This window comes from Arachis hypogaea, chromosome 7, assembly GCF_003086295.3.
Source record: "Arachis hypogaea cultivar Tifrunner chromosome 7, arahy.Tifrunner.gnm2.J5K5, whole genome shotgun sequence".
In the NCBI taxonomy this organism is placed as follows: domain Eukaryota; kingdom Viridiplantae; phylum Streptophyta; class Magnoliopsida; order Fabales; family Fabaceae; genus Arachis; species Arachis hypogaea.
Genome location: NC_092042.1, coordinates 68426061 through 68496807, shown reverse-complemented (window position 1 = coordinate 68496807; position 70747 = coordinate 68426061). Strand labels below are relative to the sequence as shown.

The 70747-nt window shown below is 35.3% G+C and overlaps 3 protein-coding genes and 2 non-coding genes across 7 annotated transcripts; 2 read left to right on the top strand and 3 right to left on the bottom strand.

Moving 5' to 3' along the window:
- Nucleotides 1-16731: 16731 nt before the first annotated feature.
- On the bottom strand, nucleotides 16732-16835 carry LOC112704281 (small nucleolar RNA R71). The gene has a single exon (XR_003154915.1). It is a non-coding gene; the product is annotated as a small nucleolar RNA R71 (small nucleolar RNA).
- A 7682-nt stretch (nucleotides 16836-24517) lies between these two features.
- On the bottom strand, nucleotides 24518-24621 carry LOC112704280 (small nucleolar RNA R71). Its single transcript, XR_003154914.1, has one exon. It is a non-coding gene; the product is annotated as a small nucleolar RNA R71 (small nucleolar RNA).
- A 9585-nt stretch (nucleotides 24622-34206) lies between these two features.
- LOC112703346 (uncharacterized) lies at nucleotides 34207-38001 on the top strand. Its single transcript, XM_025754764.3, has 8 exons — nucleotides 34207-34759; nucleotides 35200-35347; nucleotides 35467-35617; nucleotides 35815-35940; nucleotides 36059-36139; nucleotides 36230-36422; nucleotides 36503-36773; nucleotides 37415-38001. The coding sequence occupies exons 1-8, from the start codon at nucleotides 34529-34531 to the stop codon at nucleotides 37681-37683; spliced, it is 1470 nt and encodes a 489-aa protein (XP_025610549.1). The 5' UTR covers nucleotides 34207-34528; the 3' UTR covers nucleotides 37684-38001.
- Nucleotides 38002-41704: 3703 nt separating this feature from the next.
- Nucleotides 41705-46259, bottom strand: LOC140174507 (uncharacterized). The gene is made up of 2 exons (XM_072199593.1): nucleotides 44475-46259; nucleotides 41705-44177 (listed from the first exon to the last, which is right to left on the bottom strand). Exons 1-2 carry the CDS (start codon nucleotides 44757-44759, stop codon nucleotides 43419-43421), a joined length of 1044 nt encoding a protein of 347 aa, XP_072055694.1. The 5' UTR covers nucleotides 44760-46259; the 3' UTR covers nucleotides 41705-43418.
- A 13698-nt stretch (nucleotides 46260-59957) lies between these two features.
- LOC112703345 (elongator complex protein 4) lies at nucleotides 59958-65344 on the top strand. Of its 3 annotated transcripts, none has more exons than XM_025754759.3 (10): nucleotides 59958-60457; nucleotides 60846-60977; nucleotides 61408-61609; nucleotides 61735-61955; nucleotides 62042-62117; nucleotides 62977-63133; nucleotides 63417-63495; nucleotides 64239-64398; nucleotides 64480-64571; nucleotides 65023-65344. In XM_025754759.3, exons 3-10 carry the CDS (start codon nucleotides 61477-61479, stop codon nucleotides 65188-65190), a joined length of 1086 nt encoding a protein of 361 aa, XP_025610544.1. In that variant the 5' UTR covers nucleotides 59958-60457; nucleotides 60846-60977; nucleotides 61408-61476; the 3' UTR covers nucleotides 65191-65344. The 3 variants fall into 3 exon arrangements, with proteins under 3 accessions (XP_025610544.1, XP_025610545.1, XP_025610547.1); XM_025754760.3 differs by having other exon boundaries at nucleotides 60025-60453; XM_025754762.2 differs by lacking the exon at nucleotides 60846-60977 and having other exon boundaries at nucleotides 60071-60457.
- Nucleotides 65345-70747: the final 5403 nt, after the last annotated feature.

The following is a 70747-nucleotide window of genomic DNA, read 5'->3' as shown; positions in this document are numbered from 1 at the left end:
ATCGATGTGATGTTGTTGCATATTTATTGTTGCCACTGATATGATTTAAAAAAGTTTTTGTTATTTAAATCAAATTATTGGCTTGAGCATGATTATCGGATGTCTACATAAACTAATATGAATTTGATAGTTTAATTATTGTTTACAATGATGATGATGTTGTTGTTGTTACTGTGAATTTGAAGAAGAAGAACGAGAACAGGGTGAAGAAGAGAATTGGTGAAGGTAATTAGAGATTATGTTTTTTTTAATAAATACAAAACATCGTTGTGTTGGAGATTAGGATTTTTTTTGGTATAAACACAAAACCACGTCGTTTTAGTCCTTCCGATGGTAAGGATGGACGGAAATTATTTTAGGGACTACTATGAGTCCCGGAGTATAAATTTGGGGACAAATTTGAGTAATTATTAACTTTAGGGATCACTTTGAGGCTCGAGTGCAAGTTCAGGGACCAATTTGAGACTTAACTCGTTTATTTGTCGTTAGCATCTTTTAGGGTTCGTTTTGTCAGTGATACGAACTTTCTGATACTATTTTAGTAGTTTACTCATTTCTTTCTTCAATCGAGTTCTTAATAAAAAAAATTACAATTAATTATATGTGGTGGCAATACTTTTTGTCTTCTAAATGAATGCTTGAACAGTCCATATTTTTTATCTTGAATTTCATGAATGTTAAAATTGTTGGCTCCTGAAAGAATGAGGAACACGAAAAATATTATTGATGATCTGAAAAATCATGAATTTGATTCTTGAAGCAAGAAAAAGCAGTAAAAAAAATTACAAGGAATCATTGGATCAAGAAAAAGAAAAAAAAAGCCAATATTCCTTAAAACCAAAAGGCAATGGTGAAAAGGATCCAAGGCTTTGAGCATCAGTGGATAGGAGGGCCCAAGGAAGTAATTCCAGGCCTAAGCGGCTAAATCAAGCTGTCCCTAACCATGTGCTTGTGGCATGCAGGTCCAAGTGAAAAGCTTGAGACTGAGTGGTTAAAGTCGTGATCCAAGGCAAAAGAGTGTGCTTAAGAACTCTGGACATCTCTAATTGGGGACTTTAGCAAAGCTAAGTCACAATCTGAAAAGGTTCACCCAATTATGTGTCTGTGGCATTTATGTATCCGGTGGTAATACTGGAAAACAAAATGCTTAGGGTCACGGCCAAGACTCATAAAGTAACTGTATTCAAGAATCAACATACTACACTAGGAGAATCAATAATACTATCTGAATTCTGAGTTCCTATAGATGCCAATCATTCTGAATTTCAAAGGATAAAGTGAGATGCCAAAACTGTTCAGAAGCAAAAAGCTACCAGCCCTGCTCATCTAACTAAAATCTGAGCTTCACTTGAAACTCTGAGATATTATTGCTTCTTAATTTCTTTTCATCCTGTTTTATTTATCTAGTTGCTTGAGGACAAGCAACAGTTTAAGTTTGGTGTTGTGATGAGCGGATATTTTATACGCTTTTTGGGGGTATTTTCATGTAGATTTTAGCATGTTTTAATTAGTTTTTAGGCAAAAATCATATTTCTAGACTTTACTATGAGCTTGTGTATTTTTCTGTGATTTCAGGTATTTTTTGGCTGAAATTGAGGGAGCTGAGCAAAAATCTGAGTTAGGCTGAAAAAGGACTGCTGATGCTGTTGGATCCTGACCTCCCTGCACTCGGAATGGATTTTTTGGAGCTACAAGAGTCCAATTGACGCGCTCTCAATTGGGTTGGAAAGTAGACATCTAGGGCTTTCCAGCAATATATAATAGTCCATACTTTGCGCGAAAATAGATGATGTAAACTAGCGTTCAACGCCAGTTCCATGTTGCAGTCTGGCGTCCAGCGCCAGAAACAGGTTACAAGTTGGAGTTCAACGCCCAAAACACGTTACAACCTGGTGTTCAACTCCAGAAACAGCCCAAGTACGTGAGAGGCTTAAGTCTCAGCCCCACAACACACCAAGTGGGCCCCAGAAGTGGATCTCTGCACCAATTATCTTAGTTTACTCATTCTCTGTAAACCTAGGTTACTAGTTTAGTATTTAAACAACTTTTAGAGACTTATTTTGTACCTCATGACATTTTTAGATCTGAATTTTATACTCTTTGACGGCATGAGTCTCTAAACTCCATTGTTGGGGGTGAGGAGCTCTGCAACGTCTCGATGAATTAATGCAATTACTTCTGTTTTCCATTCAAACATGCTTGTTCTTATCTAAGATGTTCATTTGCGCTTAACTATGAAGAAGGTGATGATCTGTGACACTCATCACCTTCCTCAATCCATGAACATGTGCCTGACAACCACCTCCGTTCTACATCAGATTGAATGAGTATCTCTTATATTCCTTAATCAGAATCTTCGTGGTATAAGCCGGGTTGATGGCGGCATTCATGAGAATCCAGAAAGTCTAAACCTTGTCTGTGGTATTCCGAGTAGGATTCTGGGATTGGATGACTGTGACGAGCTTCAAACTCCTGAAGGCTGGGCGTTAGTGACAGACGCAAAAGAATCATTGGATTCTATTCCAACCTGATTGAGAACCGACAGATGATTAGCCGTGCTGTGACAGAGCATTTGGACCGTTTTCACTAAGAGGATGGGAAGTAGCCATTGACAACGGTGACACCCTACATAGAGCTTGCCATGGAAGGAACCTTGCGTGTGGGAAGAGGATTACAAGAGAAAAGCTGAAATAAAGCAGAAGAAGCATCTCCAAAACTCCAACATATTCTCCATTATTAAAGTAACAATTATTTATTTCACGCTCTTTTATTTTTCTAATAATTCAAACTGATAATTTTAATTGATATCCTAACTAAGAATAATAAAATAAACATAGCTTGCTTCAAACCAATAATCTCCGTGGGATCGACCCTTACTCACGTAAGGTATTACTTGGACGACACAATGCACTTGCTGGTTAGTGGTACGAGATCATAAGAAATCTTGATTTTGATATTGAGATTCAAATTTCGTGCACCAAGCACCATCACCAAGTCCATCAAGTCGGACACAATAGCTCCGACTAGTACAGAAGATCTCGTCCGAGATCGACCCACAGTTTCAGGTAACCCTCGAAACAGTATTCAAGTTGTGTAGAATGATACAATATAAAAGGGATTTATAATCATTAAGATAATCGAAATAATAAAGACGTAATATCTTATAATAAATATTGAGATATGTTAAATCATGCTAATTGATCTAATTGATCCTAATTATACTCTAACATTGACTATGTAACGATAACAAAATTTGGAAGTATTTTATTGACAACAAAATAATTTGTGTATTTTTTGTGATTTATCCAAAATTTAAAAATTAAAACTCCAAATTTTGTATATATATATATATATATATATATATATATATATATATATATATATATATATATATATATATGACTCAATCGAATTCAGATCTTTTAAAATGAAAAAGTTGATAAAGTAGTAAAGTGAAAAATTAATCACCGTTAATTTTGTAACTTTTACAAAATTTGTGCATCACTATTTTAATTTAAGAATGATTAACTTTTTACTTTACTACTTTATCAATTTTTTTACCTTAAAAGATTTTGATCCAACCAAATCTAGTTACATTGAATCCAAAATTTTAAAATATGAATTAGAAATTTGGTTGTTTTAATTCAAATGTATATAAATAATTATAGTTGTTAATGTAATCTATGATGTTGTTGGAATAATTTTTTTTCTGTTGTATAACGATGAGAACTAACCTGTAAATCTATAAAACTTAGGCGATGGACGGTTTTAATTTTAACGAAAAATTTTTGGGACCAAAACTATACTTAACTTTTATAATTATTTACTGATTTGCTTATAAAGTACTAGTAAATTGGTCCATTACGGGGGTAATTAAAGGACTAGGTATTCCAAATTTTGGCCTAATAATAATAAAGGTTGTAATAGAGACTCCAGAGCAATGAATATTTTAAAGCTATATTTTGTTGGAAAATAAAATTATAGAGTTCGAATAAACTTTTATTTTATTTAAAAATTATATTTATCTTAATTTTAATTTAACTTGCTTATGTATGTTATCTTAATATTTTTTTTCAAGTCTGAAATTTCAAGATATATATAACTTAGATTTAATTTTTCTTTTATCTAAATTCAGTATAATTATAACCTAAAAATAATAAAATTTTATCGGCTCTAGAATTAGTTAGAATCATAAAAATAAACTCAATAAATATTTAAAATTATATTCTAGCCAGAACAAACATGATGTCACTTGAACCATAAACAATCCTATTTGATTTTGCCCAACCCCGTAAAAAAATATATGTTGGTAAACAATGTTGCATTAATTTATTTAGAAATTAATTATACCAACAGAATAATTAAAGTCTTAGATTTAATTATTTTATTGATTTTTATAATTTTATTAAATTTGTAATTAAATTTTTAGATCTTTTTAATTAGATTCTTATATTACTTTAAATTTTGTAATTGGGTCATCGCTAATATAAAAAATATTAGAATTAATTTAATATTTTTCTACTAATTAAATGTACTACAATTAAGAACCTAATTAGATCTTTGATGAATTGATCACATATTTTTTAAGAGAAATATTTTATTAATTTTAATATTTTTTATATAAAAAAGTCTTAATTATAAAATTAAAAATAATATAGAGACCAAATAAAAGGAAATAAAGTATAAGAATTTAATTATAAATTTAATAAAACAATGGACTAATAGAGTAATTAAATAATTATTTAATTATTTAAAAAATGTTCCAAGAAAAAGAAAAGTTGTTTACTGTTGCCACTAGAGGTGAAAAATGGATCGAGTGAAGCTTAACTTTGAGTTAGACAAGTTTGATGTGTATTGTAAATATATGATCTAAATCTAAACATATTATCTTTCATAGTTTTTTTTTTCATTAGATTTGAACTAATCTTTGTGAAATCCTAACAAGTCTATAAGCCTATTTAAAAAGCATGTTTCATAATTATAACTCAAAATAATATACTTAAAAAAATCTAAATAAATATTTATTAGATACATTCTTGAATTTATAATTCATAACTCATAATTCATTTATATATCTGCAATATTGTGATTAGTTGGCTTGACGAGTTTTATAATTTTTTTAAAGTCTATAATTTAATCTTTTTAACTAATAGGTTTTACAAAAAATTTAAAAAGAGTCGAACTATGAACTTCTATTAGATAGTCTAACCTACTTTTACCCCTAGTTGCCACCATTAGAAGATAGAACAAGCAGCCACGACATCTAAGTTATTGATCGAAGACATACTTTTGTTAAATCAACCTTATTTGTTTTTTTTTTTTTTCACAGTATCTCCTAACCTAGTAAGTTAAGGACTAATCCGTTGTAAATTGGAATTTCATTTAAGGGTTTGTGACTAACTAATAAATTGCTGCCGGTACAAGAATTAGTTGCTTTTTTTTCTTGGTGTAAAACCCTATTGATTTACCGATTGTTCTTTTTTTTGTTATGCTTGATTTACCAATTACTAGTACATGATCTGTGTGTTGTACAAAGGAATGCTAAATCAAATTACCTGTATGAATTATTTTAGAAGATTAGAAACTTAAACTATAACTACACGTAAATTATTCCCCTTTCATCTTTACATAAAGCATGTTTCACATGAACTAACACACTTAACATCTTACACCAAATTACTAACATCAAAACTTTTAATTATAATTGTGGCCACAATTTATTAATCAATGAAATCGAATCATATAAATAGAGAAATTTTTAAACATAAAAAATCTTACAATTTTGTCTCACAAATTATGAAAAATCTCTTTATACACAACATTCAAAGTACAACCATCATTAAGTGAATCATTGTTCTTTATTAGAATGCTCAAATCACTTTTAGACTTCATCCTAGACAAAGCAACATATAATTGACTATGAGTAAAAACAGGTTTTGGTAAGTATAGACCAACTGTGCTCAAAATTTGATCTTGTGATTTATTAATTGTCATCATAAAAGAGACTATCAATAAAAATTATCTGCGTTGGAACCTAAATGGTAGAGTTTCATTGTTAGGCATCATATTCATGCATGAAATTAGAACTACTTCGCCAGACTTATCACCTCTCAAGATATTGCATTCAATGACATAATTTCCTAATCTTCTAACTTGTAATTGAGTACCATTGCAAAGTTCATTGCTTGGATCTATATTCCTCAAAAGCATAACATGTACACAAACTTTGAGCCTTAGTTGGTGGTTAGGTAAGCCTGAACAATTTATTGAATTCAAAACATCAATTTTGATAATATCCAACTCATATTCCACGTTGCCCTCTTCAGCACATAATCAATCTAAACTAAGATACTCTTTTTCATCAATGTCAAAGTATTTCATAATTGTATTGTTCACCTCATGCACAACTTTAAGTGTGGGTGCTAGAATTGTGCGCTCTTTGAAGTAGTCAATGTTATTCAAGTTCGGCAATAATTTTGCATAGACAAATGAAACCAATTTTTTAAATCCATCATCAGTATCATTAATTAGAATGTCTTCAGGTATGACTACCTTAGACTCACCATCAGTTGAATCACCAGCCAAAACACCACCAATCTTAATTAACCATTCCGCAAAATAATTGACATCATCATCAACACCAATAATACCTCCAGCAGTAAGTCTCGTATACATTGAAAGCTTTAATACTCTGCAGAATTGCCATAGATACGAAAAACTAATGGATGCTTGCATTATATCTTGATGCGAGCCCATAGGTATTATTAGAAGAATCTACCTGAAGTCTCTGCTAAGTACAACAACTTTGCCTCCAAAGGGAGGTCTGCATTAAATGATGGTTCAAATCTAAGGATATATTTTAGAGACTTGTCGAGAGCTTCATAATAATACTTGCTTAATATTGGAGCCTCATTCCATATAATGAGTTTTTCTTTACAAATCAGTTTAGAAAGAGGTGTTCCTTGCTTTATGTTGCAAACAGAATCCTCATTTATACCTAATGATATCTTGAACCTTTTATCACCAACAACCAATGTTGTAACTTCTGATGCAGTCGGCAAGTTGTATCGTCAACCATCTTTTTTCGTGCATCTAATCAATTTTGGCTTCATATTAATAAAATGTGAATCATTGAATCTATCGCTAGCAAAATGATACGTGAGCATCATTCATGACTTTTCTATATGATTTAGATGGTGATTTGTTAATTTGTTAGAAGAATTTGGTGAATTATATCATAGTACATGCTCCTTTGAGTTGTGTTGCATTTTTGTTAATTTCAGGTAGGATTTGACAAAGAAGTGGCAAGAATGAAGAAGGAAGAAAGCAGAAAAATTCACATCTAATAAAAATGCTTCAAATTCCCTTCTGTCACCTCGGCGCTAAATGCCACATCACTGACGTTTAGCGCCGACACCTTAAAATTCACCATTCCATTTGGCCAAGGTAGAGTTAAACACTACAACCCAACGTTTAGCGCCAGAAGCATGGATTCGCATGCAAGCCTCTCGGGATGGGTGGCACTAAATGCCACATCACCGGCATTTAGTGCCAGCAGCGGATTTAGTTATGGTCTTCACATCCTCATGTAATCAACACGGAAGGCAGTGGATTTGATTCTCCAATCAAATTAGCAAATAAAAAAGATATTATTATGGCTAATTAGTTTATTTTTGAATCAATTAGGATTTGATATAAATAGAGAAATGATTTGCCCTGCAAGCTCTTCTCTCTTCCACTTCTGCACTTCCAGTTTTACACGCTTTTACACTTTAAGATTTTCTCTGCACCATGAGCCACTAAACCTCTAGTGTTAAGGTTAGGAGCTCTGTTTTACTTTAATAGATTAATATTATTTGTTCTTTTACTCTTTGATTAATGCATTGATTTTTATTCAAGAATTGGTTTCGTTCTTCATTCTAAGGATTAGAGTATATTGGAAAATAACCCTAATCTAAATTGAATTCCTTTGAATTTTGAAAAAGTTACATCATTGGAATTTAAGCTTGAAACCCTTTTCTCATAATTCTTTAATTATCTGGATTTATGTGATGTGTGACATATAATTGGATTATTTCTAGGTTCTTAAGAATTGTGTGGCTTATAAATCAGAATTTGAACTTAATCTTTTAACACAATTGATTGGTCAAGGAATTGACAGTTGATTGGGTTAGAAGAGATTGAATTGCTAAGAAATTAGAATTCAGTCATCTAGGGTTTGCCATGAACTAAATCTTTGCATGATTAAGGTAGTTGACCATGATTGTTAATCTGAAAATTTAAACATCTCCAAAACCTTAACTCTCTTCTCATATTATTTTCTCACACGTTTATAGTTGAAATTCTTCAATTCACTATCTTTTATGCTATTTGATATTCAAAACTCTTAAATTCACTTGTTTAACTAGAATAATTAGTCAACCATTTTTTTTCTTAGTCTATTATTCCTCGTGGGATCGATACTCACTCACCGTAAGTTTATTACTTGATACGACCTAGTGTACTTGTTGATAGTTTGTGGTGTAAAACCCGCATCAAGTTTTTGGCACCGTTGCCAGGGATTAACTGTGATTAACAACTACCAGTTGATTGATTACCTAGATTATACTTTTTTTCTTATTTTTAATTTCACTTTTATTTTAGTTTTCTTTTAATTTTTTCTATTCTATTTTCTTAGTAATTTTTCTTTTATTTTTGTGTGCTTATTGGGGTTCTCTTTACTGTGACGTTGAGGATCCCAATTTTCTCTATTTTCTGATTGTTTATGCAAGAAAATAGGGATCAAGAACCTCTTTTATACGATTCTAAAATTAAAAGGACTTGTAGGAGAAACAGAGCATAAGTCAGAGCTTAGAGAGCTACAAGAAATCTCAGGGACGAATCAAAAGAGGAAATTGAAGTCAGTATGGCAGCCAACAATGAGCATACTAATGTCAACAACCCTAATAATGTCTCGTCTGTTAGGAGAACTCTGGGGTCATATACTAACCCCAACCCTGGGAATTATGTGGGAAGCATTGTGCCACCGGTTGTGCATGCCAACAACTTCGAGTTAAAGCCTCAACTCATCACTTTGATCCAACAGAATTGTCAGTTTAATGGAAGCCCTCAAGAGGACCCCAACTTATTCATCTCTAATTTTCTGAGGATTTGTGATAAAGTCAAGACCAATAGGGTTTCTGCTGATTTTTATCGGTTGTTGTTATTCCCTTTTGCTGTGAGGGACCGAGCTAGTCAGTGACTTGAGACACAACCTAAGGAAACTATAGCAACCTGGGCAAATTTGGTTAGTAAGTTCTTAACCAAATTCTTCCCGCCTTAGAGATTGACTAAGCTGAGAACAAATATTCAAATGTTCAAACAACTTGAGGGAAAGTCTCTCTATGAAGATTGGGAGAGGTACAAGACTATGGTGAGAAAGTGTCCTCTAGATATGTTCGCAGATTGGGTACAACTGCAGTTTTTTTATGATAGAATCACTCCGGCTTTGAGACTTTCACTGGATAATTCTGCAAGAGGTTCTTTGCATATGAAGACCACTGATAAGGCCTTGGATTTGATAGAGATGGTGGCCAGTAATCAGTACTTGTACTCTTTAGAAAGAACCATGAGGAAGGGTGTTATGGAATTGGATGCTTTAGATGCTATTCTTGCTCAAAACAAAGCCATGTCTCAACAGATTAATGCCATTACTCAACACTTGGGAGGCATGCAAATTTTAGCTGTAAATACCCAAGACACATCATATGACATAGGTGGTGGAATGCCTCAATTTGGAAGCTATAACTATGAGCAACCCTCCTTTGAACATGTCCATTATATGGGTAATTATTCAATACCACCCAACAATGATCCATTTTTCAAGACATACAATCCAGAATGGAGAAATTACCCAAATTTTGGCTAAAAAAATTAAAATCAAAGGCAATCCAATTTTAATAACAACAACGCCTACCAGAATAGGGATGGCAACGGGTCTCCATAGGGGCAGGGACATGCCCCCCGCCCCTGCCCCCAATATCTGTCCCCGTTCCTGCCCTGTCCCCACGACGGGTAACAGGGACCCTGTATCTACCGGGGACCTGGGTCTCCGCGGATATCCGCAGATTTTTGTAAAAACTAATAAAAATTAAAAAAATTAAAAAAATAGAAAAAATTAAAGATAATCCTCAATTGTCATTACAAACATAATATCCATAGTCTTTAAAGACTTAAATAGCAATAACAACAAACATAAACATCCAAACATATCCATAAACAACCAACCATATCCATAAACAACCAAACAAAGTTCATCACATCGTAAAAACATAATTCCACCATCTCAATCTTCCTTTCATCCCATAATGGTAGTGATGGTAGATTCCGACTTACTTGAATCCTACATCGACAAGAAAATAATTTAAAGTTAAAATCATATAATAACTCAATAAGTCAATAATATAAAAACATAGTGTGTTATACCCTAATTTAGAAATTCAGAAATCAAAACCTAATTACCCTAATTCAGAAATTTAGAATCTAATTATCCTAATTAGAAATCAGAATCACAAATTCAGAAATTCAAAAATCAGAACCTAATTACCCTAATTTAGAAATTTAGAATCTAATTACCCTAATTAGAAATCAGAATCAGAAATTCAGAAATTAGAACCTAATTACCTTAATTCAGAAATTCAGAATCTAATTACCCTAATTAGAAATTAGAATCAGAAATTTAGAAATTCAAAAATCAGAATCTAATTTTCCTAAATCAGAATCAAAATTTTAAAAATTCTTGAACCAGATCAACCTAATTCAGAAACATAAATTCAGAAACCACAGAACTGTCTTACCTGACAGAGAAAAGGGGCAGACCAGCGAACGGCGAAAAGGAAAAGATGACGATCGGCGACGAGTCTGCCGCGACGGGGAGAAGACGACGATCGGTGACGACGCAGTGAGGAGAAAAAGACGACGTGGCTGCGACAGTGAGCTTGAGACCTGCAGTGAGCGACCGAGCCACTCAAGGGGTGGAAGGTGGCGCTGAGGGACCCAGAGGGTAGGAGGTGGTGGTCGCCGGTGTTCCGGAAGGAGACAGAAGGGGCGAGCCACTGAGGGTTTGAACTTTGAGGAGGAGTGGAGAGGAGAGGAGACGAAATTGCGGCGCTGAGGGACCCAGAGGGTGGGAGGCGGCGGTCGGCGGTGTTCGAGAAGGAGACAGGAGGTGCTGATGGTTTCAACTTTGAGGAGGAGTGGAGAGGAGAGGAGACGAGGCTCTCACTCTTTGTCTCTGACGTAGTGAAGCATATGTGAGTATGTGACGGCTAGGGTTTCTCCAATGGCTCACATATTATATATATATATATATATATATATATATATATATATATATATATATATATATATATATATATATATATATATATATATATATATATATATATATATATATATATATATATATATATATATCAGGAGTATTTTTGTCTTTTCACATAAACAGAAATTTAATGGGTCTCCACAGGGCGGGGACCTTTACCCCCGCCCTGCCCTGTTTATTATACGAGGCCCCGTCCCCATCCCTACGGGTAGAAAGTACCCCCATACCTGTCCCCCGGCAGGTAAATCCCCCCGGGTACCCACCCCGTCGGGGATTTTTGGCATGCCTATACCAAAATAACTTCAACCAACAATATCAACCACCTCAATCACACAACCATCCCCGGAAGCCACACCTATAGAGAAACACACCTCCTAGCTCCTCTTTTATCCCAGTTCAAGTTGAGACAAAGCAACCTAAGGTGAGGACCCCAGTGCTTGAGTATAAGCCTAGAATTTCATATCCTCAGTGGATTCAAAAGGAGACTAAGGACAAATAGTTTTCAAAGTTCTTGGAAGTTTTTAGGAAATTGCAAATCAAATTCCTTTTGCTGACGCTCTAGAACAAATATCTCTGTATGCTAAATTCATGAAGGAGCTTTTATCAAATATGCGGAATTGGAAGGAGAGAGAGACGGTAGTGCTTACCAAGGAATGCAGTGCAATCATCCAACAAAACCTCCCAGAAAAAATGAAGGATCCAGGAAGCTTCTTGATTCCTTGCACTATTGGTGATGTTACCATTCAGAGGGTATTATGTGATTTTGAAGCAAGTATCAACCTCGTGTCACTTTCTTTGATGAGATAGCTCCATATTGATAAAGTAAAACCGACTAGAATTTCTCTTCAACTTGCTAATCCTTCTATTAAATTTTCACTTGGAGTCAGGGGCAGAGCTAGATGAAATATTAGAGGGGGGCTAAAAATATTTACACAATAAAATAAGACTAAAATAAAATTTTAAGAAGGGCTAAACTAAAATTTACATATAATTTACATGTAAAAATTAAAATTAGGGAGGCCGTTGCCCCCTTTCCTACTACATAGCTCCGCCCCTGCTTGGAGTTGTTGAGAATTTGCTAGTGAAGGTGAGAGCATTTATATTTCCCTTTGATTTTTGTGATCTTGGCCATGGAGGAAGATGTAAATGCCTCTATTATTCTGGAACGACCATTTCTAACAACTGGGAGAGCTCTCATTGATGTGCAAAAAGGAGAGCTCACTTTGAGAGTTAATGATGAGCAAATAGTTCTTAATGTGTTTGAGGCCTTGTAGTATCCCAGTGATTCTGAGGGATGCATGAAGATTGATTTGATTGAGCCATTGATTCAAGTGGTTTTAGAAACAGAAGAACTTGATAGTTTCTTAAAGCCTCCCGGGGAGGAAGTTTCAGCTAAGATTGATGTTTCTCCACCCTCCAGGGAGGAGCCACATGTGCTTAATGAGGAAAAAGGGGCACCAAAACTTGAATTGAATCCCTTACTTCCTTCTCTCAAGTATGCTTTTCTGGGAGAGAAGGATTCATATCTGGTGATTATAAGCTCTTATCTGAGTAGTGGTGAAGAGTAGGGGTGGCAAAGCGCGCCGGCCCGCCCTGCCCCGCCTAGGCCTGTTGATGAGCGGATAATTTATACGCTTTTTGGCATTGTTTTTATATAGTTTTTAGTAAGTTCAAGCTACTTTTAGGGATGTTTTCATTATTTTTTATGTTAAATTCACATTTCTGGACTTTACTATGAGTTTGTGTGTTTTTCTGTGATTTCAGGTAAATTCTGGCTGAAATTGAGGGATTTGAGCAAAACTCTGAAGAAGGCTGACAAAAGGACTGCTGATGCTGTTGGAATCTGACCTCCCTGCACTAGAAATGGATTTTTTGGAGCTACAGAACTCCAGTTGGAGCGCTCTCAACGGCGTTGGAAAGTAGACATCCAGGGCTTTCCAGCAATATATAATAGTCCATACTTTATTCGGAGATTGACGATGTAACTTGGCGTTGAACGCCAAGTACATGCTGCTGTCTGGAGTTAAACGCCAGAAAAACGTCATGATCCGGAGTTGAACGCCCAAAACACGTCATAACTCGAAGTTCAACTCCAAGAGAAGCCTCAGCTCGTGGATTGATCAAGCTCAGCCCAAGCATACACCAAGTGGGCCCCGGAAGTGGATTTATGCATCAATTACTTACTCATGTAAACCCTAGTAGCTAGTCTAGTATAAATAGGATAAGTTACTATTGTATTAGACATCTTTTGACAGTTTAATCTCTTGACTATTCGGTCACTTGATCATGGAGAGGGCTGGCCATTCGGCCATGCCTGAACCTCTTTCACTTATGTATCTTCAACGGTGGAGTTTCTGCACACCATAGATTAAGGGTGTGGAGCTCTGCTGTACCTCAAGTATTAATGCAATTCTATTGTCTTTTATTCAATTCTCTCTTATTCTTATTCCAAGATATTCATTCGTACCCAAGAACATGATGAATGTGATGATAAGTAACCCTCATTATCATTCTCACTTATGAACGCACGTGATTGACAACCACTTCCGTTCTACATGCAACAAGAGCTTGAATGTGTATCTCTTAGATTCCCCAACAGAATCTTCGTGGTATAAGTTAGATAGATGGCGGCATTCATGAGGGTCCGGAAAGTCTAAACCTTGTCTATGGTATTCCGAGTAGGATTCTGTGATTGAATGACTGTGACGAGCTTCAAACTCCTGAAGGCTGGGCGTGATGACAAGCGCAAAAGAATCAAGGGATTCTATTCCAACCTGATTGAGAACCGACAGATGATTAGCCGTGCTGTGACAGAGCATAGGAACGTTTTCACTGAGAGGATGGGATGTAGCCATTGACAACAGTGATGCCCTACATACAGCTTGCCATGGAAAGGAGTAAGAAGGATTGAGTTGAAGCAGTGGGAGAGTAGGCGTCCTTGAACCATACAGTATCTTCATTCGCTTATCTGAAATTCCCACCAATGAGGCTGCATGAGTACTCTATCCTTTTATTATTTATTTTCTTATTTCTATTTTCGAAAACCCATAAACCAATTTAATCTGCCTAACTGAGATTTACAAGGTGACCATAGCTTGCTTCATACCAACAATCTCTGTGGGATCGATCCTTACTCACGTAAGGTATTACTTGGATGACCCAGTACACTTGCTGGTTAAGTTGAACGGAGTTATGATCACACCAGGGATTATTAAGATCCCAATTTATCACACGATGATCTCTTTGGGGTATTTTTGATTTCATACAAATACAAAGAGACCAACTTTGAGGATCACAATTTCGTCCACCAAGTTTTTGGCGCCGTTGCCGGGGATTGTTCGAGTATGGACAACTGACGGTTCATCTTGTTGCTCAGATTAGGTAATTTTCTTTTCAAAAATCTTTTTCAAAAATTTTTTCTTTTATTTTTCGTTTTTCCAAAAATATTTTCGAAAAAAAAAATAATAAAAATACAAAACAATTAGAAAATCATAAAAATAAAAAATATTTTGTGTTTCTTGTTTGAGTCTTGAGTCAATTTTTAAGTTTGGTGTCAATTGCATGCTTTTAAAAATTTTTCTTGCAATTTTCGAAAATCTCATGCATTCATAGTGTTCCTCATGATCTTCAAGTTGTTCTTGACAAGTCTTCTTGTTTGATCTTGATGATTTCTTGTTTTGTGTCTTTTGTTGTTTTTCATGTGCATCTGTGCATTCATATTTTTCATGCATTAAAGATTTCTAAGTTTGGTGTCCTGCATGTTTTCTTTGCATCAAAAATTTTTCAGAAATATGTTCTTGATGTTCATCATGATCTTCAAAGTGTTCTTGGTGTTCATCTTGACATTCATAGCATTCTTGCATGCATTCATTGTTTTGATCTAAAAATTTCATGCATTGATTATTTTTGTTGTTTTTCTCTTTCATAATTAAAAATTCAAAAATCAAAAAAATTATCTTTTCCTTATTTCCCTCCAAATTTTCGAAATTTTGGGTTGACTTGGTCAAAAATTTTTAAAATTAGTTGTTTCTTACAAGTCAAGTCAAAATTTCAATTTTAAAAATCTTATCTTTTCAAAATCTTTTTCAAAAATCATATCTTTTTCATTTTTTTTTCGAAAATTTCAAAAATCTTTTTCAAAATTTTTTTCAAAATCTTTTTCTTATCTTTATATCAAATTTTCGAAAATTAGCTAACAATTAATGTGATTGGTTCAAAAATTTGAAGTTTGTTACTTTCTTGTTAAAGAAAGGGTCAATCTTTAAGTTCTAGAATCTTATCTTGTAGTTTCTTGTTAGTTAAGTCAAATTTTAAAATTAAATCTTTTTATCTTTTATCTTATCTTTTTCAAAGTTTTATCTTTTTCAAATTTGATTTCAAAATATCTTATCTAACTTCTTATCTTCTTATCTTTTTCAAATTTGATTTCAAATCTTTTTCAATCAACTAACTAACTTTTTGTTTGTTTCTTATCTTTTTCAAAACCACCTAACTACTTTTCCCTCTCTAATTTTCGAAAATTCTCCCTCTCTTTTTCAAAAATTCTTTTTGTTTTAAATTTTTAATTTTAATTATATTTCATCTTTAATTTTCGAAAATACTAACCCCTTTTTCAAAATTTATTTTCGAAATTTCTCTTCTCTTCTCTTATTCTATTTAATTAATTAATTACTAACACTTCTCTTCACCTCTCTTCATCTAAGAATCCAAACTTCTTATATCCCTTGTATTTGGATTCTTCACCCCTTTCTTCTTCTACTAACATAAAGGAATCTCTATACTGTGACATAGAGGATTCCTCTTTCCTTTCTTGTTTTCTTCTCTTTCATATGAGCAGGAACAGGGAAAAAGGCACTCTTGTTGAAATTGATCCAGAACCTGAAAGGACTCTGAAGAGAAAATTAAGAGAAGCTAAATTACAACAATCCAGAAATAACCTTTCAGAAATTTTCGAACAGGAGAAGGAGATGGCAGCCGAAAATAATAATAATAATAATGCAAGGAGAATGCTTGGTGACTTCACAAAGCCAACGTCCAAGTTTGATGGAAGAAGCATCTCCATTCCTGCCATTGGAGCCAATAACTTTGAGCTGAAACCTCAGCTAGTTGCTTTAATGCAACAAAACTGCAAGTTTTATGGACTTCCATCTGAAGATCCTTATCAGTTTTTAACTGAGTTCTTGCAGATCTGTGAGACTGTAAAGACAAATGGAGTTGATCCTGAAGTCTACAGACTCATGCTTTTCCCTTTTGCTATAAGAGACAGAGCTAGAATATGGTTGGATTCACAACCTAAGGATAGCCTGGACTCCTGGGATAAGCTGGTCACTGCCTTCTTGGATAAATTCTTTCCTCCTCAAAAGCTGAGCAAGCTGAGAGTGGATGTTCAAACCTTCAAGCAAAAAGATGGTGAATCCCTCTATGAAGCTTGGGAAAGATACAAGCAGTTGACCAAAAGATGTCCATCTGACATGTTTTCAGAATGGACCCTATTAGATATATTCTATTATGGTCCCTCTGAATTTTCGAAAATGTCACTGGACCATTCTGCAGGTGGATCTATTCACCTAAAGAAAACGCCTGAAGAGGCTCAAGAACTCATTGACATGGTTGCAAACAACCAATTCATGTACACCTCTGAGAGGAATTCCGTGAATAATGGGATACCTCAGAAGAAAGGAGTTCTTGAAATTGATGCTCTGAATGCCATACTAGCTCAGAACAAAATGTTGACTCAACAGGTCAACATAATCTCTCAAAATCTGAATGGATTGCAACATGCACCCAACAGTACTATAGAGGCAGCTTCTGAAGAAGCTTATGATCCTGAAAACCCTGCCATGGCAGAGGTTAATTACATGGGTGAACCATATGGAAACACCTATAACCCATCATGGAGAAATCATCCAAATTTCTCCTGGAAGGATCAACAAAAGCCTCAACAAGGCTTTAACAATGGTGGACGCAATAGGCTGAGCAATAGCAAGCCATATCCATCATCTTCTCAGCAACAGACAGAGAATTCTGAACAAAACACTTCTAATCTAGCCAATATAGTCTCTGATCTGTCGAAGGCCACTTTCAGTTTCATGAATGAAACAAGATCCTCCATAAGAAATTTGGAGGCACAAGTAGGCCAGCTGAGTAAGAAAGTTATTGAAACTCCTCCCAGTATTCTCCCAAGCAATACAGAAGAGAATCCAAAAGGAGAGTGCAAGGCCATTGATGTGATAAAAATGGCCGAATGCACAAGGGAGGAGGAGGACAAAAATCCTAGTGAGGAAGACCTCCTGGGACGTCCCTCAAGCAAAAAGGAGTTTCCTATTAAGGATCAAAAGGAATCTGAGGCCCATACAGAGACCATAGAGATTCCATTAAATCTCCTTCTGCCATTCATGAGCTCTGAAGACTATTCTTCCTCTGAAGAGGATGAAGATGTGACTGGAGAGCAAGTTGCTCAATATTTAGGAGCTATCATGAAGCTGAATGCCAAGTTGTTTGGTAATGAGACTTGGGAAAGTGAACCTCCCTTGCTCATTAGTGAACTAGATACTTGGATTCAGAAAACTCTACCTCAAAAGAAACAAGATCCTGGAAAGTTCTTAATACCTTGTACCATTGGCACCATGAGCTTTGAAAAAGCTCTATGTGATCTGGGGTCAGGGATAAATCTTATGCCACTCTCTGTAATAGAGAAGCTGGGGATCATTGAGGTACAACCTGTCTTGTTCTCATTGCAATTGGCAGATAAGTCATTGAGACAAGCTTATGGAATAGTAGAGGACGTGCTAGTAAAGGTTGAAGGCCTTTACATCCCTGCTGATTTCATAATCCTAGACACTAGGAAGGAAGATGATGAATGCATCATCCTAGGAAGACATTTCCTAGCCACAGCAGGAGCTGTGATAGATGTCAACAGAGGAGAATTAGTCCTTCAATTGAATGGGGACTACCTTGTGTTTAAGGCACATGGCCATCCCTCTGTGACAAAAGAGAGTAAGCATGAAGAGCTACTCTCAGTTCAGAGTCAAGAAGAGCCCACACAGTCAAACTCTAAGTTTGGTGTTGTGAGGCCACAACCAAACTCTAAGTTTGGTGTTCAGACCCCATATCCAAACTCTAAGTTTGGTGTTGGGACTACACTAACATTGACCTGATCATCTTGTGGCTCCATGAGAGACATTGTCAAGCTATTGACATTAAAGAAGCGCTTGTTGGGAGGCAACCCAATTTTAATTATCTAATTTTTATTTTATTGTTATTTTGTGTTTTATTAGGTACATGATCATGAGGAGTCACGAAAAAAATCAAAAAAATTAAAAACAGAGTCAAAAAACAGAAGAAAAAATTTCTCACCCTGGAGGTAGCACAGACTGGCGTTCAACGCCAGTAAGATGCATCTGGCTGGCGTTCCACGCCAGAACAGAGCACCATTCTGGCGCTGAACGCCAGAAACAAGCAACATCCTGGCGCTGAACGCCAGGAATGTGCCTGGAGGAGACAAGCTGGCGTTAAACGCCAGCAACAAGCATGAAACTGGCGTTCAATGCCAGAAACATGCTTTACATGGGCGTTGAACGCCCAGAACGTGCACCAATGGGCGTTTAAACGCCAGAATGGTGTGCCAAGGCAATTTACATGCCTATTTGGTGCAGGGATGGAATTCCTTGACACCTCAGGACCTATGGACCCCACAGAATCATCTCAGGATCTGTGGACCTCACATGATCCCCACCTACCTCGCCCTCTCTCTTTCCATTCATGGTCATTCCTTCTATTTTTCATTCACCACCTACATCTATCCACTCTTCCCCATACACCCCACCTACCTTTACAATTCAACTTCTCTTTCCCACCCAATCCCACCCATATAGCCGAATCCATCTCCCCTCACTAACCTCCATTTTCTTCTTCTTCTTCTTCATCTCTTCTTTCTTCTCTTGCTCGAGGGCGAGCAATATTTTAAGTTTGGTGTGGTAAAAGCATAGCTTTTTTGCTTTTTCGTTACCATTAATGGCACCTAAGGCCAGAGAAACCTCAAAGGGAAGACAAAAGCTTCCACCTCTGAGTCTTGGGAGATGGAAAGACTATAAGCCGTCATAGCTCAGTGGTAGAACATGTGGCTACAAATCAAGAGATCCCTGAGATACCTCAGGGAATAAGTTATCCTCCACACAAATATTGGAAGCAACTAAGGGTAGAAACACCGAAATTACTAGGAATCATTCAACAGAAGCAAGGAAGAGACATAGAGGAGCTCAAAAAGCACCATTGGACCTTCAAGAAGGCGCCACCCTCACTCAGGTGGATTCATTCCTTGTTCTTTATTTCTTTCTGTTTTCGGTTTTTAATATTGTGTTTATCTATGTTTTGTGTCTCTACTTCATGATCATTAGTATGTAACCATGCCTTAAAGCTATGAATAAAATCCATTAATCCTTCACCTCTCTTAAATGAAAAATGTTTTAATTCAAAAGAACAAGAAGTACATGAATTTCGAATTTATCCTTGAATTTAATTTAATTATATTGATGTGGTGGCAATACTTTTTGTTTTCTGAATGAATGCTTGAACAGTGCATATTTTTGATCTTGTTGTTTATGAGTGTTAAAATTGTTGGCTCTTGAAAGAATGATGAACAAAGAGAAATGTTATTGATGATCTGAAAAATCATGAAATTGATTCTTGAAGCAAGAAAAAGTAGTGAAAAAGGAAGCTTGCGAAAAAAAAATGGCGAAAAAAAAATTAGCAAAGAAAAAGAAAAAGCAAGCAGAAAAAGCCAATAGCCCTTAAAACCAAAAGGCAAGGGTAAAAAGGATCCAAGGCTTTGAGCATCAATGGATAGGAGGGCCCAAGGAAATCAAATCCAGGCCTAAGCGGCTAAATCAAGCTGTCCCTAACCATGTGCTTGTGTCATGAAGGTCCAAGTGAAAAGCTTGAGACTAAATGGTTAAAGTCGTGATCCAAAGCAAAAGAGTGTGCTTAAGAGCTCTGGACACCACTAACTGGGGACTCTAGCAAAGCTAAGTCATAATCTGAAAAGGTTCACCCAGTTATGTGTCTGTGGCATTTATGTATCCGGTGGTAATACTGGAAAACAAAGTGCTTAGGGCCACGGCCAAGACTCATAAGTAGCTGTGTTCAAGAATCAACATGCTTAACTAGGAAAGTCAATAACACTATCCAAAATTCTGAGTTCCCAGAGACGCCAATCACTCTGAACTTCAAAGGAAAAAGTGAGATGCCAAAACTGTTCAGAAGCAAAAAGCTACAAGTCCCACTCATCTAATTATAATTAATATTCATTGATATTCTGGAATTTATAGTATATTCTCTTCTTTTTATCCTATTTGATTTTCAGTTGCTTGGGGACAAGCAACAATTTAAGTTTGGTGTTGTGATGAGCGGATAATTTATACGCTTTTTGGCATTATTTTTATATAGTTTTTAGTAAGTTCAAGCTACTTTTAGGGATGTTTTCATTAGTTTTTATGTTAAATTCACATTTCTGGACTTTACTATGAGTTTGTGTGTTTTTCTGTGATTTCAGGTAAATTCTGGCTGAAATTGAGGGATTTGAGCAAAACTCTGAAGAAGGCTGACAAAAGGACTGCTGATGCTGTTGGAATCTGACCTCCCTGCACTCGAAATGGATTTTCTGGAGCTACAGAACTCCAATTGGCGCGCTCTCAACGGCGTTGGAAAGTAGACATCCAGGGCTTTCCAGCAATATATAATAGTCCATACTTTATTCGGAGATTGACGATGTAACTTGGCGTTGAACGCCAAGTACATGCTGCTGTCTGGAGTTAAATGCCAGAAAAACGTCATGATCCGGAGTTGAACGCCCAAAACACGTCATAACTCGAAGTTCAACTCCAAGAGAAGCCTCAGCTCGTGGATTGATCAAGCTCAGCCCAAGCATACACCAAGTGGGCCCCGGAAGTGGATTTATGCATCAAATACTTACTCATGTAAACCCTAGTAGCTAGTCTAGTATAAATAGGATAAGTTACTATTGTATTAGACATCTTTTGACAGTTTAATCTCTTGACTATTCGGTCACTTGATCATGGAGAGGGCTGGCCATTCGGCCATGCCTGAACCTCTTTCACTTATGTATCTTCAACGGTGGAGTTTCTGCACACCATAGATTAAGGGTGTGGAGCTCTGCTGTACCTCAAGTATTAATGCAATTCTATTGTCTTTTATTCAATTCTCTCTTATTCTTATTCCAAGATATTCATTCGTACCCAAGAACATGATGAATGTGATGATAAGTAACCCTCATTATCATTCTCACTTATGAACGCACGTGATTGACAACCACTTCCGTTCTACATGCAACAAGAGCTTGAATGTGTATCTCTTAGATTCCCCAACAGAATCTTCGTGGTATAAGTTAGATAGATGGCGGCATTCATGAGGGTCCGGAAAGTCTAAACCTTGTCTATGGTATTCCGAGTAGGATTCTGTGATTGAATGACTGTGACGAGCTTCAAACTCCTGAAGGCTGGGTGTGATGACAAGCGCAAAAGAATCAAGGGATTCTATTCCAACCTGATTGAGAACCGACAGATGATTAGCCGTGCTGTGACAGAGCATAGGAACGTTTTCACTGAGAGGATGGGATGTAGCCATTGACAACGGTGATGCCCTACATACAGCTTGCCATGGAAAGGAGTAAGAAGGATTGAGTTGAAGCAGTGGGAGAGCAGGCGTCCTTGAACCATACAGTATCTTCATTCGCTTATCTGAAATTCCCACCAATGAGGCTGCATGAGTACTCTATCCCTTTTATTATTTATTTTCTTATTTCTATTTTCGAAAACCCATAAACCAATTTAATCTGCCTAACTGAGATTTACAAGGTGACCATAGCTTGCTTCATACCAACAATCTCTGTGGGATCGACCCTTACTCACGTAAGGTATTACTTGGATGACCCAGTACACTTGCTGGTTAAGTTGAACGGAGTTATGATCACACCAGGGATTATTAAGATCCCAATTTATCACACGATGATCTCTTTGGGGTATTTTTGATTTCATACAAATACAAAGAGACCAACTTTGAGGATCACAATTTCGTCCACCAAGTTTTTGGCGCCGTTGCCGGGGATTGTTCGAGTATGGACAACTGACGGTTCATCTTGTTGCTCAGATTAGGTAATTTTCTTTTCAAAAATCTTTTTCAAAAATTTTTTCTTTTATTTTTCGTTTTTCCAAAAATATTTTCGAAAAAAAAATAATAAAAATACAAAACAATTAGAAAATCATAAAAATAAAAAATATTTTGTGTTTCTTGTTTGAGTCTTGAGTCAATTTTTAAGTTTGGTGTCAATTGCATGCTTTTAAAAATTTTTCTTGCAATTTTCGAAAATCTCATGCATTCATAGTGTTCCTCATGATCTTCAAGTTGTTCTTGACAAGTCTTCTTGTTTGATCTTGATGATTTCTTGTTTTGTGTCTTTTGTTGTTTTTCATGTGCATCTGTGCATTCATATTTTTCATGCATTAAAGATTTCTAAGTTTGGTGTCCTGCATGTTTTCTTTGCATCAAAAATTTTTCAGAAATATGTTCTTGATGTTCATCATGATCTTCAAAGTGTTCTTGGTGTTCATCTTGACATTCATAGCATTCTTGCATGCATTCATTGTTTTGATCTAAAAATTTCATGCATTGATTATTTTTGTTGTTTTTCTCTTTCATAATTAAAAATTCAAAAATCAAAAAAATTATCTTTTCCTTATTTCCCTCCAAATTTTCGAAATTTTGGGTTGACTTGGTCAAAAATTTTTAAAATTAGTTGTTTCTTACAAGTCAAGTCAAAATTTCAATTTTAAAAATCTTATCTTTTCAAAATCTTTTTCAAAAATCATATCTTTTTCATTTTTTTTTCGAAAATTTCAAAAATCTTTTTCAAAATTTTTTTCAAAATCTTTTTCTTATCTTTATATCAAATTTTCGAAAATTAGCTAACAATTAATGTGATTGGTTCAAAAATTTGAAGTTTGTTACTTTCTTGTTAAAGAAAGGGTCAATCTTTAAGTTCTAGAATCTTATCTTGTAGTTTCTTGTTAGTTAAGTCAAATTTTAAAATTAAATCTTTTTATCTTTTATCTTATCTTTTTCAAAGTTTTATCTTTTTCAAATTTGATTTCAAAATATCTTATCTAACTTCTTATCTTCTTATCTTTTTCAAATTTGATTTCAAATCTTTTTCAATCAACTAACTAACTTTTTGTTTGTTTCTTATCTTTTTCAAAACCACCTAACTACTTTTCCCTCTCTAATTTTCGAAAATTCTCCCTCTCTTTTTCAAAAATTCTTTTTGTTTTAAATTTTTAATTTTAATTATATTTCATCTTTAATTTTCGAAAATACTAACCCCTTTTTCAAAATTTATTTTCGAAATTTCTCTTCTCTTCTCTTATTCTATTTAATTAATTAATTACTAACACTTCTCTTCACCTCTCTTCATCTAAGAATCCAAACTTCTTATATCCCTTGTATTTGGATTCTTCACCCCTTTCTTCTTCTACTAACATAAAGGAATCTCTATACTGTGACATAGAGGATTCCTCTTTCCTTTCTTGTTTTCTTCTCTTTCATATGAGCAGGAACAGGGAAAAAGGCACTCTTGTTGAAATTGATCCAGAACCTGAAAGGACTCTGAAGAGAAAATTAAGAGAAGCTAAATTACAACAATCCAGAAATAACCTTTCAGAAATTTTCGAACAGGAGAAGGAGATGGCAGCCGAAAATAATAATAATAATAATGCAAGGAGAATGCTTGGTGACTTCACAAAGCCAACGTCCAAGTTTGATGGAAGAAGCATCTCCATTCCTGCCATTGGAGCCAATAACTTTGAGCTGAAACCTCAGCTAGTTGCTTTAATGCAACAAAACTGCAAGTTTTATGGACTTCCATCTGAAGATCCTTATCAGTTCTTAACTGAGTTCTTGCAGATCTGTGAGACTGTAAAGACAAATGGAGTTGATCCTGAAGTCTACAGACTCATGCTTTTTCCTTTTGCTGTAAGAGACAGAGCTAGAATATGGTTGGATTCACAACCTAAGGATAGCCTGGACTCCTGGGATAAGCTGGTCACTGCCTTCTTGGATAAATTCTTTCCTCCTCAAAAGCTGAGCAAGCTGAGAGTGGATGTTCAAACCTTCAAGCAAAAAGATGGTGAATCCCTCTATGAAGCTTGGGAAAGATACAAGCAGTTGACCAAAAGATGTCCATCTGACATGTTTTCAGAATGGACCCTATTAGATATATTCTATTATGGTCCCTCTGAATTTTCGAAAATGTCACTGGACCATTCTGCAGGTGGATCTATTCACCTAAAGAAAACGCCTGAAGAGGCTCAAGAACTCATTGACATGGTTGCAAACAACCAATTCATGTACACCTCTGAGAGGAATTCCGTGAATAATGGGATACCTCAAAAGAAAGGAGTTCTTGAAATTGATGCTCTGAATGCCATACTGGCTCAGAACAAAATGTTGACTCAACAGGTCAACATAATCTCTCAAAATCTGAATGGATTGCAACATGCACCCAACAGTACTATAGAGGCAGCTTCTGAAGAAGCTTATGATCCTGAAAACCCTGCCATGGCAGAGGTTAATTACATGGGTGAACCATATGGAAACACCTATAACCCATCATGGAGAAATCATCCAAATTTCTCCTGGAAGGATCAACAAAAGCCTCAACAAGGCTTTAACAATGGTGGACGCAATAGGCTGAGCAATAGCAAGCCATATCCATCATCTTCTCAGCAACAGATAGAGAATTCTGAACAAAACACTTCTAATCTAGCCAATATAGTCTCTGATCTGTCGAAGGCCACTTTCAGTTTCATGAATGAAACAAGATCCTCCATAAGAAATTTGGAGGCACAAGTAGGCCAGCTGAGTAAGAAAGTTATTGAAACTCCTCCCAGTATTCTCCCAAGCAATACAGAAGAGAATCCAAAAGGAGAGTGCAAGGCCATTGATGTGATAAAAATGGCCGAATGCACAAGGGAGGAGGAGGACGAAAATCCTAGTGAGGAAGACCTCCTGGGACGTCCCTCAAGCAAAAAGGAGTTTCCTATTAAGGATCAAAAGGAATCTGAGGCCCATACAGAGACCATAGAGATTTCATTAAATCTCCTTCTGCCATTCATGAGCTCTGAAGACTATTCTTCCTCTGAAGAGGATGAAGATGTGACTGGAGAGCAAGTTGCTCAATATTTAGGAGCTATTATGAAGCTGAATGCCAAGTTGTTTGGTAATGAGACTTGGGAAAGTGAACCTCCCTTGCTCATTAGTGAACTAGATACTTGGATTCAGAAAACTCTACCTCAAAAGAAACAAGATCCTGGCAAGTTCTTAATACCTTGTACCATTGGCACCATGAGCTTTGAAAAAGCTCTATGTGATCTGGGGTCAGGGATAAATCTTATGCCACTCTCTGTAATAGAGAAGCTGGGGATCATTGAGGTACAACCTGTCTTGTTCTCATTGCAATTGGCACATAAGTCATTGAGACAAGCTTATGGAATAGTAGAGGACGTGCTAGTAAAGGTTGAAGGCCTTTACATCCCTGCTGATTTCATAATCCTAGACACTAGGAAGGAAGATGATGAATGCATCATCCTAGGAAGACCTTTCCTAGCCACAGCAGGAGCTGTGATAGATGTCAACAGAGGAGAATTAGTCCTTCAATTGAATGGGGACTACCTTGTGTTTAAAGCACATGGCCATCCCTCTGTGACAAAAGAGAGTAAGCATGAAGAGCTACTCTCAGTTCAGAGTCAAGAAGAGCCCACACAGTCAAACTCTAAGTTTGGTGTTGTGAGGCCACAACCAAACTCTAAGTTTGGTGTTCAGACCCCATATCCAAACTCTAAGTTTGGTGTTGGGACTACACTAACATTGACCTAATCACCTTGTGGCTCCATGAGAGCCACTGTCAAGCTATTGACATTAAAGAAGCGCTTGTTGGGAGGCAACCCAATTTTAATTATCTAATTTTTATTTTATTGTTATTTTGTGTTTTATTAGGTGCATGATCATGAGGAGTCACGAAAAAAATCAAAAAAATTAAAAACAGAAGAAAAAATTTCTCACCCTGGAGGTAGCACAGACTGGCGTTCAACGCCAGTAAGATGCATCTGGCTGGCGTTCCACGCCAGAACAGAGCACCATTCTGGCGCTGAACGCCAGAAACAAGCAACATCCTGGCGCTGAACGCCAGGAATGTGCCTGGAGGAGACAAGCTGGCGTTAAACGCCAGCAACAAGCATGAAACTGGCGTTCAACGCCAGAAACATGCTTTACATGGGCGTTGAACGCCCAGAACGTGCACCAATGGGCGTTTAAACGCCAGAATGGTGTGCCAAGGCAATTTACATGCCTATTTGGTGCAGGGATGGAATTCCTTGACACCTCAGGACCTGTGGACCCCACAGGATCATCTCAGGATCTGTGGACCTCACAGGATCCCCACCTACCTCGCCCTCTCTCTTTCCATTCATGGTCATTCCTTCTATTTTTCATTCACCACCTACATCCATCCACTCTTCCCCATACACCCCACCTACCTTTACAATTCAACTTCTCTTTCCCACCCAATCCCACCCATATAGCCGAATCCATCTCCCCTCACTCACCTCCATTTTCTTCTTCTTCTTCTTCCTCTCTTCTTTCTTCTCTTGCTTGAGGGCGAGCAATATTTTAAGTTTGGTGTGGTAAAAGCATCGCTTTTTTGCTTTTCCGTTACCATTAATGGCACCTAAGGCCAGAGAAACCTCAAAGGGAAGACAAAAGCTTCCACCTCTGAGTCTTGGGAGATGGAAAGACTATAAGCCGTCATAGCTCAGTGGTAGAACATGTGGCTACAAATCAAGAGATCCCTGAGATACCTCAGGGAATAAGTTATCCTCCACACAAATATTGGAAGCAACTAAGGGTAGAAACACCAAAATTACTAGGAATCATTCAACAGAAGCAAGGAAGAGACATAGAGGAGCTCAAAAAGCACCATTGGACCTTCAAGAAGGCGCCACCCTCACTCAGGTGGATTCATTCCTTGTTCTTTATTTCTTTCTGTTTTCGGTTTTTAATGTTGTGTTTATCTATGTTTTGTGTCTCTACTTCATGATCATTAGTATGTAACCATGCCTTAAAGCTATGAATAAAATCCATTAATCCTTCACCTCTCTTAAATGAAAAATGTTTTAATTCAAAAGAACAAGAAGTACATGAATTTCGAATTTATCCTTGAATTTAATTTAATTATATTGATGTGGTGGCAATACTTTTTGTTTTCTGAATGAATGCTTGAACAGTGCATATTTTTTATCTTGTTGTTTATGAGTGTTAAAATTGTTGGCTCTTGAAAGAATGATGAACAAAGAGAAATGTTATTGATGATCTGAAAAATCATGAAATTGATTCTTGAAGCAAGAAAAAGCAGTGAAAAAGGAAGCTTGCGAAAAAAAAATGGCGAAAAAAAATTAGCAAAGAAAAAGAAAAAGCAAGCAGAAAAAGCCAATAGCCCTTAAAACCAAAAGGCAAGGGTAAAAAGGATCCAAGGCTTTGAGCATCAATGGATAGGAGGGCCCAAGGAAATCAAATCCAGGCCTAGGCGGCTAAATCAAGCTGTCCCTAACCATGTGCTTGTGTCATGAAGGTCCAACTGAAAAGCTTGAGACTGAGTGGTTAAAGTCGTGATCCAAAGCAAAAGAGTGTGCTTAAGAGCTCTGGACACCACTAACTGGGGACTCTAGCAAAGCTAAGTCACAATCTGAAAAGGTTCACCCAGTTATGTGTCTGTGGCATTTATGTATCCGGTGGTAATACTGGAAAACAAAGTGCTTAGGGCCACGACCAAGACTCATAAGTAGCTGTGTTCAAGAATCAACATGCTTAACTAGGAAAGTCAATAACACTATCCAAAATTCTGAGTTCCCAGAGACGCCAATCACTCTGAACTTCAAAGGAAAAAGTGAGATGCCAAAACTGTTCAGAAGCAAAAAGCTACAAGTCCCGCTCATCTAATTATAATTAATATTCATTGATATTCTGGAATTTATAGTATATTCTCTTCTTTTTATCCTATTTGATTTTCAGTTGCTTGGGGACAAGCAACAATTTAAGTTTGGTGTTGTGATGAGCGGATAATTTATACGCTTTTTGGCATTGTTTTTATATAGTTTTTAGTAAGTTCAAGCTACTTTTAGGGATGTTTTCATTAGTTTTTATGTTAAATTCATATTTCTGGACTTTACTATGAGTTTGTGTGTTTTTCTGTGATTTCAGGTAAATTCTGGCTGAAATTGAGGGATTTGAGCAAAACTCTGAAGAAGGCTGACAAAAGGACTGCTGATGCTGTTGGAATCTGACCTCCCTGCACTCGAAATGGATTTTCTGGAGCTACAGAACTCCAATTGGCGCGCTCTCAACGGCGTTGGAAAGTAGACATCCAGGGCTTTCCAGCAATATATAATAGTCCATACTTTATTCGGAGATTGACGATGTAACTTGGCGTTGAACGCCAAGTACATGCTGCTGTCTGGAGTTAAACGCCAGAAAAACGTCATGATCCGGAGTTGAACGCCCAAAACACGTCATAACTCGAAGTTCAACTCCAAGAGAAGCCTCAGCTCGTGGATTGATCAAGCTCAGCCCAAGCATACACCAAGTGGGCCCCGGAAGTGGATTTATGCATCAAATACTTACTCATCTAAACCCTAGTAGCTAGTCTAGTATAAATAGGATAAGTTACTATTGTATTAGACATCTTTTGACAGTTTAATCTCTTGACTATTCGGTCACTTGATCATGGAGAGGGCTGGCCATTCGGCCATGCCTGAACCTCTTTCACTTATGTATCTTCAACGGTGGAGTTTCTGCACACCATAGATTAAGGGTGTGGAGCTCTGCTGTACCTCAAGTATTAATGCAATTCTATTGTCTTTTATTCAATTCTCTCTTATTCTTATTCCAATATATTCATTCGTACCCAAGAACATGATGAATGTGATGATAAGTAACCCTCATTATCATTCTCACTTATGAACGCACGTGATTGACAACCACTTCCGTTCTACATGCAACAAGAGCTTGAATGTGTATCTCTTAGATTCCCCAACAGAATCTTCGTGGTATAAGTTAGATAGATGGCGGCATTCATGAGGGTCCGGAAAGTCTAAACCTTGTCTATGGTATTCCGAGTAGGATTCTGTGATTGAATGACTGTGACGAGCTTCAAACTCCTGAAGGCTGGGCGTGATGACAAGCGCAAAAGAATCAAGGGATTCTATTCCAACCTGATTGAGAACCGACAGATGATTAGCCGTGCTGTGACAGAGCATAGGAACGTTTTCACTGAGAGGATGGGATGTAGCCATTGACAACGGTGATGCCCTACATACAGCTTGCCATGGAAAGGAGTAAGAAGGATTGAGTTGAAGCAGTGGGAGAGCAGGCGTCCTTGAACCATACAGTATCTTCATTCGCTTATCTGAAATTCCCACCAATGAGGCTGCATGAGTACTCTATCCCTTTTATTATTTATTTTCTTATTTCTATTTTCGAAAACCCATAAACCAATTTAATCTGCCTAACTGAGATTTACAAGGTGACCATAGCTTGCTTCATACCAACAATCTCTGTGGGATCGACCCTTACTCACGTAAGGTATTACTTGGATGACCCAGTACACTTGCTGGTTAAGTTGAACGGAGTTATGATCACACCAGGGATTATTAAGATCCCAATTTATCACACAATGATCTCTTTGGGGTATTTTTGATTTCATACAAATACAAAGAGACCAACTTTGAGGATCACAATTTCGTCCACCACCTGTACTATAAACGGGCGGGCCAGCCTGCCCTGCTAACTAAAGTGGGCTCAAAATGCTAGCCCACCCCGCTTTATGGCGGATTGGGCGGCTGACGGGCTAGCCCGCTTGACTTTTTTTTTTGAAAAATAAAATTCATAAAAATTAATCAAAAAATAATAATTAAAAATTAAATACAAATAAAAATAGTCAAATTATAATATAAATTTTTTTACTATCTTTTCTTTAATTTTTAACTTCAATAAAGTTGTTCAAAATAATATATCAATAGAATCATCTTTATTTTAAAAAATAAGTCATATAATTTAAGCATATATACGAAATTGTAAAATAAAATAAATAAAGTTAATAACTAAAAGAAGAATAAAAATAAAAAATAAAAAATTATTTAAAATTATATAATTATTAATTTTGTAGTAGTAATCACTCATTTATTTAATAAAAAATAAATAAAAAAATAAAAATCCTTGGTCTGGCGGGCCGACTCGCCCTGACCCGCCAAAACCCGAAAATTTGGCGGTGTGGGTTTGATGGATTTTTTTAATTTGGTGGGTTCCAAAATCTAGCCTGACCCGCCTTTTTAGCAGGTTCGGCGGGTCGGCCCGACGGGTTCGACCCGTTTTGCCACCCAGAGTGAAGAGCAGGCGTTAATACAGGTGTTGAGAGACCATAAAACAGCTCTCGAATGGACCATTGTTGACTTAAAAGTGATAAGTTCAGCCAGGTGTATGAACAAGATTTTTCTTGAGGAAGACACTAAACCTGTTGTGCAACTACAGAGGCGGCTTATTCCAACGATGAAAGAAGTGGTCCAAAAAAAGGTTATGAAATTTGGGAGGCTGGGTTCATTTATCCTATTTCTAATAGCCCTTGGGTGAGTCTGGTGCAAGTTGTTCCCAATAAGGGAGGAGTCATAGTGGTTACAAATGAGAAGAATGAGCCGATTCCTATAAGAACTGTCACAGGTTGACGTACGTGCATTGACTATAGGCAGCTCAACACTGCTACGAGAAAGGACCACTTTCCCTTACCCTTCATTGATCAGATGCTTGAAAGGTTAGTTGGACATGCGTTTTATTATTTTTTGGATGGCTATTCAGGATATAATCAAATTGTAGTGGACCCTCAAGGGCAGGAGAAGACGACATTCACTTGTCCTTTTGGTGTGTTTGCTTACCATCGGATGCCGTTCAGATTGTGCAATGCCCCAAACAACTTTTAAAGGTGATGCTTTTCATATTCTCTGACATGGTTGAAAAGTTTATTGAGGTATTTATGGAAGACTTTTCTGTATTTGGTAATTTTTTTTAATACTTGCTTGCACTATCTATCCTTAGTCTTGAAATGATGTCAAGAGACAAACTTTATTTTCAACTGGAAAAAATGCCATTTCATAGTGACTGAAGGTATTATTCTCAGGCACCGGGTTTCAAGCAAAGGAATAGAGGTCGACAGAGCCAATGTGGAGGTAATTGAGAAATTACCACCACCCATTGTTGTGAAGGCAATACGGAGCTTCTTAGGCCATGCAGGTTTCTACAGAAGGTTCATAATTTGATTATCACCGTTCCACAAATGTCCGAATCACCAAATGCACACCAAACAGAAACCTAGCATCCAAGATCCAAAATCAAGCTCTCAACACCACCAATTTGCCTCCAACACTCATAATTCAATCTAATACCATATAAATAATAAATATCACTAAATCAAGATCAAAGCTTACTAACTCAATAATTCACAGAGGGTTTGAGAGTTCTCACCTTACTCATGCACCATTTGAATAAAACCCAATAATTTTCTCAAGTTAAGTTGATCCCAAAACACTAAAACAATCACAAGTCTTAATATCCAATGTCCAAATTTTGAAATTAAGGGAGTGAGAAGCTGGGTGAGAAACTGAGACTTACCTACCAAATTGTTCGATGGATTTTGTAGACTTTGACACGGTGGTAGCGTGGTCGTAGACGGTGCGGCGATCGGAGCTTCGGATTGCAAGTTGTGTGGATTAGAAATTGAAGCAAGGGTTTAAAGCTCTCTCTTCTTCCCCCTTTGTGTTTTCAACATGGAATGAAATGTTCTAAGGGAGAGAGAGCTGAGTTAGTGTTATACGGGTTGGGCCTTGGGCCCGATTTAGGCTCGGTCTAATCGATTCGGTCTATTGGTCCGATTTTGAGCTAAAATCTTTAAAATTAGTATCGAAATTCGTGTTTTAATATTTCTACCTCTTTGGATTAATAAAATTTAATTTTTTAGCTTCTTTAATTAATAATTAATTTATTAACTAATTATTCATTAATTACGTGGGGTTTACAAGGACGGTTGACTAGCAGACCATGCAGTGCATTACATAGCAATTCTGCACGGCCAGAGAGCATGGTGCCTTCTATGGTGTACCTTTCTCTACCCGACCAGTGACTATCTCGGTTTGGGTGTCTCAGATGTCCTCGGGTGCTAGCTCCTCTTACGGACTAGATCTCCAGCTAGGGTCTCAGTATGTTAAACCTCTTTCCGTTGACTACGGCCGACTGATGACTACCTCACATTGGTTACTTCTCCCACCTCAGTATCCATTACCGCCACCACACTTGCAGACACAGGGACTGATCAGGTACACCCATACCTTTCACAGCCTCCTCCGTCATCGTCACATGCAGTGGCCTTTCCACCACCACCGTCTCCTTAGGATCCGCAAGGCCGCAGACTATCTCGCCAGACCCAGCCTCCCCCTTATGGCACTAGGCATCACCTTCATTACCCTAGGGACCAACATCCATGATCGGCAGTACGTGTTGTTAGATTAGTTAATAGTTTATCCTATATTACTCTAGAGTACAGTGTTTTGTTTCAAAATTTTACATTATAGTGATTATGTACTCATACCTTGTTTAACAATTTTTTTTAGTTACTATCCATGCCTTGATTAGGGTCATCGTCAGAGGAACCACTTTCGTGGCTATCGGCAGCATACTCTTCGTCGGATTCCTCATCCTCAACGTCCATATCCTCCACTGGACTAGCACAGTGCAATGGTCGTGGTGCGATCGAAGGGTCATCCGGTACAAAGTTTGAGCTGCCAGCACCACCACCACCAACATCACGAACCTCTGTAGAAAGCTCCATCTCTTGTTCAATTATAATTATGTCGTGCACGTCAAACATTAGGAGTACATGCTCATCGCCATCGAACTAGAATAGACGAAACCGAAATACACCATTCCCCATCGGTGCTAGCATTCTATTCCCAACTCTACCAACCTCTTTTCTCTCTCCACCGCCGACGTGCGTCAATATCATACTTTTTAACTCGGACAACAAATTTTCTCTTCAAGTTTGGAACAGTGTAGAACTCTCATACTCAAATATAACTCCACTGCCCATTTCTCATCCGACAGTTGGAATACACCATCACAACAAAAAAACTACTGCCACTAGACATTTTTGCTAAATATTTCGAAGAAAAATGGAAGAGAAAGAAGAATTGAGAGATTTGTTGGTTTTTCTTATCCTTTTATAAGGGGTTAATTTTTGTTGTATTCTATCTCGTTTACTTGGTAAACGTTTTTTAATCTCACGTATCTCGTAAACGAGATAAGTATAGCCATATTTTGTTTACACTAAATGAATGAGATATGACTATACCGTTGTCCCACGTGATACGTTGTCACGTGTTCGTGCCGTGTAAACGAGATAAATCACTTAATAAAAATCTGTAAATGCCTTCAAATTAACATATATTGGTAATTAAAATATTTATTTTATGAATTTGGATCCTCTAAATTTTGAATTTCACTTTAAAAGATAAATTTCTCACCATTTATTTCATAGGTGAGATCATGAGAAAATATGAGAGAAAAATTATTTAATAATAAAATAATTTTATCCTCAAAAGTAAAAATTCAAAATTTAGAGACTAAATTTTTATTTTATTTATTAAAAAAAATCCTTTTTCATTTAAAAAATTTCAATGTTTTCCTCCCAAATTTGGAAAGAAAAAAAAAAAAAGAGATCCAATCATCCAAAAGGAGAGAAAAGTGAAAACCCTCCTTTAGAAAATTTGAACTTTTCAACTCATTTTCTTCCACTTTCTTAAATCCTCAGTTCCTCACCAACCTTCACTCTTGTTATCGCTCTCATAATCTCGACCCTTTTTGGTGGATCTATTGAGCTCTGGCGTAGCATAATTAGAAGTAGCAGCTGCTGCAGAAACAAGAAAAAGTGTTTTCATGGCGGAATCGCGGTGATGTTTGAGTTTGGAGGTGGCGTTTGGAGGAGCTGCTGAGTGCTGCTTAGAGGACATGGAAGGTCGTGGCGGTAGCGGCGGTGGTGGGAGGAGGATTACGGTGAGTCCGAGGCCGTGCAGTGGGCGGAGAGTGGTGGCGAAGAAGAGAACACGTGGCGGTGTAGGAGGAACAGATGGGTTCTTGAACAGTGTGAAGAAGCTTCAGAGGCGCGAAATCAGCTCCAAACGAACCCGTGGGTTCAGCATGAGCGATGCGCAGGAGAGGTTTCGCAACATCAGATTGCAGGTTCCCTAATTTATTTAATTTAATTTAATTTTTTTATATTTTTCATTTTAAATTACACTTACACATTTTGCTGATGATTCCTTTTTGAATGGATTCAAAAAAGAGTAGTGAATCTTAGACATGTGATTTGCTTATTATACCTTCGAGAGTGATACTCTTTCAAAGAGAAAGGTTTTGAAGCTTGGTTATGGTATTAATTTCACAAACAATTTGCTTTCTTATTTTAACTCAAAATCTTTACTGTGCAATATTTGAAATCATTGCTTCTTGTGGTTCAAGGTGATAATGATCATTGTTTTCATTCTAATTGTTTGATGGATGTTATCTGTGGCCATGTCTTTCTTTAACTGAGAATTGAGATGTGTACTTTTCCTTATTATGGTCAATTTCGCCATTCCTTGCGATTATATCCGAGTTTGATTAAGGGTATCTACTTATAGGAAGAATATGATACACATGATCCAAAAGGCCGCCCCTCCGTGGTATTACCCTTTCTGAGAAAAAGGTCAAAGATTATTGAGATTGTAGCAGCACGGGACATTGTTTTTGCTCTTGCACAAAATGGTGTTTGTGCGGCATTTAGCCGAGGTAGGGAAAGTAACTCGATCATTTGTTCAATAACATTATATCTTACTACAATGTACAGTTTTATTTTGTTTGTGACATAAAGTCGATATTAGATGTATTTTACTCATTACAATTTGCAGAGACCAATGAACGGATATGCTTCTTGAATATCACTCCAGATGAAGTTATCAGAAGCTTGTTTTACAACAAGAACAATGATTCACTTATCACAGTTTCTGTCTATGCTTCAGACAGTTACAGTTCTTTGAAATGCAGAAGCACAAGGATTGAGTAAGTATAGCTCTGCATGCTTTTATAAATAATACTTCTACCCTTGGTTCTCATGCTGAATGATAGAAAGACACACAGACAAGTCAACAATATCACTAAACTTGCAAACAGATAGTGTAGTAGATAGCGAAAGCTGATTGTCCAATTTTGTGTTATTTATTGTGTTGCTTGCTAAAATATCTATCTACATTGTTCAGATATATAAGACGGGTTCAATCAGATGCTGGTTTTGCTCTTTTCGAATCTGAGTCATTGAAATGGCCAGGTTTTGTGGAGTTTGATGATGTAAACGGGAAGGTACTCACGTACTCTGCTCAGGATAGGTAAAATACTTTTCTGTTTTGATTTTTTTCCCCTTTTTGTCGTGTTCTTTCCCCTGGTAGAGATATAATGAATTCTTGATTGTGAGACTTACTTTTATTTGGGTTTTTTTCTTTGTAGCATCTACAAGGTGTTTGACCTAAAAAACTATACAATGTTATACTCCATATCAGATAAAAATGTACAAGAGATTAAGATCAGGTGGTTTTCCTTTTTGTGCTTGTGTGTCTTTTATTTAGTTTTGTGCCATACACTATTTATGCTGCTTTAATCCTGTTTTTCTTTTGTCAGTCCGGGGATCATGTTGTTGATTTTTGCTAAATCAAGCAGCCATGTCCCACTTAAAATTCTTTCAATAGAAGATGGTACTGTTTTGAAGTCTTTCAATCATCTCCTCCATCGGAATAAGAAGGTGGATTTTATAGAACAGTTCAATGAAAAGCTTCTTGTGAAGCAAGAAAACGAGAACCTCCAAATTCTTGATGTAATTTTTCTGTTTACCAGATAGTTGTACACATTGTCCTACATCATCATATCTATCTAACTTTCTTTAATTAACCTTAGGTGCGGACTTTTGAGATAACAGAAGTCAGTAGAAGTGAATTTATGACACCATCTGCATTTATATTCCTGTATGAGAATCAATTGTTCCTTACATTTCGAAATCGAACTGTGGCTGTCTGGAACTTCCGTGGAGAACTTGTAACTTCTTTTGAAGATCACCTCTTGTGGCATCCTGATTGCAACACAAACAACATATATATAACCAGTGACCAGGATCTCATCATATCATACTGCAAGGCTGATTCTGATGATTCATTATCTGAAGGAAATGGTACTTCTTTCTTTTTTCTTTTTTTCTTCGTTTTCCTTTTAAAAATATCTGCTCAGTTGGCTCCATATTGGGGCTTTGTGCCAATTATTATTCACTTATTTACTCGCCTAAATCATTGAACATCAAATTTGTTTGGTTTAGTTTTTTGGAAAATTACATTTAAAGAACTAGGATGAAAAAAGTGCTATGAAAGGGGAAGGAATTGATTTGTGTTTAGTTTGAATATTTCGAAAGTAAGTTCAAGAGAGGTGTTTTGTTTCAGATAGATAAAGTAAAATTTACCTTTTCAAACATAACCACTTAGAAGATATAGCATAATTTTTAAAGGCGAACAATATAATATTGGGGGTAATAGTGAATTTCATTTTGGAAATACTTTTGGCAAAATGAGAAGTATCTTTAGATTCACTTTCGTCAAAAGTAATTTTGGAAACCCCAATAGTAACTTTGAAAATGCAATATGGAACCAAACATAATGTTTTTACTATATAGACTCCCCTTAACTTCAAGACACACAAAAAGCTGGGTTTGCTAAATGTCCCTTTCCCATGTCATGTAATATTTCTTTTCCAGTGTTGTTTCAAGGGAGCGCTTATCATTGAAGGTGCATAACTAACAAGTTCTGCTTTCTTTTAATCCAGCGGGATCCATCAATGTCAGCAACATTCTAACTGGTAAGTGCCTTGCGAAGATAAAAGCAAGCAACAGCTCTCCCATTGTAAACCAATGTAGTTGCGGCGACGATTGTTCAGGTAGCTGTCATAACACGAGGAAACAAAAACATGACACCAAAACTAGGAGCACAGTTGCAGAAGCTTTGGAAGATATTACTGCTCTCTTCTACGATGAAGAGCGCAATGAGATCTACACGGGCAATAGCCACGGTCTGGTTCATGTCTGGTCCAACTGATGTGTTGCTATATTTATTTTGCCTTGTTCCTTGTATTATCTTTCTTTTTTTCCATGATTAGAAGTGATGAGTTAAAGGCCAATGCAGCATTGTATGATTCCTGTAACTGGTCTCACCTGGACACCTAGTGCTACAAAGCTTAATTGTTGTTGGAGGTGATAATTCTATGTTATAGGTTAAGTTTGTTTCTTAGGTAGCAAGAAATCTGTATTAAGTGAAATACTCTGTTCGGATAACTAGCCAAAAGTTGTGTATCCTGTAATTTACATTACATTTATGGATCCACCTCTTGGATGGAAATGTGAATAATGTTCAAAATCCTCTCTGGCCATATGTTTCTTTGATGCTGGTCTTTGCTTCATGGTGGCAATAAGTGAATTGTTTACTTATTTTTTTTTTATAACATTATCTAGAATGTTCTAAATGTACACTTGTTTGGGTTCAAATGCAATGCAATCTAATCAAATTATAGTTGCTCATTTAATCTACTACACCAAATCGAAAATCTATTTATATTTAGTAAGAATGTTATTAGTTAAAAATAATATTTTCGACAAGATATTATTGAACTCTTTAACAAGTCAGTGTTTGATAAGTTTAGACTTCGATTATTGTTTAGTGCCAAAAATATTGCATTGTTGATCAACTTCCAAATGCAAATTGGAACCTCTTTGGAAGTGGTTAAGTACTCAATTACACTATTAAAATTGTTACTCGACAAAAATTGGGTCGAAGTCATTTTGTGTAGACAGAGGTGTGTCAATGTCATTTGGTGTCGATGTCAACGAGAAAGATTCAATCAAAAACAGATGTGAAGCATAAAAAAGCTTGAATGTTTCGGTATCAAGGCGTCAAATCAATAAAGAACTATGGCATATTAAAAGGATATGGCCAAAGAGAAGCTTGATGTCGCAGAGAGTGGAGTGTCTTTGGCGGGAATGGTTATTGAAGAAATAATTGTATATGACGATGTATCAAGAAAGAAATGGTCGAAGGTGTGGCATTTTAAAAGGATATGGTCAAAGAAGAGGTTGATGTCGCAGAGAATAGAGTGTCTTTGGCGGTAACGATTATTGACGAGATAATTGTATATAGCGATGTATCAAAAAAAGGAATGGTCGAAGATGTCTATAAATAGAGAAGTAACCGAAGAGCTAAGGATCTGAAGTCATTTTCAGAGAACACTCGCGCTCATACCCTAGCGACTTACCGAGTCTATCTCGAATATTTTTTCTGTAGAAGTCCTTCCATTGTGTTTATATTTCTTTCAAAATTCTTTGTAATTTTCCTTTTCTGCAATTTATGTTTCCTTCAAATATTTTCTTTTCTTCTTTTCTTCTTTTTAACATTTTCACATTGTCTTTTGAATTCAAAATCCTTTGGCTGTGTTAGAGATATTTTATTGCTTTCTTTTAATTTGAAGTCATTTACTTCGTTTTTTGTAATTTCGATTTCAAGCAATTTAATTTCAATTTATATTTCTTTTTTCTTTTTTTACTTATTCAAAAATAGAATCTTTGATTTAATCAGTGAAATTGGCATCCATAAAAGAGAAATAAATTTCGTTCACATACTATAAATATCAAACCAATTAAAATTTACTAAAAATCTGCTTAACAAAATAAATAAATATGCATATCGAGTAGTACCCAATTTTGATTAGGCCGAAGTTCAATTGAACTAGAACATTTTTATTGTTTTTCTGGGTGACTATTGAACTAGAACATTTGATAACCCTAAAGGGATTTAGAAACAAAAAGGGATAAAAAAAAACTTTTTTAGTAATGGATGTATACACGTACTAAAAAAGATAAACCTGTATATGAATAATATATTAATTTAAAATAACAAAAAAAAGTAGTTTATTAATTGTTCTATTCTTTTTTATTTTTAACATGTTCTTTTATTATTTTTTAAAAAATTTTTGCTATCAAGTGTCCTTAGAATATAGATTAAGATTATCAATATTCAATTTTTTAAAATTTTTCTTTTATTAAATGTATTACAAATACATGTAAAACTTAATTAAAAAAGTAAATACATAAAAAACTTCAACTATTTAAACACTTTAACTAACATCCTTAAGACACTTTGTTAGCAAGATCTTTTTTTAACTAAATTTATACTCTTGAATAATTATTCAACTATTTATTGTCACATTTCACTCAATTTTTAGCATATTATAACATAATTTTTAGAATAAAGTTCTATAATCAAACAAAATACTTAATCAAGTCCAACCAAATTATTATAACTATTTTTTACATCACACATTTTTTCTTTTTCTCCTTTTCCTTCGTATTCCTCCTCCTTCTTTGTGTTTCTCCTCCTCCTTCTCTTTTTTCCTCATCTTTATCTTTCGCTATAATCGACATCACCGCCACCATACCACTACTACCTCCATCTTCTCTTTTTTCTCTTCCTCCCACTCTTCTTTCTTTTCTCATTTAAATTTCTTCGATTTCTTTCTTTCTTTTTCTCCTCTTCCTCCATCGTTATTATCATCATCATTATCATTATCGTTATTGTCACTATTGTTGTTTTCTTCTTATATGTATAACAGTTCAAATAAAAAATGCATCGAAATTCCTTAATGATAACGATACACAAACAAACTCTATTAAAAAAAAGTTCAGACAAAAATATACCGAAATTAAATCTAAAATGCACCAAAATTACTTAATGATGACGACATACAAAGAAACTTAGTTCAAAATAAGCACAGACTAAGTGCACCTTATTTAAATCTAGAATGCACCGAAATTACTTAATAATAACACAAAACTCATTCTTCTTCTTTCTTCTTCTTTATTATCATCATCATCATCTTCTTTTTTTAGTTCATCTTCTCCTTCTTGTTTTACCTTCTCATGATTCGTCTTGTTTTACTCTCTTAACAAGAATAAAAATAAGAAAAAATCAAATAAAAAAGAAGAAAAAACACATAATGCTGCAAAATCAGTACAAAAAGAAATAACCTATATCCATTCTAATACATGTTCATTCAAATCTAATCTAATATGAGAAGCAATGCTTCAGAGCAATAGAAAAAAAGGAAAAATGAAAGAAAGAAGAATAAAAAGAAGAATAAAATGCAGCATTAAAGAAGATATTTATGCTTTTGTAACAAATTTTTGGTGACAAAACTAAAAAAATTATGTGTTATTGTTAAGAAATTTTAGTGTTATTTTTTCTGATAAATTCTGTATAATTCAAAATTCTTACTCTTCTTTCTCTTTATCTTCTGGTGCTGCTTTTTTCATATTTTTATTTTTTATTTTTTTATAATTCTTTTTGTTTCATTCTTTTAAGAAGAATAAAATACAAAAAAAGAGAAAAAAAATCAAACAAAAGAAGAAAAAGAAGAATAAATAACTGCAATATTACGTGAGGAAGAGAAAAAGCAGAAGAAGAAACAAAAATAAAACGCCACAACAATAGAAAAAGGAAAAAGATATGCATGAAAAAACACGAAGAAAAAAAACATCGTGATTTCATGCGCATATTGTATGAGTGAATTTTGTTGGATTTTTGCCAACTTAATTAGACTTAATTACCAAAAAAATTTGAATGTGTAAAAAAGCTATAATTTTTAACCAAAATAGTTTCTATAAATAAGACTATTTAAGTGTTAAAATAAAGAAATAGTACATAATTTTGAAACAAAAATATTAATAAGTATTTCTTCCTTTTCAAAATAGTTATTATTTAACTTATATCTAGACCTACTTTGCATCTACATACATTGATTTTATAATGTATAAAAAAATCAAAGCGATAATTATTTTGAAACCGAAGTAGATAATATATTTTTCTATCTCAACCAATTTTTGAAAGAAAAAACTACTAATATTTCATTTATATTTAAAAAACTACGCTTCAGATTGGTAATGAATTAATTTACCAGTGTCACATGTTCATTATCACTATTTATTGATTTTTTAGTTTATTTATTTATTTATGTTTAATTTCCGTACTTATAGGTATTAGGTCAGAAAGAGAGAATATAGAAAGAGTAAAGTTTTGGTGTATGAGGAATGAATTGATAACCAACTAAATTAGAGTGATTACATGTGTATCTCACAATATATAATTATAAAGAATGCTGACTAGGACAATAACAAACTCATTAACAAACTATCAGCAATCCTAACAATAAGTTAGGAATAAGCTGACTTTCTTTATCTCCTTTATTCCCCCCTCAAATAAAGGTTATTTTGTCAATAATCTTGAGTTTGTTCCGAAATTCACTAAACAAAGAAGAGGAAATGGGTTTCGTGAAAATATCTGCAATCTGCTGCACAGCACAGACATGCACAATCTAAACTCGACCTTTCATAACATGATACCTAGCAAAATGAATGTCTAACTCAACATGTTTAGATTTGGAGTGCAAAACTGAATTTGTAGCTAACATAACTGTACTGAAATTATCACAGTAAATCACTGGCGGTTTGGTCACTGGGGCATGAATAGCATGCAGCAAATTATGAATAGAGACTGCTTCTACAACCGCATCAGCCACACCCCGATATTCGGCTCCTATTCTCAACCGAGAGACTGCATGATGTTTCTTTGAAGACCAAGAAATTAAATTGAATCCCAAGAACACACAATAACCGATGGTTGATTTCCGATCATCAGGATCAAACCCCCAATCAGAATCGTTATAAAATGTGAGAGTGAGCTCTTTAGCCAGCTGAATCTGCAAACCAAAGCGAGCAGTACCACTGATGTACCGCAAAATGTGCTTAAATACCTTCCAATATGCTTCAAGAGGCTTCTACATGAATTGACACACTCGATTTATGCAATAAGCGAACTCCGGCCGTGTGATTGTGAGGTACTGAAGACTCCCAACAACTGCACGATATAGAGCTGGATCACCGAAGGGAGGACTGCCAATTTTGCTAAGTTTTAGAGAGAAAGGGATTGGAGTTGTATATGGCTTGCAGCCAACCATATTGGCTTTTCTTAAGATGTCATTGACATACTTAGTTTGAGATAACAGAAGACCGCCATCAATAGTGTGTGCTACTTCTAATCAAAGAAGATAATGTAGGTTCCTCATGTCTTTCAAGGCAAAATGAGAGCTGAGTTGAGTAATTACTCAGTGATACACTGATTTGAGCTACCAGTAACAATGATATCATCAACGTATATGAGCACATAAGTCAAATGTCTAGTAGAAAGTTTTGTAAATAGGGATGTATCAGCCTTTGTGGTAGTAAACCCATGTTGTTGTAGTACCTCAGAGACCTTTGTGTACCAAGCTCGAGGAGCTTGTTTGAGTCCATATAGGGACTTAGATAGTTTACAAACTAAAATCGAATTTTTTTCGTAACCAGTGGGCTATTTCATATAAACTTCCTCAAAGAGATCACCATTAAGGAAGGCGTTGTTCACATCCAGCTGCTTAATATTCCACCCTTTGGAGACAGCAAGAGATAACACCATTCAAATTAAAGTGGGGCAAATGACAGGGCTAAAAGTCTCTTTGAAATCCACCTCAGGTTGTTGGCTGGAACCCTGAGCAACTAAGCGGGCTTTGTACTTCTGCAAAGAGCCATCCGAATCGTACTTAACTCGAAACACCCATCGACACCCAATCGATTCTCTTTCCTCTGGCACTGGTACCAAACTCCAGGTTCTGGTTCGCATAAGAGCTCCATATTCTTCATCCATTACTTGCTTCCAATGAGGTATGACGAGAGCCTCTTTGTAATTCTTTGGCTTCAAAGAAGGTGTGAGCCGAGCTTGATATACTTTGGGTTTAAAAATACCATTCTTCGATTATGTAACCATGGGATGTCGGGGTTGTGGAGGTGTAGCAGAGGCCTGAATAGGATGCTGAGAAGAGGCAGGGGCAGGTGCAGGTGGTGATAAATTATTGGAGTTGATTGATGAAGATGTGACAGTGAAGGGGTTAGTTGTGGATATGTCTGGTAAAGAAATTTAGTGTTATGACATAGGGTTATTAGAAATAATAGGAAGAAGAAGATTTGCCAAAGGGGAGCTAAAGGAGGGTGAGACATCACCGGATGAAGCAAAACCAATCTTGAAAGAAAATTCTGTTTTATAAAAAAGACATGAGTGCTGAGGATAATTTTTCTAGCAGTAGTCAAACATTTGTAGCCTTTGTGTTGCACTCCACGACCAAGAAATACACAAGGTTCAGATTGGTCATCAATTTTATGGAAGTTGTAGGGTCTGGTATAAGAAAAGCATAGACATCCAAAGATTTTGAAAGACATGTAATCAGGCTTGGAGTTGAACAGTCTTTCATAAGGTGTAACATTATTTAGCACCAGAGTTGGTAGAGAATTTATCAACCTGACGGCAATCATGAAGACATCTCCCCAGAACCTTTTTGGCATAGACGCAGTTGCCAATAATGTCAACCAAATCTCTACAATGTGTCTGTGTTTGCGCTCAGTGGCACCATTTTGTTGGTGTTCATATGGGCAGGAAAGCCTCCACATAATACCTGTATCCTGCACAGACTTAGTGACACCAACATATTCTTTAGTGTTATCACTTTGCACACATTTAATCTTAGTTCCAAGTTACAACTCAGCCATAGATTGAAAATTTTCAAATGCAGATCTGATTTGAGACTTAGAAGACAACAGATAAATCCAAGTGAAACATGAAAAAGTATCAATAAAATGAACATAGTATTTGCAATTATTAACTGAGGCAATCGGGGCAGGTCCCCAAACATCTATAAAAACCAATTCTAAAGGTTTTGTGTAAAGGCAATTAGATTTAGGGAAAGGAAGTTGATGTACCTTTCCAATAAAACAAGAAGAACACACAAAATTTATTGATTTCAAAGGAATATGACATGACTTAAGAACTTGACTAACTACTGAAACTGATGGATGTCCAGGAGGAGCATGCCACAACAAGCAGTTGTTATTTCCTGACACAGGTACTGAAGATAGTAAGGCAGCAGCAACATCATCTCTTGATTTTGGACGGAATCTAGAGAACTTAGTACAATCCTTTATCAACTGTTCCTTGGAGTATGACCTCCTTAGAAACCTTGCATTTGACAACACAATGATCATCATGAAATTCAAAAAATACCCTATTATCTTTTGCAAACTAATAGACACTTAACAAATTCTTTGAAGTTTTTGGAACTAGCAGTAATTTGCTAAGCAAGAATTATTTTCTATTCAGATTTGAAATGAAAATTGAACTTCCAATATAACTAATTGGCAAACCTGAACCATTGCCAATGGTGACTCTTTCTGAACTAGCGTATTCAATCTTTTCCCCAAAGTTGTGAGCATCGGCAATCATGTGGTGCATGGCTCCTGAATCTGGACATCAATCTAGATCATGCAGTGTTGTTGGAGTAGCAAATTCAGCATCATTTTGAACCAAGGCATTTGTGTACTACGAATTTGTGCCAAGGCTATGCAAATGTGATGGAGTTTCAGCTCTTCTATTACCATAGCCATCATACCTTTACCAATAATTGAGAGCCGTGTGCCCAAGTTTGTTGCAAACTTGGCATTGCGACGGTCTAGGACCACCTCTTCTGTAATTTTAAAACTGAGACTACACTATTCTTGCTCCTCTCAAAAATCTTGTACCACCTCTGCCATGAAAGACACCTCTGTTTTCACGGAAACTACCTCTTGAGTGATGGAAGTTTGATTGAGCATGAGCCAAGTGTTCTTGCATAGGATTATCTGGTTTCTTATACTTTTCTAACAACTCCTCATGTGCCATCAGCAAAGCTTCTAATTTTTCTATGGACACAGGATTGGATCTTGCAATGATTGTTGTGATAAAAGAGGTATACTCCTCAGGTAAACTATTCAACACAGTTTTAACATGATCAACATCACTAATTGCAGCTCCAACACATACTAATGAATCAAGTATTTTCTTGATTTCAAGCAAATAATTTGACACTGGTGCTTCCTTCTTCGTATTGACTAACATGTTCTTTAATTGCCTAATTTTTACTGTAATTTGAGATGAAAAGAATGTTTCTAACCTGTACCAGATTTCATGCGAGAAGACACAACCAACCATTCTCGTCGTCAACCGCTTGCTCATCGACGCTAGTAATCAAGTCTTCAATAGTGCATCCTACTTCTCCCACTTCGCATACGCTCTGTACCAGATTTCATGCGAGAAGACACAACCAACCATTCTCGTCGTCAACCGCTTGCTCATCGACGCTAGTAACCAAGTCTTCAATAGTGCATCCTACTTCTCCCACTTCGCATACGCTGGATTTATCACATCAGCAGCTTCATCTCCGTTAGAGAGATACTTCACTGGAATTAATTTTCCTATGATGTGGTCAAGCATCTCGTATCTTTCGATCATGGATTCTACTTGATCCTTCTATGGTAGATAGTTATCCTCATCCAATTTCATAGCTATTGGACTAGAGAAAGTTTGTGCTACTTGCGCCAGAGACATTGTTGCGAAAGTCATGGGAGAGAGAAAGCTCTGATAACCAACAGAGAGAGAGAGAGAGAGAGAGAGAGAGAGAGAGAGATTATGTGTGTGTGTAAAGTCTTGGTGTGAATGAATTGATAACCAACTGAATTAGAGTAATTACATGTGTATCTCACAATACATAGTTACAGGGATGCTGACTAGGACAATAACAAACTTATTAATAAACTATTAGTAATCTTAACAATACGCTAGCAATAAGCTAACTTTCTTTATCTGCTTTAGTACTAAATCAAATTTGATAAAAAAAATTTATTATTATTGTTAAGTTTATTAAAATATTTTTTTAACAAAAGTCAACAAAATAATTTATATTATTTTGTAGAGCAAATATAACGCGACAATTGGAGGATTTTTTTAAATGAATAAAAAATTATTTATTTCTCAAAACAAATAAAAATAACTTTATTTCTTAATTTTTTTTATAAGTTACTGGTAAATCGGGTGAACTAGGCCTGAATTGTTGTAGATCGGAAAAGGTAGATAGATCAAGAAGTCAGATCGAGGAATACTTTTTTAAAGTAGCAAGTTGGTAATTAAATTGAGAGGTACTCTCGTAATCAATCTTATTTCAATCTAGTTACTCATTAATTTAATTGTTTAAGATAATGTTTGTATTGTCAGTGTCCAAAACAATTTTTTTATAGATTTGATCAAAATCATATCTATGTTGATGATATTTTAGTGTTAACATCAACATGTTATATATCACTGACTGATTTATCATCATCATATTATTACATCAGGCCAAATTATGATAAATATGTGTCACTAATAGTTTACATAATTAAGTTATATCAGCAAGCAAGCTGTGAACGAAAAATTGATCAAGCACTGACGGACAATGTTGGCCAATTTCATAGGTATTTTTGGTGCAATTAGAATTTTAAAAATGATTTTGGTGTACAAAACTAATCTTAAGAGCTACTTTATAAATTTTACACAACTCTATTTTTTGTTCATATACTCATAAACTACAAAAAAATATTTCATCTAATATTAAAATATATATAATATTTTTTTATAAATAACGTGAAGAAGAAAAACATAAAAATTATCATTAGAAGGTGTTACATCGCTATGCTTAACTCTAAAATGCTATCCATTTTAAAATAATATATTATTGTCATTGATCATAATATCAGGATTTTACTTATTTTCTTTTTTTAAAATTTTTCTAGGAATATCTTTTTTATTATTTGAAAACTATATAAGAACTCGATTACTCAAATTGATTCGATACGAATTGAAGTAGCTTGCATAAAGATAAAGGTTGAAGTAGAGTCTAATGGTGATGGAAGTTTAGTAGTTCATAAGCAACCTATTAATAATTTTCGCCACTCCTACTTCTTGACTCTTGAAGATTCTATTATTTTTTTCCATCCATATGTACCAAATGATAGCACAAAAAAAAAACAATTAGTCACCTGTTTCACTCCTCCTTCTTAACAGCCACTTCTATCCCGTTTTCAAAGTGTTGCTTAATTGTCTCTGTAATAGCCCACAATCTATCATAGTCAAACAACTATGCATACCGCACCTGCCAAGTAAACTCACAATGAATCCTCAACATCCTTTTTACCTAAAACGCACACACTATCATGCTGATCAATAACGCCTAACTTATATAATCTCTCCTAAGTATTAACTCTACCAACTAACACAAACCAGGTAAATAACTCAATTTGTGGTGGTACTAAACTTCTTCAAATAGAACTAGTAAAACTATAGCTTGTAATATCCTCTAGAAGTGTTTCTACCTGAAACTAGGCGAATAATTTCAGAGCAGGAGTAGAGATGAATGAGAAGATAGAAGACAAAGAATAACGAAAAGAAAGAGATATAGAAATATAAAAGTATGGTATAAAATTAAAGGATAAAATAGATAATAAAATTTTGAATAATTATTGACAGTTAAAAAATTAATGGTAGAGATAAATTTTAAAATAATTTTAAACATTAAGAATAAATTGAATTAAATTAAATATAAAAAATGATATTAAAATTTTTTAAAAATGTTAGAAATAAAATATTTTTATTTTTTTGTAATAATAAAAATTTATATGTAATTATTTTTATGTGAAATTAATAGTTAAAAATTATTAGATAATAATTTAATAAAGCATATTAAATTATCTATGTATTTTAATTCTGCTTGTGAGTTTCCAACTTTGGTAAAATTTCTGATGCAGTAGACACAAACAAAAAATCTCTTATGCGAGCCGTTTTGATTTTGCGGAACACAAGAAAAAAAGAGAGAAAAAAATCTAAACGGTCTTTGACTATTACCTCAAAAGACAATGAGATTTTCAACAAAAAAATACTCTTTTTTTTCTGATCTTTAATTTTATGAGACTGATTATCTCCCATTAATATTTTTTCTCTGTATTAATGTGATGAGCCTATATGACATGTTAAATTGTTGATTTGTCCATTAAAAACTAACTAAAATTGGCAAATTTTTTTTATTGAAAGTCTCGTTATCTTTTAAAGATAATTGTCAAAGCCGTTTAATTTTTTTATATTTTTTATTATATTATTTAAATAAATTAACTAAATTTACGGTATAAAATTGAAATATATTAATAATTTTTAAATTATTTTACTTATAAAAATTAAATAAAAAATTTATTAATAATTAATATATCTGTTTTACTCAAATTTTTGTTCCATTGTTAACAACAAATAAATCAACAATTTTTGAGTTTTGTTTCACAATCTCAATTTAAGGAGCGGAAATGACTCCTTTTGTGGGTGTCTCAAAGTCTCAATTGTAATTTCGAAAATAAAATTAAAAATAAAAAGAAAACATGCAAGGTGCCGAAGACAAAGTAAAATGCAGAAATTAAAACAAACAGGAAATTAAAAAGAAGATGTAGGAAGAAACATGAACGTAAAAGAGAAAAAGACGTAAAAGTAGAGGAATTTTATTAATAAAAACTGAAAGAAAGGGAAGTACAAATGTTTGAGTTCAGAGGAATTACTTAAGATTCTCAATTTTACTCTGTGATGCCAAGGGGCTGAGATCATTTTTGGGTTTCTAAGTATTTTCCAAGAAAAACTGAACTGATTACAATATTTTCCTAAAGACTAGCCTAATATCAGTTAATAGTTACCATTTGTACACCACTTGCAGAAAATTTGAATTTCTTGTAACTGTTCACGCACTTCTTGCTTGATGTTAATTTCAAAATTTAAATAAATAACCAACTATCAAATGATCTAATTTAATTTAAAATAGATATAAATATTATATATAGGAACATTACCAAATAACTAATTATTTCTTTTTATAATTTTCTTATAAAAATAATATTCGTCTAACATAATGCCCCCAAAATTTTCACTTGAAGTCATACAGGATTGAAAGTGAAAAATTTTGTTGTTTATAATAATAAGAGAAGTATATACAAACGTATGTTTATTTATTTTTTTTTTTAAAGTATATAATTGATAACAATAAATGTTTATAAGGATGAAATTTTGAAACACCATTTAGAAAGTACATAAGAGTACTCTACTCTTTCCCCTTTTCTTTGTTATTTTGTTTATTTATTTAAATGGGCTAAACAAAAAGTGAAATCACTCAATCCTCTTATCTTCTTGTGGTACATGTGAGAAAGATAATACGCTAGTGTTAAACTTTTTCTTCAACTCTGTATCCCCACGTACTCTCCCAAATTTTATCTATTACGATTGACTTTCTCTGTTCACAAGGGTTGATTATACCTAATTTTTCCAATATTCCAAGTAAGGTTTTACTGCTAGCTCCATCTTTATCTTTTCTTTTCCATTAATGATTGTGAAGAACCCTAACCCCAAAAATGACATGCAAAGTATCCCTTGTATTATTTATGACTATGAGTACTCGAATCTTACTCTGAAGAACATTCTTTTTTTTACCGCTTGTTTGTTGATCGTTGACAACCTCAGCATCCAATACTTGAATTATGGCAACCTCTAGCAACCATCTATCAACAATTCCTCCTCCTTCATCTAACGTGGCCACTTGCGATAAGCCTGTTGTCAAGAATGGCAAGGATTTTACTCCTGAACCAGAGGCCTCGAAATCAAAATTATGGGAATCTCAGGTGCTACTCCCTTTGACCATTGACGGTGTAGACTCAGCTTTTGTTGGCCCTATTGTCTCTCTTGAAGAAGCAAACAGGATAAAAAGTGTATTTCCTGTTCACCCTCAAAGAAAACCTGTTGCTTTTCAAGACTCCATTCCTATTGGATACTTCGACTCCAACAACAGACTATTCAGAAATTCCCCAAAGACCAACATTGGAGTTTACCATGCTTGGTTGGGTAGGGTTGAAACTGAGAAGATGACCTTGTGGAAAGAATTGGGATATATGACCTAATTCAGCTTAGTAAAAATTCCTATACTGTTAATTCAGGATTAATAGGAGGTGCATTGTACTTCTGGGACGAGACTTCTCATACGTTTCACACCCTTTACGGTATGATTACTCCTACTCTTCTGGATGTGGCTGCAATAACTGGCCTACCTCCCTTGGGAGAGGAAATTTTAACCACTACCCGGTCAACCATAGGCGTTAAGTATGCCATTGACATTTCTTCCACTACTTACCAGAGTTTCATTCTTAATAACAGAGGTCGAGATGGAGAACCTGTTTCTGATAATGAGCACATAGCATTCCTTCTCTATTGATTGAGTGGCGTTGTTTTCTGTGCCAGAAGTATTCAAGTTGAAATCGCCTATGTCCCATTGGCCGTTATGTTAGCTGAAGGCAAGAGGCTGTGTTTGGCCAAATTGTTCCTGGCTCGACTATATTTCACTCTAGATTGGATCACAGCCCATATGAGGGAGAAGAAAAGAATCACTAATATTGACGGCCCTATTTGGTTTTTTCAGTTGTGGCTGTCTGCTATTTTTGAATCTGAACTACAACCACGTTCAACCCAAAAAGGTCCTATAGATTCTGCGATTGCCGGACACCGCTTGCTCAATTTAGTCTTTCCTGATAAGTTGATGTCCTCACATGATAAGATGAAACACTTCTTCCGTGCTTTTTATCACTTGCCAGAGAAAGACCACAACATCAATTTGACTCCTTTTGCTAATTGTCAAATTGGTCAGGAATGGTTGACGCAATCGCTTACCCCAGCTAAGGTTACACAAAAAGAAAGCATCACTATTTGGTCACAGTTCTTAACTCCCCAATTATTTTTTGCTGGATTCCCAGGTGAGGATGACCTAAGGACAACGGTCTATATGCCAAATGCCGTTTCAAGACAATTTGGGTTAACTCAGGCCATTCCATCTCCTTACTATCTTCAAGAGTCACAATCTTTACATGTCAAAGTTGCTTCACTAGAGGATCTGTTGCACATTCAGAAAGATAATGCTTTGCGGAGAGATAAATTCCACCTATTCCCTTTTAAACCTTGCCTGTTGACCACGTATTCATTCTTTTCTTGGTGGAAAAACTATTACTCCTCCATTAAAGTTGCTTTCAATACTTGTTGTCAAAGGATGACCATTGTTCTTGTAATGCAAGAAGTGAGAAGAGCACCAATCGTCAAAAAAGGTAATTACAACTAAATTATTTGCTTCATTTTGATTTCAAAAATTATGGTCCTCTCTGTGTTGTTGTTATTAATGTTATTTTCTTCATGCATAATACCTTCTAAGAATATCACAATTGCACATGTTTTAATTATTTTATTATTCTTATTATTATTACAGAGAAAACAACTACCCCACTTGTTGCAAATCCTCCTTTGAGAAAGTCTTCTAGTAGGCTTGTAGGAAAAAAGAAATTCAATTTTAATTACTCAAGCCGCAGGGTAAAAAGAAGACTTGAACCAATTGAAGTGTCAATATCTTCAAATAGTGATGATGAGGATGACACATCAAATACATCCGATGACAATCTTGATGGATCGGTAATCTCTCAGCACAATGAAGTGGAAAACGAGAACACCTCATCAAGTGATAAATCAGTGAGTAAGTTCTCTTTTGAAGATGATGTTGATGCTCTTAGCCCCAGTGGTCAACTTGCTTCTCAGGTATTTTTATATATTTTCACATCCTCCATATTAAAATAGTATTATCTTAAAGAACTTACATGATGATGATATCTCTCATGCTGATTTTTTTTTAGCTTCAAAATTCTGAAATCCTCCCAAGTGAGCAGTCAGAAAAACAAATACCAATCACTTCTATTCATGCTCAGACCCCTAATGTGGTGAATGATTTATTGGCTGATTTAAAAAGTCTAAATGAAGCATATGCATGTAGCATGGATACACAGAAAGCTATAGTTGAATCTTGTTCCACCATTCAAAGTCACCTTTCAACAGAGCAGTCCCATACTACACCTCCTACAACCAAGATTGTTGACAATTCCATCATGCTTCCATTGGGCCAACAACTCAGTGTCATTCTATCCAAACCTGTTTTGACACTTGCTACGGATCCACAGTTCAAGGCTCAGCTTTCTGATATTCTTCAAACTTTTTCAACTACACCACATCCTGAGACTATTGATCCTTTGTTGGCTCACTTGCGGAAGGTTTATGAGGACCTTTATGCCAAATTTCTGGATTCTCAAGCAGCCATCTCATCGTATCAACAATTAACTGAATCTCTTTCTAAGTAAGACACCTCCTCTTTTGAGACTGCCAAAGCTACCCTGGCTGCCCATATTACAAAAGCTAAAGACCGGGCTCATGAGCTATCTGAGGAGATTCGAGACTTAGAACAATAGTTGACTGTCAAGAGAGGAACAAAAAATAGGCTGGATGCTGCTTTAATAAAGAATGAGATTCAATTTGCCAAAGCAAGTAGCATGCTTGACAGTAGCAATGCAGCCTTACAGTCACTTGAAGAGAAGATGCCCTCCTCACAGGAAGCTGCCAAAGAAGCCAGGAACTTCCAAACCGCTCTCCAAGCTGCAGTTACTCGCTTGAAGGAGATCTTTGAAACTTAGTCTTGCATTTCTTATGTGAACCTTTGTGATTTTAATATGTGTCTGCAATCTTCACTTTTTGAACCTTTAGAATTTTGTTTATTATTCGCTTTTGAATGCACTCTATCCTTATTTTGGAGCTTGGACACTTGCTATTTTTTTTTTCTTTGGACACTTCAACTGAATATTTTCGTGTCCTTAAACATGTGGAATGTTTATCTCATGTATGCCTGGCCTATGTACCTTTAAATATTTTCCATTTATTGAAGGAATTCTTCTTCCTGATCTGATTTCAATAATCTTATAGGCATTTCTAGAATAAACTTTGTCAACCACATAAGGTCCTTCCCAAGTTGGAGACCACTTACCATAAGTTTTTGACTTTTTTTCTATAGGCAAAATTGTTTTCCACACTAATCTCCAACTGCAAATGTCTTTGCTTTAACACGGCGGTTGTATGATTTTGACATAATCTCTTTTTGTCAAATCACCCGTTCTAAAGCTCTCAACCTTTCGTCATCTAGTTCATTGAGCTCATCATGCAAAGAATTCCAATAATCTACTACTGGTATCTCGTCTTGTCTAACCACCCTTATACTTTGCAGATTAATATCAATTGGCAACACCGTATCATGACCGTAAACTAACTTATACGGGGTGGTTCTAGTAGAACCTCTCGGAGAATTTCGGTAAGCCCAAAGAACTTGACTGAGAGTTTGGTGCCAATTTCTTGGCTGCCTTCCAATGTGTTTTTTAATTAATGCAATCAAAATTTTATTCGCTGCCTCCACTTGTCCATTGGCTTGGGCATAATATGGTGTAGAAGAAAGTATTTTTATATCCCTAGATTTGGCATATTCCATGACCTTTTTCCCAATAAACATGGTTTCTTGATCAGTGGTAATAGACTGAGGAATTCCAAACCTATGCACAATATGCTCCTCAATAAAATCTATTATTTCATTGTGAGTCACCTCCCTCAGAGGGATAGCCTCTACCCATTTAGAAAAATAATCAACACCAACCAAAATGAACTTATGACCTTTAGAAGAAGGTGGGTGAATCTGTCCGATAAGATCTAGAGCCCAACCTCTAAATGGCCATGGCTTAATTATAACATGCAGTTCTAACGTTGGAATATGTTGAAGGCTTCCATGTTTTTGGCATTCTTCACAGGACCTGGCATAATTTATACAATCTCTTTGAGTAGTTGGCAAATACAATCTTCTCCTATTTATCACCCATTTCATTTTTTTCCCTGATTGATGGGCACCACAAATTCCTTCGTGCACTTCAGCAAGAGCCAAATACGCTTCTTTTTCTCCCAAACATGTCAAGAGGTTCCATCAACAGATTTCTTAAACAAGACATTACTTATTAGAACATAACTTTGAGCCCTATATTTAAGTTTTCTATCGACACTAAGACTTGGATTTTTTAAATATTCCACAATTGGTACTCTCCAATCTTCTGGGTCTAATTTTTCTAATGACAACACTTCTCTTTCTCTCAAAGGCATAAATATGTCCTTTATCCTTTCTAATTTTTCTAGTGTTGAGGGCTTGATCTTATATCTTGAAGCAATTTGGGCTAATTCATTTGCTTCTTGATTTAACTCCCTTGGAACATGCCTTATAATGACATTATCAAATTTACTCAACAACTCTGTAGCCACATTGAAATACTTTCTTAAATTTTTACTAACACACCTATATTCAAGTGATACTTGACGGACTACGAGCTGTGAATCTCCAAAAATTTCCACATTTTTAACTCCTCTTTCTAATAATAATTCCAGTCCCATTATTAATGCTTCATACTCTACCTCATTGTTGGAACATGAATAATTATATTCAAAGAGGAATTTACTTGGCTCGCCACTTGGAGAAATAATTAAAATTCCTATACCAACACCACCCTTATGGCATGAACCGTCAAAATATAATTTTCAAGTTACCAGACCAACGAAACCCAGTAAACTCTCATCAATGTCAATACAAAGGATGATCAACCAGGAAATCAGCTAGAACTTGACCCTTAACGGCTCTTGCAGGAACAAAATGTAAAGAAAATTCTGTTAAGGCCAGCATCCATTTTCCTAGTCTACCATGCAATATTGAAGAAGATAACATATATTTAAGAACATCAAACTTAGAAATTACATAAACATTCCTTGGAATTAAATAGTACTTAAGTTTTAAACAAAAAATATAAAGCTAAACAAAGTTTCTCAATTGGAGAATAACGGCTATCAACAACATTTAGCACACAACTTAGATAATAAATCACTCTTTTATTGCCATTCTCATCTTCTTGAGCCAGCATTCCACCAATTGTTACTTCAGAAGCTGACACGTAAAGTTTTAGGGGTGCTCCGTGCCTTAGAGGTGTCATAATAGGAGGATTAGTCAAATACTGCTTGATGTTGTCAAAAGATTCTTGATGCTCTGTTTTTCATTGAAACTCTTCCTCTTTTTTCAACTTGATTAGAGGCGCAAAAACATTGGTTTTTCCTGACAGATTGGAAATGAACCTTCTGAGGTAATTGACCTTCCCTAAAAATGCTTGCAGTTGCTTTTTGTTAGCTGGAGGAGGAGCCTCTAAGATAGCCTTTGCCTTATTTTTGTCAATTTCAATCCCTTTTTTCTGCACTAAGAAACCAAGAAAATTCCCTGCACTCACACCAAATGCACATTTTAAGGGATTTATTTTCAATTTATGCTTTCTCATTCTTTTAAAGGCTTTTTTTAATTTTCTTGATGCTCTTTTTTAGCATTTGATTTGACAACCACATCGTCAACATAAATTTTCATAAAATTTCCAATAAAGTCATGAGAAATTTTATTCATTGCTCTTTGGTAAGTTGCACCAGCATTTTTGAGCCCAAATGGCATCACAACCCATTCAAAAGTTCCTAAAGTACCTAGACACCTAAATGCAGTCTTTGACACATCTTCCTCAGCTATGTATATTTGATTATAACCTGAATATCCATCCATAAAACTTAACATTTCATGACCAGCAGTAGAATCTATCAACATATCAACTATAAGCATTGGATATTCATCTTTTGGTGTTGCAGAATTTAAATATCTAAAATCAATAAAAACCCTTAATTTTCCATTCTTTTTCATGACAGGAACAATATTAGAAATCTAGTTGACATACCTTCCTGTTCTTATAAACTTAGCCTTAAGAAGTCTTTCAATCTCTTCTTTAATCTTCTGCACGACTTCAGGAGCAAATCTCCTTGGTGGCTGCTTGACAGGTTTAACATTGGCTTTCAATGGCAATTGATGTTCTACTAATTCACGACTCAAGCCTAGCATCTCTGCATAATCCCATGCAAAACAGTCGTGATATTCCTTCAAAATCTTCACCATTTCTTTTTTGAAATCATCAGGCAGCATCTTGCTCACATATGTTGGTCTAGGATAGTCACCGTTACCAATATCTACTTCCTCCAAAGGATCCTGCGCTTCAACCTTTTTTACAGTGTCAGTGTTATTTTTTTCAAAACCTAGAGGACCATCATCATATATACAATCATAAAGCACACTATCAATGCACCCTTCTCTGTCTGCCATATAGGCTGACAACCGAGCCAGTTGGCTCGTCAAGCTCATCTAAGTTTCTCCTGAGGCCGTATCCACCCCGGCCTTAGGGACCAAAATAAAACCATTCATATCTATTTTGCACATCTCAATATTTTCAGGATTAAATGCATTGGTGTCAACTGTCAGTGGCTTGACTCCAGGATTATACATCTTGAACTCTACATGCATCTCATCATAGTAACAGGTACTGTTGTCAGCAAGAACTTCTTCCACTCCTCCATCTTCATTCCAGAAAATCAATTTTTGATGTAAAGTGGATGGAATAGTACCCATTCCATGAATCCAATCACGTCCCAAAAGCAAGTTAAAACCAGCCTTTGAAGGAACCACAACAAATAGAGTTGGCCTATTGATAGAACCGGCCTCAATTGACAGCAGAACCACACTTCTAACAGAAGAAGTCTTTTCATTAAAATCTGTTACCCCAATGCTACTTTTAATCAGATCTTTTTCAGTTTTTCCAAGCCTTCCCATTATTCTTTCAGGCATGAGATTAACAGCAGCTCCCCCGTCAACCAAAATCTTATTGACTATCCTTCCATCAACACGAGCCTTGATATGCAGTGTTAGTGGTATGTGAAAATACCTGATGAAACTTACAAAATTTCTTATTCTTTATTTCATCAGTTGTAGGCATCTTTTTTCCTTCAGGTAAAATAAGCTGCTTATCTTTTAATAAAACCTCAAATATTTGATATGCTTTAGAAATATCAAAAGAATAAGTCTTATTTTTAACTTTAGAATAAGAAGAAACTTTTTCTTTTCCTTTAACAGGCTTCAAAGATTTTCATACATATGGAGGACCCCACGTAATTCGGCAATATAAATCTCTTTCTCATCTGAATCACTACTATCGGAAAAACAATCAACATATGCAACCTTTTTTGAACCCTTTTTAAAATTTTCTTTTTCTTTCTTAATTTGTTCTATCTGTCTTACTCTCTCAGCTAATTGGGAAAGATCTAAAGTATGTTGATTAACAAGCTTCTTCCTAACTCCAAAGTCTAGCCCATTAGTAGCCATTTTGACAACTTCAGATTCTGGAATCAGAGTAAAATATTTATTCCTCATGTTTCTAAACTGCGCCAAATAAGTATCAATGGATTCTCCTTCTACACGTTTGAAAGAGAATAAATCCGTAAGACTAACTTTCAATTCACCTCAGAAAAACTAATCATGAAAATTTCTTTCTAATTGCGCCCAAGAATGAATAGAATTTGGTCTCAAGTTGGCGAACCATGTAAATGCATTTTTTGTTAAAGAAGAAGGAAAGTATCTCATCTCGAGATATTTATTAGAAGCTGCTTCCACAATTTCAACAGTATATCGAGCAATATGCTCTACTGTAGACTCATTTTCTTCTCCAGAAAAATTTGTAAGGGATTTTGGAATTTTCCAACCCCTTGGGAGCTCTGCTTGTTGGACACATTCAGGAAAAACAGACACAAAATATGGCCTATTTAAGCAACCAATATTAAATCCCAAACGCTTTAACACTTATTCAACATTTCTTGCTAGATTATAATGCCTTCCTAAGTTGTTTTACCTAAGTCTTTCTAACATATCATCAGCATTTTGACCATGTCTAGGCATATAGACATCATAATTAGGAATTGCTCCACCATTTTAATTGACATTATCAAATCTTAAACCTTGGTTATTATTTTCTTCTAAATTTACCACAGTAGCAATCTTATTGACTTGCCTATTTAATTGTTCAATTCTAGTGTTTGTGTTTTCTAAAAGAGTATTTAAAACTGTCACCATTTGATAAGTTAACATGTTTACTAGATCATGGTGGTTTTCATCCATCTGTTGCCTAATATTTGCTAAAGATCCCACAGTTTGACTAGGTTGATTAACAGGCATTGCTCTTGACATGTTAGGAAATACAGGTCTGAAATTTTCTACCCTAGTGACTGTGGATGTAGTAGAATTAGATGCACTGTTATTTCTTGTATTAATAGAATGTGAAAAAATTTGTTGTGATACGTGTGAACCTGACACCCCAGAAGCAGGTACATTTGACATGCCATATGGATTTTGGTAAATAGGATTTTGAAAAGTTGAGTAGAGAGGCACAAGCAATCCTTGTGTCACTATGGAGGGGACATACCCCGGTGGCAAGCCATATGGCGGCCACCCCACGGTATTTATGTGAGTTGTATTTAACCCTGTATGGGCATGGCCAATGCCATCATGCCTCACTGGCTTTAAGGTAGGCTTTGCGTTTGAAATCACAGGAGAATTTCCGGATTCATTTCCTCTAATCTCATCACTAGAAGTAGAAGAAGATGCTGCAGAAGTATTTGACATGTCAACTGACGCTGATTTCCTTGGCTCTGGACGCACGAACTTACCACTGTGCAACCACATGCAAATTCAAAACTCTTGATTTTTCTTTTGACAAACTACAATCTATTGACAATGTCCCACCGGGCGTGCCAATTTGTTTTACTCAAATTTTTGTTCCATTGTTAATAACAAATAAATCAACAATTTTCGAGTTTTGTTTCACAATCTCAATTTAAGGAGCGGAAATGACTCCTTTTGTGGGTGTCTCAAAGTCTCAATTGTAGTTTCGAAAGTAAAATTAAAAATGAAAAGAAAACATGCAAGGTGCCGGAGGTAAAATAAAATGCAGAAATTAAAACAAACAGGAAATTAAAAAAAAGATGAAGGAAGAAACATAAACGTAAAAGAGAAAAAGACGTAAAAGTAGAGAAATTTTATTAATAAAAACCGAAAGAAAGCGAAGTACAAGTATTTGAGTTCAGAGAAATTACTTAAGATTTTCAATTTTACTCTGTGATGCTAAGGAACTGATAGCGTTTTTGGGTTTCTAAGTGTTTTCCAAGAAGAACTGAACTGATTATAATATTTTTCTAAAGCTCTATTTATAGACTAGCCTAATATCAATTAACAGTTACCATTTGTACACCACTTGCAGAAAATTTGAATTTCTTGTAATTATTTCTGCACTTCTTGCTTGATATTAATTTCAAAATTTAAATAAATAACTAACTATCAAATGATTTAATTTAATTTAAAATAAATATAAATATTATATATAAGAACATTACCAAATAACTAATTATTTCTTTTTATAATTTTCTTACAAAAATAGCATTTCGTCTAACAATATCATATAAATATATTTTAAAAAAATTATTAAAAAAAACTAATTAATCTTACAAAATTAAATATGAAAGACCAAAAAGAAGTTATTTTATTTTGGTTGGCGGCCTCGAAATCCTTCGACAAAAAATTATTAGCGACCAGGACCGGTATTCACCGAAAAAAAAAAACATACCTGAAACACCCTTACTTTTGCCTTTTGGGCGAACCCGAACCCATCCCACTATCCCAGGTCACAACCCACAAACGGCCACCCCTCCCAATCCCAACTCAGTCTCCACTCTTGTCTCCCTCTCACCTCCTACCTCACTCGCCGGTCACCGCCGAACACAACGGCAGCCAACGGAGGTCATTTCCCTCGCCTGCTTGCCGTCACCGTTGGCTCCTTTGCCTCGTCCCCGCGCCGTCTGTCTCTGCTGAGTCTGCTTGCCTCTGCTTCCTCGCCGTCTTGTCGTCTGTCTCTGCTTCTCTGGCCGTCGCCGTAGTTGATGGTGCATCTGCTCTGCTCGCGCCTTCTCTCCTTGCCGGTGGCCTGCCTCTGCAACCTCAACCCGTCGCCGTCTTTTTGCTTCTGCTTCTGCAATGTGGGTGAGTCACTGAGTTGTTTTATTTTTTCAGTTTTTCTTTTATTAATTTTTTATACTTAGTTTATCTAGGTCTAGATAATTTGTTTAATTTTGAGTCACCAAAAAAAAAAAGATAATTTGTTTGATTTTATGTAATTAGTTATTACTGATTAGATAATTGGTTCATTGATTGATTTAATTTTTTTTCTTTGATAGTATTTTGAGATGGATTGTTATGTTTAATGTTTGTACTCCTATTCTATCAAATTAAGATTCTATTGTACTACTGAGTAATTTAATCTATTTTCATTATTAGTTATTTTTAGGAATTGATACTTAATTGATGTTAAAGTGTTATTGAAGACACTCGTGTTTCAAATTTTAATTTTAACTTTTTGATGATTTTATAGGGTCAACCGTTGACTCGTCGGTTGAACTAGTAATCTAGTGACATAGTACTCCGAACCAGTTCGATTTTGGTAACTAAGCTTCCGTGTTCCCTTCTCTCTTCTAATAACGACGCTCACTTCGCATCTCCAAGGGTAACTATACATTTTCGGCAATGTTCTTTCTGTATTTACATCCTCGCAATTTTCAGTTTGACTTACTTGGTAGTGGTTCACTCACAAGGCATGCTTCTTTTGTTTTGTTTACTTGTATCTGCATTTAAGGTGTTTGATAAATTGTCTGAGAAAAACTCCTAGCTAGTGATGTCTCTAAGCCTGTGTAGACGTAGAATCATTAAAGTGAATAAGACAGCAAGGATGGAACTGTTTATTCTTTTATTATTTTTATAACAGCTTAATACTTGTTAATATCCCAATTTTGAATGCTTTTGTGTTGTTCTTTTTTAAGATATTTTAATAAGTTAGTTTCTTTTGTGCTTGTCTGACATCTAAACTTTTTATGATTATACGGTACATGCTTGTGTAGTTTCCAAAAGAGTAATGTATTGTCATGTGAATTTTTCAGCCTATTGGGTGTTGGGTGGACTTACAGCAACTTCTGCTCTTTGCTTCCTCAGACTGTTATTGATGCAGAATGGCTACTACTAGGACTCGAGTTAGTAGCTTCTCTCACAATGTATCATCTTTAAAATCTTCACAGCATCCTGGTCTTAAGAATGGCCCCAATGGGACAACTTTCGTATCATCTGGGATCTCTGATCTGGACAGTAATGATCTCACTAAATGGCTCTTGATTTGCCTTTTATTCAATGCCTGAATTAAATAGTTTTGTTTGATTAATTTGTATTGCTTTTCCATATCATTTTTTTTGTTTGTTTATTTTTTTGAATAGAAATTTTAGGAGGAGGTTTTTCTCTGGGTAGCCTTGTTATGATTATGGAAGATGCAGAAGCGCCTCATCATATGCTTCTATTGAGAAATTTTATGTCTCAAGGACTTTTGCATAGACAGCCACTCTTGTATGCTAGTCCATCTAAAGATCCTAGAGCATTTCTTGGTACTTTGCCGAGTCCAGGGTCATCCAAAGATGATACATCGCACAAACCTAGCCATGTACTTTGCTCGGCCGTTGCACTTTGTGATGTGTATAACTATAAATTTGTGATGGTAATCTAATCTTTTGTATGCTCATATCACAGGAGAAGGATCTTAGAATTGCATGGCAGTACAAGAAGTACTTTGGTGAGCCTCAGCTAAATATCAATACTAATAATGGTAAGCTTATGTATAATTTCTTCCCATGTTTGGTCTTTAACTCGTTGTACACTGTTATATCATTTGTGATATTAATGCTATCACTATGGATCATTTAGTTCACTTAAATTTGCATGATAATAATTTTAATTAAATTGTGGACTGCAAGTTTCACTCAAGACTAAACAGCATTCATCTATATAGCAAAAGTGAGTATTCCAAGTAAATATTGTCAATGTATAATGTTATTGTAAATAATTGAAGTTTCAAGTCATATGTAAGCACACAAATCACTGTTTGTGCAACAATATGTCACGAATTATGTTAAAGTATCACTGATGGAACCCAAGTATGACACATGTATTTGCTAGGGAAGCTATATTAAAAAGGAATTAATTAGAAGAGCAGAGTAATGAGAGTAGTGGGGTGCTGAGATCCTCTCATGGTTTTTGATGAGCTGGAGGAGAGAAAAGGGAAGAGTGAGAATTCTTATTATTTGGTTTGAATTGGGGTACCTTCTAGACTTAGAAAGTTAAAACTCTACTGGTTTATCCCTGTTTCAGCAATATACACATGATTCTTTCTTTCCCTCCTTTTCACATCTTATACCTGTGGCATTTTAATTAGGTTCTATGAGTTTTACCATAAGAAGATAAACAAGCCAATGGTGCTAACAATGGCACTAGTCTATCCTTTTAGTTTGTTTTATGAGCTTGACATAATATATGTTTAGAAGCTCTCAAGAACTCATTGTTATATCTGAAGATGAAGTTATTTATTATGGAACTCTGATTTTTATAATGATCTACGGAAAGTGAACGCATCTCAATATGTCAAATCAGGATGTGTAAATATTTTGTATAATACTTTCATTCTGCAGGTGGTCATCATGATTATTGCAATGATCTTGACTTGCGAAAGCCCTTGGAAAGACATTTTTTCACTAGCAATAATGTAGATTGTGTTAGCATCCAAAATTCCCCAAACCTTGATGCTCTTAAAGATCGTTGTGCTGAATTTCTTGCTCAATTCTCAAGGTGTTGCTCAATTCCAGAAATATATTTCTTAGATATAAATATTCCTAGGCCTCTTGTAATAATTAAAGAATTTAATGGAGTTGGATGCCTGATAATATGGTCACACAGTCAAGTCTAGACACAGAACTGATTAGAGATGGACTTTGTCTATAGAGAGTTTCCTATTCATCATTTTGTTTTTCTTGGCATAAATTTAGTTTGTGTTGAAGACTATAAAGTTCACTTGAAATATAGAGCTGTCATTCTTTTTAATTTACTAATTTGATGGATGGCATTTTAATAGAAATGAAGGAAGCATTTCCTCCGCTGGTCGTATTGCAATCCAGTCATTCTGTTCTCCACAGTGCAAGTATTCAGACATGGTGAGAATTATGTTTTTCTCCTTAATCACTTGTTCTTCTGAACTACTAAGTTTCTCTACTGTCTTTGAACAGTATTTTTTAATGGATTAATGGCCAAATTCGCCCCTGAAAAATTTGCCGTTCTCCAAATAAAAAATAATCAATATTTGTCCTCCTGTCACTTTTTTGACACTTTCCGTTAACGATTAATGATATAGAACATTAATTGACAGCATACATGTCACCTGGCATGTTTTATTAGATGCTGACCAAATATGTTTATGAAAATCTATCAATTTAGTTTCTTTTTCCAATCAGGTAAACCCTAATACCAATAACCGAAATTGGAGAAAAGGGCTAAATTAATATATTTTTATAAATATGTCTGGTTAGCATCCATTAGGACATGTCAGGTGTCATGTATGCTGTCAGTTAACGTTTTACATCATTAATTGTTTATGGCAAGTGTCAAAGAGTGATGAAAGGACAAATGTGATTTATTTTTAATCTTTGAAGGAATAATTTGATGATAAAATCTTTCAGGGACGATTTTGGATAGTGGTCAATATTTCAGGAATGAATTTGACCATTAACCTATTTTTTAATTAGTTTTTTTAAGAAAAATCCCTTTTTAGTCATAAAATTTTGAAGTTGATATCAGTTTGATCCTCAAAAATGGTTGATTTCTTGTCATATAATAATACTTATTAGATCTTAGCATTGGATAAGTGTTCTGCATTCTGTAAATGATATTGTTACTGCAGGAGTGGCATATGCTTTCCTTTATTCGATCTTTAAAAGGGATGGCCCGGTCTTCAAATGTCGTTGTTGTTGTAACGTTTCCTCCGTCACTTCTATCGCCATCATGTTCAAAACGATTGCAACATATGGCAGACACTTTGCTTTCTGTCAGGGCAATTCCAGGTTCATAACTGAACTTATATATTTCATCTGTTTATTTTATGAATCACCTCAAATTTCTTCGCTGGATTACATTTGTTTCAGATGAGGACAAGGAACTAGCAAAACTCCTCACTGGATACCAGGACATGGTTGGGCTGTTAAATGTACATAAAGTTGCACGGTTAAATACACAGGTGTGTGTATATATATTATTCTGTAGAAAGTATTATACTAGTATTATACTTTTTTATTTGTCAACTCTATTTTATGCACATCTTTAGTAGTGGTCAATGGGCATAAAACAGTTACACCCATTTACCACATTATATATCCCTTCCGGTATGCATATTGTTTTCCACCTATTTATGCTTTCATGTGCAATTGTGGTTTCCTTTTGTAGTTTAAAAAAAATTCATCATTGTAGGACCTTAATCGTACCTGTGCTTTGGCAAATTGCTTTTGGCATCACCGTTATTTATTAATTAATTTTATCATTTTGGTGTTGTAATTTGAAAGCTTTTGACTCTACAATTTGTATGCATAAGCCAATTGGAAATTGGAAATTCTATTGGAGAAAAAAATGCATTTCTTGAAGCTATCGTTTTTTGTATGTATCTGTTGATCTTGTGCTTTGCCACTTGGCAGGTTCCTGTGATTCTTGATGCTACAACATTCTCAATAAAATTGCAAAAACGGAGGTTTTTGGTTTTCGAATGTTTAAATCAAGCCCCAGTTGACGGGTCCGGAGGAAGTTCTTATGGCAATTCTGGTGTATGTTCTACATCAACTAAAGCTGGGCCTCTAGATTTTTAGGGTTTAATTATTCTGTTAGTCCGTATAGTTTTACTAAATTTATAATTAGGTTCTAATATGATACGAGTTTTATGGGACAAACAGAGAATTGTCATATGCCAATTGGTCCAATGAAAAGAGCAACAATTAAGAGAATAAAAGAAGGTTTTGCAAACATGGCTAAATTATTTGTTTAGAAGATGCATCAAGAATTGAGTAAGACAATGATTAGCGATTATAAAAAATCAAATGTCTTACTATTTACAAGATGTATTGAAGACTCTCGTTAGTCAAGATGAATTAAATATGCATCACTTTTATAGTATTTATTTTAGTTTGTTTTGTTTGTTTTAGGTCGAGTTATGATTTGATCTATTTTTATTTTAGTGAACTTATGAGTTAGGGTTTTACTTAAGAGGTATAAAAATTCTCTAAAATCTAGTAGTTACTTTTTTTTTCCTTAATTTTGATGAATGAAATTATGAGTTTCTTTAAGAAACTTGGGTGTGAATAGGAGAGGTAGAGTAATTCCTTTAACTGTTGTATCAGAAAATTAAATTGAGGTAGATGAGTCATTTTCTTTGATTTTTCATCTTATTCTGGGTTATGTTTCGTATCATTTGGTATCAGATTTCAGGTATTAGATTCATCCTTATTAATTCATATTTGTTCTTCTTTATTCTAATTAAAAAAAAAATCCGTGTCATTCTCTGCGTCGTCTATTATTTATCTTCGTGTCTTCTTTCGTCTCTTTTTGTTCCTTCTTGTTATTGTCTCTTTTATTGTTTATTATTTCCTTACTATTCGTGGTTTCCCTTTGTTCCTAATGTCTATAACATTAGGTTTTTTCGTAGCATTAGGTATATTCTGAAGAAAAAAAAAAACCTACACCATTGAAGGAACTCTTATTGTTACCTTTTAATTCAACTTTTTGTATAAGTTAGATTGGATCACTTAATGTCAGAAAAAAAATAGCAAGACAAAAAAAAAATATTCAGTGCACAAAAAAAAAAGTTGTTTTAATTGTCAATAACAACAAAATGTCATTGAACTTTATCATGTATCATATGTACAGAGAGACAGTTTACATGTAGATCTTGTTTGACTACCTCATGGAATACATGGATGGTTGTACTGGATCTTTCCCTTTCACCTATTGTCCATCTTCTATCTCATCCACCTTCTTGACTGGTACTCTATGGATCTTCTTTTCACATGTGCAAACCACTTGAGATGCAATTCTACCATCTTTTCCACAATAGGTGCTACTCCAACTCTCTCTCTCTTATATCTTCGTTCCTTATTCTATCCAATCGCTTAAGACCACTCATCTATCTCAAGATCTTCATCTTTGTCACACTTAACTTATGTTCGTGCTCCCTTTTGGTCGCCTAACACTCTGTATCATAAAGCATAGCTGGTCTGATAGCAGTGCGATACAATTTACCTTTAAGTTTTAAAGGCGTTTTTTTATCCCATATAAAATAAGACGCACTCCGCCATTTTGACTAATCTGCTTGAATCCTATGATTTATATCCTGTTCAATTTCTCTATTATCATGTACAATGCATCCAAACTACTTAAAATTTTTAACTTTTCATAGGATGTTTTCTCTAATCTTCACCTCTATATTAGGGGTTTTCCTTCAGCGGCCGAACTTACATTTCATATATTCCGTCTTGCTACGGCTTATGCGCAGACCATATACTTCTAGAACTTCTTTTAATAAATCCAACTTCTTATTTAGGTCTTTACTTGACTTTCCCATAAGGACGATATCATCGGCAAAAAGCATACACCATGGCATAGGCTCTTGGATATGCTCTGTGAGTACTTCCAAGACTAATGTGAAAATGTATGGACTTAAGGATGATCCCTAGTGTAATCCTATATCAATAGAAAATTCCTCTGGCACACCACCTTGAATCTTCACACTAATTGTAGCCTCATCATATATGTCTTTAATTGCACAAATATATGTGATCCTTACTCTTTTCCATTCTAAAACCTTCCATAAGACCTCCCTTGGCATCCTATCATACACTTTTTCTAAATCAATAAACACCATATGTAGATCTCTTTTATTACTATGATAACTCTCCATCATTCTTCCTAACAGGTATGTCGCTTCAGTGGTGAATCTGCTTGGCATAAAACCGAATTGGTTCTCTGTTACTTGTGTCTCTTGTCCCAACCTCCGTTCTGTCACAAATTTTCATAACTTCATGGTATAGCTCATGAGCTTGATCCCTCTATAGTTTCCGTAACTTTGTATACTTGTAGATAGGTATCAAGTTGTTCTTTTCTCTACTCATCTGACATCTTCTTTGACCTTAAAATCTCATTACAAAACTTGGTTAACCCAACTGATGCTTTTCTCTCGAAGGTCCTTCCAAACTTCAATTAGAATATTATCGAGTCCTACTGTCCTACCATTTTTCATCCGCTTTAGAGCCTTTTTTTACCTCAAAATCCCAAATCCTTCGACAGTAGTCAAAATTTTGATCTTATTCTCTCGTGCATAATTGACTAAGGCTCGGAAGAGTCTTCTGTCATTCATTAAATAACTCGCAGAAGTAGCTCTTCTACCTTTAATTAATCTTCTCCTCTTAAACCAAAACCTCTCCGTATTTATCCTTTATGCACTTAACTTGATCCAAGTCTCTCGTTCTTCTTTCACAACTCTTTGTGATTCTATATATACCTTTTTTTTTCCTTCTTTTGTGCCTAAAGATTGGTAGAGACCCCTCATATGCTCTTGTTCTTGCTTTACTTACAACCACTTTTATCTTTTTCTTAGCCGCCTTATATTTTTTCCGTTATCTGCATTGCATCACAAAGACCACTCATTAAAGCACTCTCTTTTCACTTTATCTTTTCTTGTACACTCGCATTCCACCACTAGGATTCCTTGTCCCCTGGTTATATCCCTCTAGATTCACCAAAACTTTCTTTTGCTATTCTTCTAATAACTTCTACCATCTCCCTACACATCTCCTTCGCGCTTCCCTCCTCATCCCACTTTGTCTCTTCTCCGACCTACCTTAGAAAGCTTCTTTGTTCCTCACCTTTCATCCGCCACCACCTCGTTCTTAGATTCTTCGTATGATGTCTTTTTCTCAATTTTCGCTCAACGCAAAAATCCATGACGATTATCCTATATTGTGTCGTTAAACTCTCTTCCAGAATAATTTTACAATTAATACAAAATTTTTGATCAACTATCCTCGACAAGAAGAAGTCGATTTGAGAGCCTGTCATACCACTCCTATAAGTTATAAGATGTTCGTCTCTCTTTTTAAAACATGTATTTGTGATAAGAAGCTTAAAGGTTGATGAAAAGTCCAAAATAATTTTACCCTTGGTATTGACTACTCTAAAACTATGGCCTCCGTGAATACTTTCATACCCAGTCACTTTTCTTCCAACATGGCCATTTAAATCTCCTCCTAAGATAATCTTATCTCCCGAAGGTATGTCTTGGACCAAACTCTCTAGATCCTCCCAAAACTTTATCTTGTGTTGCTCGTTCGAACCCACTTGCAGTGCATAGGCACTAATTACATGAAAAGTGCCTCCTTTCACCACAAGTTTGATAGAGATGATCTGATCTCTCACCCTCTTGGCATCCACTACGTCCTTCTTCCACTGCTTATCCACGATAATACCTACCCCATTCCTATTCTTCACTTTTACTATATACCAAAGTTTAAACCCAGAAGTATCCAACTCCCTAACCTTTGCACCGACCCATTTTGTTTCTTATAGGCATATGATGTTAATCTTCCTCCTTGTCATGGTATCCACTACCTCCATGGATTTTTTTGTTAGAGTGCCTATGTTTCATGTCCCAAATCTCAACTTTCTGTCGCTCCGACCTTTACCTTTACATTTTTCTTTGTGAACTAGCTTATTTACCCTTGTTTGTTTATAAAAACGCGAGAATCCTTACTCATTTAACACTATACTCAGGCACCGATGCAGCGGCTCTTGCTCATTTGACACTGTACGTGAGCCATACAACACATTCCTTCCAGACAATAACCTAGCTTTAGCGCAATAACGTCTTTGATCAATGTCATGAATATTCGACTAATTTTTTATGTTGGATGTCGAAGGCCTAACACAACCCTCCTTTATACGGGCTTGGACCGGCTATGTATCGCAGGTGTAGCATAGGTAGAGTTAGTTGTGTTATCATAAAAAAAAAACTCAAAAAAATATAAAAAAAAATCTTTAGATTATTATTATTATTATTATTATTATTATTATTATTATTATTATTATTATTATTATTATTATTATTATTATTATTATTCTTATTCTTCTGTCTTTGTCCTTTTTTCAATCTTTTTTCCTTTTATCATGGGTTGGATTCTCTCTCTTTTCTTATTTTATTTGATTTCTAAAGTTCAACAGCCAAAGAGATTCAAGAGTAGTAAAAGACAGAAGTGGTGAGTTCAATAGAGGGTAAAAGCCATTTTTGAGAATAAACACGAATGTCCATCCATGAGTGAAACACATGAGAGAATAATTGTGAGATCCTTTCTATAATATTTTTGTTACAGGTTCATTGTTATGGCAGTTTATTCATAAGATATTTTAGTTGACATGGAGATGATGCAACGAGCCATTCAATACTTAACTAATCGCTTGAATGAATTGGAAGCATGGAGGCAAGAGGTGACACATACATTGTCCAGGACTACTAAACATGGAACTTTTGAAATCGGCATCAGAATCATCTACCTTCTGATGATGACTCTGATGGAGCTCCAACACCTCAACACAAAAGTCAAGATAGTAATATCAATGTCATCAAGATGCAAAATACCACCATTCAAAAGGAGAAATAATCCTGAAGCTTATTTGAAGTGGGAACGTAAGGTGAAAAGAATTACTCTAAGATAAAAAAGGTTCGTTTGGCAGCAATTGTATTCTCTGACTATGCTTTGCTTTGGTGCGATGAACTAGTGAAGACAAGACGGCGGAATGACGATCACCCTATAGAAACTTGGGATCTTATAAAGCACCTCATGAAGAAGAGATTTATGCCTTCATACTATTACAGGAAAGTTCACTAGAAGTTACATTGGCTGACTCAAGACTCTAAGTCCGTTGAAGACTACCATAAGAAAATAGAGATGCTTATGATCAGTACCAACGTAGAAGAGGAAACTGAGGTTATTATGGAACGATTTGTAGGTGATTTAACTAGAGTAATTGCTGACGTGATGGAGTTACATAATTATGTGGAGATGGAGGATTTAGACAGTATGACAATAAAGGTGGAGAAGCAACAACAAAGAAGAGCACCAAGGAGATTGACTCATGCTAATCCAAAGTGAGAGTCTCGTAGTGCTGACAAAACAAAGACTAAGGGTGCTGAACCCAAGGAATTGTTTGATGTTACAAAGAAAAAAGGCAATTCTAACTCTTCTTCTGCTATTTCTAGGCATAGAGATATTAAATGCTTCAAGTGTCATGGTATTGGTCATTATGCTAGTGATTGCTGAAACATGAGATTGATTGTTATTAAAGGAGATGATATTGTGTCTGATTTTGATCATGGAGATG

What these genes read in the sequence shown, in the direction of transcription:
- LOC112703346 (XM_025754764.3), top strand. Translation starts at nt 34,529, where the DNA reads ATGGAAGGTCGTGGCGGTAGCGGCGGTGGTGGGAGGAGGATTACGGTG. An exon ending in TTCGCAACATCAGATTGCAG is followed by an intron (nt 34,760 to 35,199) that starts GTTCCCTAATTT and finishes ATCTACTTATAG; the next exon opens with GAAGAATATGATACACATGA. An exon ending in TTGTGCGGCATTTAGCCGAG is followed by an intron (nt 35,348 to 35,466) that starts GTAGGGAAAGTA and finishes TACAATTTGCAG; the next exon opens with AGACCAATGAACGGATATGC.
- LOC140174507 (XM_072199593.1), bottom strand. Translation starts at nt 44,759, where the DNA reads ATGATGATCATTGTGTTGTCAAATGCAAGGTTTCTAAGGAGGTCATAC. An exon ending in CTTCTTGTTTTATTGGAAAG is followed by an intron (nt 44,178 to 44,474) that starts GTACATCAACTT and finishes AAGTCTGTGCAG; the next exon opens with GATACAGGTATTATGTGGAG.
- LOC112703345 (XM_025754759.3), top strand. Translation starts at nt 61,477, where the DNA reads ATGGCTACTACTAGGACTCGAGTTAGTAGCTTCTCTCACAATGTATCA. An exon ending in TGGGATCTCTGATCTGGACA is followed by an intron (nt 61,610 to 61,734) that starts GTAATGATCTCA and finishes TTTTTTGAATAG; the next exon opens with AAATTTTAGGAGGAGGTTTT. An exon ending in TTCTGTCAGGGCAATTCCAG is followed by an intron (nt 64,399 to 64,479) that starts GTTCATAACTGA and finishes CATTTGTTTCAG; the next exon opens with ATGAGGACAAGGAACTAGCA.